At 40.7% G+C, this 72089-nt stretch overlaps 1 long non-coding RNA gene across 1 annotated transcript; it reads left to right on the top strand.

The window, feature by feature from the left end:
• Positions 1-26954: 26954 nt before the first annotated feature.
• On the top strand, positions 26955-61012 carry LOC136295820 (uncharacterized). The gene is made up of 2 exons (XR_010722809.1): positions 26955-27112; positions 60721-61012. It is a non-coding gene; the product is annotated as an uncharacterized lncRNA (long non-coding RNA).
• Positions 61013-72089: the final 11077 nt, after the last annotated feature.

Below are 72089 nucleotides of genomic sequence, written 5' to 3'. Positions count from 1 at the left end.
AGAAATAACCCGATGGTAGAATTTTGCTGTAGATGTCATACAAAAGTCATTAGAGTTTACGATTTCTAAAATCTTAAAAGATCTTAAAATCTGAAAAAGATTCAGTCTTGATCTGGCTCTTTCTTAATCCTCAAGAATTCAATGATAAACCACTCATCAGCTTTAGTGGAATCAGAATTAAGTTTCCAACACACTTACCAGGTATAGAGTAATTACTTCTCCTCCCTCCCAAAAATCCTGTCCTCCTCCAAATCTGTTCTCATCAGAGAAAATATTTTGGACACTGTATTTGTAATAGTAGAACACCAAAATTCCGGTAGTTGTGGTAATATGAACTCAGCACAAGCCAAGGTGTTGGGCAGGTAAATTTGTGCCTAGACCATTGCAGAAAATAATGCAGTAGGTGATGTATTTTTCAATAATTTGTCATATTGTAAATTGTGAAAAAGTTCACATGAAATCCTCTTTACCTTTGGGCTTTCTCTTAAAATGCTTTCCATACACTGAGTTTCCAGCACTGTTTAATTCCTGCCACACACAGAGAGTCCATTGCTGTATATTTAAATCACTCAAGGCAGGACACGTAAATTGCAGGTGGAGTTTTAGCAACTCTAGGAAAACATGATCAAAATTTATAGGAAAACAAGAGGAGTTTATATAATTGAGACCACAGCAGAGTGAGAAGCAGGTATCATTCTATTCTTTTTTTTTTTTTCTTTCATTTCAAGTATTTGGGGCTTTGGCTTTTTTAAATTTCTCTGACAGCAAAGCTGTAATTATTACAAACTTGCAGTAACTAATTATGTCTTCTGATGCTGAGCAAATTACTTCTGGACACCTGTAACACACAGGTCTGCTTTTCTGCTAACAGGAATGGCCTGCAGTGTTCTGTTGTTATTCATCTCATTTAAAAGTAAAAAGAATGATATTTTCAAAATCTCATCTTTGCAAGATCTACTTGGTATTCACCATGATTTGTGTGCTAAACCTATCCAGTGTGGATTGCTAGCAAATTATGGAGACAATTGTACTTTTAATTCTCTTTAGAAAGTAAATTTACATTTGCTATAAATGTAAATCATTTTCATATTTGACCAGTTTTCCTCCATGGGGCACTTAATCGTCCTGTAAAGCTTTACTTGACTTTTGTCACTCTGAGGTGGTTGGCAGGTGAAAAAATCGTGGAAATAAGGAATAGCAAATACTCAGCACACTGCTCTTCACAGGAGAAGCTACCATTAAAGGGTGACATGCCCCAAACCCAGGATCCACATCTGTGTAGTATCTGCTTGTACTGCCTGGCTGTGGGTGCACCCAGTGTGCCTGGACACACTGACAGTCTGTCAGCCCAGCCCTGCGGAGGTGCAGCAGGTGCAGGAACACTTCTGGGAGTGGAAATTCATCTCTCCTTGCCAAATGATGTTCAGCATTGGAAACCCAGTAGGTGTTACAAAAGTGGACTGTGGAAAACCCTGCTGGCATGAAGAGAGTGCAGGGAGATGAACAGAGCAGTGGGATGTGGGGAATGGTTCAGGACTGGGAACTCACCAGCACTGGAGCAGCTCCTGTGGGAGTGCCTTGCCTTGAGTGACCCCGTGCCACACAAAGTTGGAACACTGTTGGCACAATGCTGCAAGTGCTGCAGTACCAGGAACACAATAAAGCCACTATTTTCATCTCCCTCCATACTGAGCTCAACAATCTAAAATTTGTTTAAAGTTATGGCTTTTTTATTTTACAGCTTGATCATCTCAAAGACCAGAAGCATTGATATCCCAGAGATGTGTGATGCTGCTCAGTGTGAATCACTCTATACACTCACATGAAAAAACACTGCACGGGTTAATGGTATTAATTCAGTTTATGGCTTCCAGAATGCTGCTGCTTTATAGTCTGTTTATGTCTTCTGAGAAAATACATAAGTAGTACAGTTAAAAAAAGTTAATCTCAATAGAGTCTTCTCCAAATGCAATCCTTTGGTGCCTGTGATTTACTCTGCAATCTGCTTCTCCTTGAGGGCACCGCTACTTCTTTGTTTAGTTTTGTTGTGTACTACACCATTATTTTACAGAACATTAAATATCACCAAGAAAACATCAGGCCAGTGTAAATATAATCTTTGAAATGTGTCTTGTTATTCATAATAGGCTACCTTGTGAATTTTCACCTGGGCTACACATCTATTTCACTTCAGCAGATGTTGCTGATACTCCTAGGGGTATTTTAACTTTCATTGCTTTATTTTCTCACTGAGTAACCAGATGCCAGGCCACAGAACCTCCAAATCCTGATCAAATGTATGTCTATTCCAGTGACCAGAATACAAATTAGGTATCTAATCCACCCCAACAGGGCATAATTACAGATTGAAGACTGCAGGCAAAGCTCTAACTGGTGCTTACTTTGCATTTCTTCCAAATATATAACACATTTAGAAAGAATGACTCTGAAGTCTACACTCTGCTTGGCTCTGTCAAGACATTGCTGAGTGATTTTTTCTTTATTTTCACTATGTGGCCAATGGGTTTAATGGAGAGCTAGAGCAAGTCCAGACAAACACAATTGGTGTGATCAGAAGCACACAAGAGGTTCACTGTGATGGGAAATTAAATGGGCTACACAACTTCCCCTTCCTGGAGAAAAGATTGGGAAAGGAATATAATGGAGATCTGAAAGTTGCTAGGGATGCAAAGAGCAAATGGAGGTGTATTCTTCCTCAAAACACAAAAACCTGTGTTTGTTCAGGGGAACCATCAGGCAGCAGCTTTAAACTAAAGAACTCATGCAACCAACGCCTTTGCTACATGAAGGTGTGAAGATAAAAGGATGTACATCTTCAAAGAGGGATTACAGAAGCTCAGGGGACAGAGGTTTAGTATTAACTATCAAACACTGATATCTGTGTGCAAGATCTTGTACAAAACACCACATTTCCTGGAAGCTGGGAAAACATGACCCTAGCTATGATGTGTTCTTTCCCTAAAATTCCAGTAGTCCCCTCTCTTGGGCTGAGAGGTCAGAATAAGCTAAATTTAGTCTTGTGTGGTCATTACAGAATCAGCAAAAAACCTTGATCACAGAATGGTTTGGGTTGAAAGGTACCTTAAAGCTCATCCAGTGCCACCCCCTGCCATGGGCAGGGACACCTCCCACTGTCCCAGGGTGCTCCAACCTGGCCTTGGACACTGCCAGGGATGGGACATTCAAAACTTCTGTGGACAACCTGATCACATCAGCTCATGAAATTTCACATTTTCATGAAGCGGGGGAACCTCTGGTGTTAGATTAAAAAAAACTACAGAAATGTAAGAGAAGGAAAGACTGGGATAAAAAGAATTTATTTATCTCTGGATTGTTTTATTTCTTTTCGTTTGCGCAAAATTGGCAAGTATAATGCTTGATCAAGTTCACTTTTGATCTAGATAAGCATTGATGAGCTTAATTTTTTAGAAAAGGTACTTTGTACCTTGGGATGTCAACAGAAGGCAAAAGATATGTTTAAATAATGCAGGGATTTTGCCACAAAATCAGCAGCCACAGATTCCCACCCCGGGAATGCCCAAACACTGTGTGAAATCACTACATCACAACCAGTTCCTGCAGTCAAGAGAGTAACAATGGGCTTGACTAAGTTTCAAACTTAAATCACACAAAATTAGAGGTAAAAAGGAAAAATTACATAAAACAGAACAATTACTCACTTGTGTCAAAACTGGGCAAGGATAATATTTTATGAAATATCAATGAATTTAAATGAATTTTTTTTCCAGTTGTTTTAGCATTTACTGATTTGTTTGAGATTCTACATGTGATTTTACAAGTGATTTATTTTAAAATAATGAAATAGTGCCTGGAAAAATCTCATCCATTGTGAGCAACTGCAACTACAAATTAAGGTTTGTACCTTTTTTTGTAACCTGGTTTTTAAAATATGTCTTGGTCCCATTTAATTAAATTAACTGCTCAAACATCTGTATTACAGTGTCAGAGTTATTCCAACTTTTCCTGAAGAGTTGAAGGTTTATGATACCTTTCAATCAGCTTGGGAAAGAAAGATACCTTTTAGCAGGTGGTGATACTGAACTGGGATTTGAGCATTTTGTTTATCTGTAAAATTATCCAATCTAAAAGAAAATATAAATTCTATCAAGTTGTGTGCTAGGGAATAAGAGTTAAAAACCAAAATACCAACTAAGACATAGACCACAGACAGCCCCTGACCTATATATAGCACTCTTAAATTATAAAATACTACAAATGGTTTATACAGGCTAATATTTCATTAAATAGAAGCAGTAATTCTCATGGTGTTAGCAACTTAAAAGCAGAATCTCAGAGAATAAAGACACATAAAGGGGATAGGAAAATCCAATCAAACTTTCATTTAATTTGCCCAGAAATTTAGTACTATTTGAGTGATAGTACTGTTAGTAATATCCTGAATATATTTGTGCCTTTAGCATGACACAATATCCAAAATCAGTATTATTACAGTAAAGAGACTGGCAGTTATAGGGATTTTAACAGTATTATGGAGAAAATTCTAGTATTGAAAATAGATTATCAGCAAAACTTCCACCAAAAAAATTAAGCAGATCTCTGGGAGATCTTTTGCCTATAGACAAAATAATTTTTCATTCATTTTGTGAATAAAAGCAAGAAAATGTCTTCAAACCCATTGAAATCTTCATTAGCAGGATACTTCTGATGTCATAGTTTCAGTAAGAGATCTGGGTGGCTTCTAATATGTTGTACATCTAAAATAATTTGATTTTTAATTCCAGTAGAACTCCAGAAAAGTTTGAACTGACCTGTTTTTCATACCCAGCTCAGGTTTTAGTTACTACATCGAAACCCAAGACACCTGAAAAAGTTTCATATTTGACTTTTAGTGCTAAAACCAAAGCACACAAATGTACTCCTGTGCAGCCAACATGGTGGTGGAGGGAAAGAAGAACTCTTCAGGTTTAAAGAATAGTTCAAGCATTCTCTTTAGCAGTCTGAGGGGAAAGCTGAAGCTTTCCATAAAAAGATTAAAGAGCAGGAAAGACATTGGAGGAAGATCTTTCCTCCACTTGGACATGACAGATGATATACCATGTGCCAGTAAAATAAATAATTTCTAGCGGGGGGAATACACTTACCAGCTGAGCAACAGAGATGTAACTTATCCTGTCAGATCATGGGAGTAAGACAAGGAATTAAGAGTCCTGAAATAGTAACAGGGAACAGACAGAAGTAGTTAAGGATTCTGCCATGTGACGCCAGTGTCGGACCCTTTGAAGACAAATGTGGCATCTCAGATGAAAGTATTATTGTTATGAATTTAATTGCCTAATAAAGGCTACAGAGATGGCAATTTATAAATTATTTAGCTGTTCTGCATTTCAACAGCTTCAGTTTTCTTATGGTATCTTCATCTTCTTAATCAATGCTGAAGCCACGATTTACAGCTCCCCTCCCAAACCTAAAGGCAGCTCTATAGGAGGAGCTTTGTCACACTGGGAAGAGACTGCAGCTGTCACTGAGTTCAGGAGAGCAACTGCGTGCCTCACTTGGGTTTAGATCTGCTTTTTACTGGAACTCAGCAGCAGACTGGCCTCAGAAAGCCAAGCAAGTGCCTTGGACACCTTTTGAGGCAGGCCTGTTGCTATTTTGTTGGCACACAGCCTCTGACACTCTCTCCAATGACATTAAATGTGTAATGTTAGTTTGGATGTGCTGGTCCTTAGCACGAACATTCTCATTATTAAATATTTCAGAAAAGACTTGGATTTTTAGGTATTTATTCTAATTCTTTTAAATCAGAAAATATGCAGGGAGACTTTTATTCTTTTTAGTTTAATATGTCACCAGATTTTTAAAAAAGCCCTTTAAACTTTCCTTCAACTTCCCTTTTACCCTCAAGGCTACTTCTTCTGAGTATATCATGTCACATTTCTCTTCTGAACAAAAATTACAATTTCTACTTTTCCTATTCTTACCATCACAAATACAAGTACTTTTAATAAAATATCTTCTTACACTTGATATCTGATATATCCTCAAAACAATTATAACATTAATTTATAACATTTCTGGTCTTTAAAATTTGATATATAAAATTTTATTTACTGATTTTCTTCTTAACATGCTCTCTTTCTTTAGCCATAGATGCCATATATACAATATTTTCTCAATACAAGACGTTTTTAAAAAGGCACAAAAGCCCTTTTTTCTGTAGGTTTTAAAGTCACACTCAGGAATATAAATGGCTCTGAGCATAGAACAGCAGTTTGGGTTGTAGATTTTGACATCCAGAGAATAAAAGTTTAAGAGCATGCAGGAACTAGTCCCAGACACTTGTCCCAAAGACAGGTGGGAAATTATTGACCAGCAATTAAATCTATAAATGATAGTTTAGTGAAGAGAACAATTAATAATACACATTCTTTTGTGGTTATTCAGGTCCTGACCCAGTCCGTTTTGCTGTAGCATCAGGAGAAAGTTGCTTACTCTGTACTGGTTGTTGCTGACACCAATTTTTCCAGTTTTAATTGCTGGATTATTCCTTTTTTGCACCGAAAGCTTTCAGCTCTGAGAGCTGAGGGGAGGCAGCCTTGGCCCAGGCAGGCAGCACAGCCGGAATTGCTCCACACACACGTCGCTCTCTCTTCCATTTGCAACTAAAACGTTGCCCAAATGTTTCTTTTTGTGCAGCCTGGCAGCACCGTATGTGTTTTAGGACAATAATAATGACAAACAACTGCAAAAAAATCCCCCAAGCTACATTTAACACAAACAGTGACGTTTTATTTCATTATGGCTGTAGAATGACAATGAGGCGTCTGAGCTTTGTTATCACTCGGGTGAGGGGCAAGTGGAGGTGGTTGGGTAACACCTCAGGCTTGACATGATTCCAACTCCTAATTAAGCACACCAATTGCATCTGAAATGTAAGTGGACTGCTCTCAGGATTGTTCCATTCCTCCACAATGAGCACTTGCACACTTGGATGCTTTTCCCAATGAAACAAAAAAGGAACACGTTTGAAGCAAAGAACCCACCCTCATGAAATGGCTTTGACCCTACTGACAATACCTAAGGGATTTACTTTCCCAAATATTCATCTCTTGAGGATTTAGTTTTCTTTCAGGCATCTTCACTTACAGATCCCACAGAGGTGACAAAGTCCCACTGCATTCTTGGCCAGAAAATGATCTGTTAGATGGCTTGACAGTGCTGTAAGGTGTATTTGAAAACCTTCTGTCATCAGCAATTCCCTGTTGGAATTGGAGGTGAAATACTTCATGTCAAGAATGCTGTCACTTAGCAATTGTTCACCTGAGACTTGTGTTATAACCTCTTTGCGTTGCAAAGGGAAAACTGGATATTCTATTAACAGCCAGGAGGGGGGCTGATGAAAAGTCTTCTTAGGTTACCAGAATCACCTGAATCTGACTTATTCTGCTGCTTCAAGGACAAATTCACATAGAAGATGGAATCCAAAATTTGCAAGGAAACGTTTGATTAATTATTTGTCCCTCCTGTACAGCAGGAAACTTGAACCTCAGGTTGCTGTGGTGCAGAGCCCCTCTAAAGGACTACTTTGGTATTTCTCAAATCTACTCCTGAATTTATGTAATAATCTTGCATCTCAGCCCCAGTTGATGCCAGACGTGGTTAATTATGCAGTGCACAGCTGCTCTGCTGACCAGGAGCTGTTTTCAATCCGTGTCCATCCCACATGCCATGCACTGGTTTGTGATGAGGAACTGCTTTTTGTGAATGGCAACCATGACTTCAGTGGAAATTTGGGATAAATATGTGACTCTGTGCACTGTAAGGTGAACATGAAGATGGCAAAATAAAGACAGACTTATAAAATGAAAATAATAGAATCACAGAATATAGTGAGTTTGAAAGGACCCACAGGGATCATTGAAATCCAGCTCCTGGCCCTGCACAGGGCTGCCTCAGGAATCACATTTAGATTACCAGAAAATGACAGAATGGTGCAAAATTGAAAAGAGAATTAACTTGTGCCACAAAAGATCCCATGGCAATACATATTAATATTTCTTTTAGAGATTCTATACCTAGAAGGGCATGTTTAGAGATGCACACCTGTATTTTAAATACCTCTGACATCATGAAACTCTAGTTACATAAACCGTAAGTTACTGTTCTGCAGAGATCAGTTTTCCTAAGTTGGTCTGAGGCATACAGCCATTCCTTAAAATTTTTAAATATTTTGATATTTATATAACATATAAAATTTTTTATATCCAGTGGAGGCATTTATGGCAGATGTTTAATGCAAAATTACTGCAAAATTACCACTAATCTTCGTTGCCAACTGCTAGGAAGCAGATAAGGAATTTGGCATGCTGTTTGAAAATAAGACACTTCAGGAAATCAGGACCATCTCTTTCTTCTTTTCAGAAAAATTTATTATGTTGCCTTATATATTCCTTCCCCCAAACTATTTTTTTTCTTGTACTGCTTCCTTCTTGTGGTTCCCTAAGCAAAAAAATGATGGCTTTTTCAAAGCAATTTATTTCTTTTGTTTTCTAAAGCCTCTGCAATTCGAAAATGCATGAGAAAAGTGCTGGGAGCAGCCATGCCACCATAAATTCCCTACTGTTGCTTTTTGTGAGTCCATCACCAGCACAGATCCTGTCATTGATCTGCATGTGCTGGAGCTCCACTGAAATCAATGGAGACTGCTACAGGAAAAAAGTAATCAAAGGCAGGAAACTGTCTCCTAATGAACAGCCCTGAAGTCTGTCACAGCTCCCATTAGCAAAACCGACTCTGCAGAGAGTTCCCCACACACATCTCAGTGCCAGCCAGGATCAGCTTGGGAATATTGGCATTTCAACACTCGTCACCAACAAAAATTCTGCTTTTTATGCACAGTTCTCCTCCCAGAGATCAAACATAGGTTTGTTATTTTGCTCTCCTTTCTCAAACCTACTCTAAGATTCCCTGGGCACTTCCTCATTCCTGGCTGAGCTCCTGAGGGAGGAACATCCTTGGAATGGCCATCAGATGTGGAAGAGCATTATCAGGAACAGGAAAGACCATCCAGGCAATCTCTTCCTGGACAGACCACAGTGGAAAAACAATTCTGAACTCCACTTCCACATTTGCCTGCGGTAGTGGAAGGTGTCCCTGTCCATGGCAGGGGCTGGAATGAGATGAGATCCTTCCAATCCAAACCCTTCTCTAATTCTACAATTTACATTATAATTTACTTTATTGTTTACATCCCACTACTTCTGACCTGTCACAGTACTTAGGGGAAGCCTAGACTGTAACAGAAAGTCAATTCAGCATTTTAGAAACTCCTGCTTGATTTCTGCAATTCCATCACATGAATTAAAGGCACAGGTAGCCAAAAGGAAATTTTCCAAATTCCCAGGGAGGGAGAATAAGCCCATTAATTTTGTTACCACTTCATCTTACTCCACAAACTACCTTGTTCACAATCAATTTTAAAATAATCTAAACAATATATAGTGACCTAAGTGATCTCTAGTGATCTAAAGGATCATGAAACAGTTTTACTGGTTGCCTAACCCTGTGTGACTGATACGAAGTCTGTCAGTGCCACAGGAAGAAACGCAGAAAATCAATCTAAACTATTCTAAAGCTATCATTTATTCTTCTTAATGTATTAAAAGATGCTTCAAAAATAAGAATTCTACAGATACTCAGAATCTACAAAAAGCAACTTTTAATTTTTTAACAGATTCTTTATTTTAAATTCTAAAAATTAAAAAACCCCAGTTTTTTAAGCATAAAACCCACACACTTGTCTATTCATATTAGACAACAACACTGTGAAATATGAGAAGGCATCATGAAATTTGATGATATCAGTGATTCTTAGTGGAAAACAGTAAATTCTTCTTGAACAAAGATAACCTGGATTTACAGCAGAACAACAAAAACCCATCAGATATTTGTAGAGATATCCAGGAGGAACACTTACAATACAATGATACTGGAAAAGCATGGTAACTTGCTAATCCCACCAGATATGTTCAAAGAATGGGAAATATTATTTATGCATTTTCACAATGATTGTATTTTTACAGAGCCCTTGAATAAAATATTGGCAAAACTGAAGGCAACTGGAATTTACTACTGACTTGGAAAAAAAATGGGAGTCCATTCTATGTCTAAAACCCACAACATAAAAACCTTCCTGTGTTTCTACTTGCATGTTCATTTTTTATTACCCTTATTGAATTTTTCTGCACAAAAGAAATGCTGCAATAATCTCTTCAATCATGACAAACCTTGTGAAGGCCATGAGAGAATTCAGAGTGTCTGAAGTGGCACTGACCTTCTATCTGCTTCCCAAAGGGCACTCTGGAACTACCACCCCATTCCCCATGCCCAGAGGTTACGTGGCATGAATTGCCGTTTGTGCAAATAATAGATAATGTTGGGGATTTCAGTCTGATAATGATTCTTCTGAAGCATATTGTTCAAAAGAATTAAATAGTCAGAGTAATTAGACACTCTAAACTGGAACTTTGATTCTTAGCAGCTTCCTGATGCTGTTTTACACAACAACGACACAGACTCTGAGCTTTAGACGGCTGAAATGACTCTTTTTTGGGGGGGATGTGTGTCTTTTATATTCTATTTCACACAGACCAATTTGATTTGTGACACAAAGGCAAACCTCTTTACTCACACTGGTTAGACCAGAGGGACATCAAGAAGAAGTCCCTCCTAGAAAAAGAAATGAATAACATAGTTCAGTTTACAAAAACATCTCTCCTGTTCACAGAAAATTCCCTGGGAAAAGAATTTCAGAAAACATCTCAGGCATGAAACCAGGGCTACAGCTTCCTACACTAATTTTATAATTCTTTGGGTTTGACATGTGCAAGGGTAAATAAAAAAAAATAAAAATAAAAGCATATATAAAATGCAAATATTTCCTAGAAATAAAGCAGCGTGCGGATGAGAGTTTCAGCTTTGCTCTATATTTTCATATTCTGTGTAACTTGGAGAAACAGATAGTTGGCATCAAGTGACAGAAAAAGTCTTAAGGAAATCTGTACACCCTTTGCGCAATGAAGCATGAAGTAATTGCATTGAAAATACAGCCTCTGATCCTGCAGACTTTCCATTTCCCCAGCACAATTTCCAAATAATTTGCTTTCATGTGAGTGAAAACCAGAGGAGCTTGGAAATGAAAGTTCACCCAGCCAGTCTGGGAACTGGATTTCATGAGAACTGCTCACCACAGATTATCCAGTTTCATTTCTGGTTTTATAGTGAAAATAGAAAACTGGCTTTGATCAAATACCATAATTTGATAATCTGCATAAAAATGCTTCAGGTATAACATGTGTCTGGAAATATCCGTGATCATGAGATATCAACATCCTTTAATCCAAAGGCAACTGATGTGTAAAGAAACTTTGTCTCCATCAACGTGATTCCTACTATCTGTCACTTGAACTGCTCCATCAGACCCTTCCAGCAGTATTTGAGTTTTGGATTGTAGATCTGGGCTGTGTGACTGCTGCGGGAATTTCCAAATGCACATTGCCATGTAACACTGTGTCCCCTTAACTACAATTGGTTGCTAAAGATAATTATCCCTTCTTACCACTCCTATATTATTAATTCCATACAGAGGCAAAATCATCTGAAGGAGGGGATGAGAGTGTCAGAGGGAACACAAACTCAACAAGTTCTTTGCTACTCCTCAGTGGTGCAGGCAGATGGATTTCACATTGCCTTCAGAATTCCAAAGAATCTCAGTTATTAGCAAGAACACGGGAATTTTTTAAAGGCTTGTCTTTCTCCTCACACAGCATGTTTAATTTAAAGTTAATTTAAATTATAGCTACTGTTGTAGTGGAAGAACAAGAAGGAAAATCCAAGGTACAGATGGGTAATGGGTTGTGAATTTATTCACACAGAAGAGAAGTCAAACCCTGCTTGTTTCTCATGTGGTGCTGCCACTGCCAGGAAGAGCAGGCACAGGGATTCTACTTCATGGAATAACAGTTAAATTCACCTCTGCCGATCCTGCCAAAGAGCAAGTGCACTCAGCAAGAGCTGAGTTAGAAGTCCTAAATGGCAATAATACCATTCCCAGGGAGCAAACACATCATCGTCCTCTAGCTGTGCTGCCTCTTGCTTTCTCTCCAAGCTTTGCTTTCTGGCAGGCTGATGTGAGTACAGCTACACTGCAGCAAGAGCAGTCACTTAGCAACTTCACTGTACCCACTTGGGAGAGGAGTGTTTCCAGGGAAAAGTTGCTTATTGATCCAAAAGAACTCACTGTGACTCTGCTGTGCACGCAGATAAGGGCGAGCTTGGCAGGGTGATTTATACAGATGATTGATAGAAATGCCTGGAATGGATGTGAACGTGTCACTTAAACCCTCCCAAAATAGAGTCATTAAAAATGAAAACCAAACATTTCTGACACTTCTTCAGCATTTAAATAAGTTTATAGGAGATGAAGTTCTCAAGGGACAGGAAATTTTGAGGAATGGCAATACTTCTCATCGTAGAATGACAGAATGGGTTTGGTTACGAGGGACCTTAAAGCTCATCCAGTGCCACCCCTGCCATAGGCAGGGACACCTCCCACTGTCCCAGGCTGCTCCAAGCCCCAATGTCCAACCTGGCCTTGGGCACTGCCAGGGATCCAGGGGCAGCCACAGCTTCTCTGGGCACCCTGTGCCAGAACCTGCCCACCCTGCCAGGGAACGATTCCTGCCCAAGATCCCATGCAGCCCTGCCCTCTGGCACTGGCAGCCATTCCTTGGGTTCTGGCCCTCCAGTGTCTGATGAAAAATCCCTCTCAGGCTCCTCCCTGGGGACACTGCAGAGCCCTGTGCACACACTGCTGTGCCCTGTGCTCTGGGATGGCCCTGCTGGAGCAGGGAGGTGGCACCAGAGCAGCCCCTGGGGCCCCTCCAGCCTCACCCATCCTGGGACTCTTGATATGTGTCTTATCTACCAAGAGAGCATAATGACATGCAGAGGATAAAACCCCAAAATAAAGCTGAGAAAATATGTTTTTCCATCCTCTGTAAGCAGCTGCTGCTGGGGAAGCTGAACAAACCGGTGTGATCCACTCCCAACCTTGCTCGTGTAAAGCTGTGGTAGAATTGCAGTCATGGTAGGGCTTTGGATGAATCAGGATCCCAGGGAAAGAAGATTCATGTGAGAAAAGCCAAAGAGAACTATGTCCATGCTGTGCTTACTTAGCTTTCCCCATTATCTCTATGGAATACAAGAACCCCCTTTGCCTCTGCACATGGACAGTTTTATATATTCACCTCTACATGGGTATTTTATTCTAAAAAATCACGGAACGTTATGCATTATATAAAATGAATTGAAAACAAACCACTATGACTGAAATCTGACAAACAGAAATGACTGCTTTAATAGCATCATGCTTTTTCACCCTGTGGTATTTCTATTTGCATATTAATGAAGTTGAAGGTCAGATGCCACTAATTACAACCTGTTCACTCTGTCCAACATCCCACCACTGAATACTCAGGAGTGGACCTCTTAATGCCATTATGCAAATGATACTTAAGTACAGAAATAAATTCAAAATAGTGGCATCTAAAGCAGCATATTAGCAGGAGGTAAATTAATAAATATATTCAAGAAATTGAAATTAAAAATTATTATTCAACATGAGATTAATCATTACTGAATGATATGTAAAAAACCAATGATTTTTTTTTCTCTCTGGTATAACAGAATGAAATATCCAGTATCTTGGCAGGGTGTATTACCCAACATTCCAGCATGGGTCTGATAGAGAATATGTTGAAGCAAATACTAAAGAACTATCTTGATCTGTAGAAAAGTGAAGAACTGATTTCAAATTATTTGAAAATTTATTGAATTGATGTAAAAAACCACTAAGAAACCCCTCAAAAAACCCAGATCCCCCAATATCTAACAATAGAGCAGCTTGGTACCGGAGCCAATAAATAATATTGTTTCTATAAATAACTGCTAATATGAATAGTAAGTAAATTGTTGTTTACCACTAAAAATTAGGTAACTTTCACATGTAACTCTATGGCATAAAAAAAGTGATTATTATTTCTTTGGTGCAGAGTGTGAAAATAAATTGACCATATTTTCTAGCATCCCCTTTTCTATAAAGAATGAGAGTGTAAACAACTGCACAACTTGAAAGAGAAGATCCCACATGAAAACCATCCCTGGAAACAAGCCCTGAATTCAGACAATCCAGCATTTCCAGCACTTGCTGAAAAGGAGAAAGGAGGGAATACAATTCTTTTGTCTCCTGTGGGAGAGCAATGATAAATACAAGAGTTGCAAAGACAAAGCTGTGTGTGAAGCAACCCCTGAAGTCATGGGCGAGGTTTTCACTGTGGAGAATGTGATGGAGGCACAAGGAGAGCCACAGGCCAGCAGCATCTGTGAGACAGAAGAACAGATTTATCCCGTGGCAAAACCCCAGAAGGAATTCTGGTGATGTGCAGGACAGGGTTAGGGAAGGGTGGAGGGTGTCTGTGCTGCTGGTTTCAATCACACAGGAAGGGAAAAACGAGTTACAACTTAGAACCGGCAAAAACCAGTGAAGCATAACAGAGACTGAGAGATCATGGAGGAGAAAAGAGTGGAACTGCAAAGTGGTGATTTGGTACAGCACTCAGGGAAGAGCCTGAAGGCAGCTGAGGGAAAAAAGATTGCCAGGAGAAAAACAAGTGTGATGTTAGAGAGCAATGCAAGGAGTCAGGCCACAAAATACAAGGACGAGCAGTCGCTCTGCGACAGATCAATCTGGCCTTAGTCCTTTACCTCAATGTAAAATACAAAGGAGAGCAAAGCAAAAAAAAATCCCAAACCCCACATATATATAAAGGATAGCTTCCCCCAAAAAACAACTCTAAGTCAAACCAGCAGAAGTATCCACTCTGTTTACATACATTAAAGTTCAATTGTGCAAGAGCTTTACCTGCTATGAAGATTTTAAAAGGCTTTAAAAATTTTATCTCCTGTTCCAATGCCTTTCATAAGAAAGTGTTATTCATTCCCTTGCACCAAGACTTTCTTCTTTGGTGGCTTGTAAATAAATGTTCAGCTTTAAAATGATAAAATTTGTCAGCAGAACAGAAGCCAAAAGCCATGACAAGAGACCTATGGACTGAAGGGTGAATATCACCACAGTTGGAATTCACAATATATCAAACTATTTTTAACATTAGTGTTAAAGCAAGGGGAAAGGCAAATGCTACAGGAAAAGCCTGGGACAATACAAGAATGCTCTCAGGATCTTGATACGTGTCAAGAAAGATCATCAGCATTTCTTGGGGATAAATTTCTCCCAGAGTAGAAATCTGTCACAGCAGCATCCAAAATTGGGAAGGGCACACAGTACTATGTAATTCTTTGTTTCTAAAGGTAGGAAACAAAGCAGATTATTTTAGAGTATCCTGCAGAGGATGGTAGAATAATAAACCACCATCTTTGGATCCTGAATTCTGTAATATTTACCCAAGCAGTCTTAAATCTATTTCTTAAAATTACTTTATCAATAAGGGAAAAAAATCAAAAAACAAAAAACCAAACCAAACCAAAACCCAAACCAAAACCCACCCCACTCTAAGATTTCACCTTAGTCTATGAATTCAATAATTTAGTCAATAAAGTCTTTGGCCATTTCCTACTTCATACTTCAGTCTTACACCTGTTTTATCTTTTTTATCAGTTCCTTTGGATGAAGGACTCAGCAAAAGTCCCTGGGAACTAACAACAATTTGTATTCTCCTTCCCTATTATTTTTACCTTTCTGTAGTAAGTAAATGCTTTTAAGTTAATGAAATTATTCTTGCTTTGTTTTTGTCTTTCATTTTATACAGTGCATGACAACTAGACAGGCACACAATGTAATTCCTTTTATAATAATCAAGGGAAAAAAGTGAAAATTTTACTTCCATATATTTTGTTTTCATAAGGTTATTGTATTAAACCTATTTAAATAGCTGTTATTTCATTATCAGGCTAGCAGAATAAAGCAGAAAACGTGTTTAATTAACAAATCTGAATCAACATTTTAGGACTGATAATTTAGAGGCTTTAAAACAATGAGCAAAAATAAAAGCACAAATTCATAAAAGATAAGACTTAGCAGTATGGTTTTAATAAAAGAGAATTTTCTGGTTTTCACCTAATTCCATCTGCTTTCAATCTTAAGAGGTTTTCACTGTAGCAATAGATTAGATTGAATATCATGGTACAAAAATCTGTCAGAGGAAAGATGGTGTAAGAGAACTGAATAATCAAACACTCCAACCATTAGACCTGCAATAATAATTTCAACATTTGTTCTTCTATTGAGCAAGAACACATTTCCAAAATCCTTTAGCAGTGAATTCTACCTGCACAGAGTCCTTTCCAGCCCGTTGGTTTGCTTTACCCAAAGCAGTGATGTTTGAGCTGCTCTGGAAGCTCCCCTGCAGCACACACACGTTTGCTGTGCTGAGATGAACAACAATCAAATGTTAATGGGGTTTGTCTTCACTGGCAAAACAGATTAACATTAGCCAAAGTCACCTTTGCTACAAAAGGTTTAAGAGTCTCTCAAACCTTTTGCATGGACTTCAGAATGATATGCTAAATGCCTTCAGCTGCTTTCCCCATATTTCTGCATGATTTTCCCACAATCACAAGGCTGCTTCTACTCCAAAACCCTCAGGAAGGAAAATCTTACCAATATTTGTAGGTATTCCAGTGGCATAGTATGCATGGTCACAAACAATTACTTAAAGATTTTTTTTTTTTTTAGACTTCTGAAGTTCTAGTTTAGAACCATGAGAGTGGCTAAACATATCCAAAACATCTCTAATTAATACATTGAGACCGAGAAATCCCTTGATGACTTCCCAGTCCCTGAAAGGAGCCTACAAGAGAAATGGAGTGGGACTATTTACAAGGGATGGAGGGATAGGACCTAGGGAATGGCTCTCAGTGCCAGGGGGCAGGGCTGCATGGGATCTTGGGCAGGAATTGTTCCCTGGCAGGGTGGGCAGGCCCTGGCACAGGGTGCCCAGAGCAGCTGTGGCTGCCCCTGGATCCCTGGCAGTGCCCAAGGCCAGGTTGGACATTGGGGCTTGGAGCAGCCTGGGACAGTGGGAGTTGTCCCTGCCCATGGCAGGGGTGGCACTGGATGAACTTCGAGGCTTCTCCCTACCCAAACCATTCTGTGATTCCATGAAAACACATCATGTCCCTCCCAACTGGAGAACCAAGGCAGATCTGAGTATATTTGTATATTTGTAACTAGAAATATATTGTCCTAGCTGAAACCTGATGAGCACAGAGTTATTCAAGAGTTGCACCCCCAAATGTGTCACCTGCTTCATGTCTCATTTCCTTTTCTTTTGCCAGCCAAGTACCTCCACTTTACCATGTTCACCCTTTATCAATCAATCAATCAATCAATGCTAATGTCTTACTAGTGCCCAGTGGAGCCCACCCACCCAAACACTTCAGAACTTCCTCAACAGCTCCTCTCATAAGAAAGCAGGTTTTAGTGCAGCTTTTTTCCTGCTTGTTTAACAATTCATTCCCCTGTATACAAACTAGAAAAATAAAACTCTTTAGTAGGAAATAGGAAGTAGCTGGAATCTCAAAGTGGGAGTGTGCTGGTGTTAGAGCACAGAGTTGCTGTGCTGAGCCCTAATGAATACCCAAGGCAATAAATAACTTAATCTGTAACAAGAAAGCACTAGAATATTCACTTTACAAACGAATCCACTGACATGCAATTCATTAATTATCTCAATTTGATCTTTTCAGACACTGTAATTTGCTGCACGTGTAATGTCACAGTAAAGGCACACAGGAAAGGCAGAAGGTGCACTTGAGAGCTGCTTATACCAGCCCCACTGGCTGCGGACAAGATCTACAGAACCACTGAGGTTGGAAAGCTCCTCCAGCATCAGAACCCAGCCTTTGAGCCATCACCACTTTGTTCACCAGCCCAGAGCCCTGAGTGCTACATCCAGTTGTTTCTTGGACACCTCCAGGGATGGGCATTCCAAACCTCCCTGGGCAGCCCCTGCCAAAGCCTGAACACCCTTTCCACTGTTAATGTTAAGAGCACCCAGACATAAACACAATTCTCTCTTTTCCTCAGTAACTCTGACAACTCACACTGTTATTTCAAACCACAGTTGAAGTAATCCAGAATAAATTTTTATGCATCAGCTGGAAGAAGTCTAAGCAGAGTGATTTCTGAAAGCTTAGTAAGGACTCGTATTTGTGGTAATAACAGACATGTAGGCCTTGGAGACTTAGCACTAAGAGAAAGTAGAAAGCATTTCCTGGTGTAGAACAGGAGCATTTAAAGCAATGTGGTGATGGCCTCAGTAACACTTAGCAAAGGTCTCATGGTGTAAAAGTATCAAAGATACTGATTATCTGAACTGAAAGGCAATAAAGGATCAAGATCCCTTGAGGAACATACAAAGAACACTACAACTACCTGTCACTGAAACAGCTTTATTACCAGTTTCCTGTGCCTTTGAAATGGAAATTATTTATGTAACATTTAAGATTGCCACTTTTCTAACAGGGCTAACAAGAAGCACACAGGCATTACAACATTTTCCAATAATGCCAGCTTCAAATTAGCACTAAAAGCTACAAGAAACCTAAAAAGGAACCCTTCCTTTTAACCTGGAAGTTAAAAGTTTATTTGACACTTGGAAGTTAAAAATCCATTTGACTTTTACACTTTTTGATTGGAGACACTCCCTGTTCTCAAGTGGATACAAGATACAAAATTATTTTAAAAGGTGATGATAGGTACTGAACACAAGAGAGGCAAGACTGAGGGATTTGTTTTTTTTCTTTTACCTTTGCTAGGTAACTTAAGTTTTTATTTTCTTTTTTTTTTTTTAATGGTATAATTACGTGTCTTTAGTATTAATGTAGAAGTCACTCAGTCCAGTAGTTAAACAGAATCCCCCCAGCTGTTCCAGAGGCTCAGAGTCAGTTGCAGATCTCATTATAGACAAGCTTCCTTGTATTAAATTGCCACACTGAGATGGGAGCTACCAGGTTACCTCACTGTCACAATCAGGACTTGCTTAACCAGGATAATCAGCTACAGTAGTTGGGTAATATTCTTCAATAAATCTATTCTGTAGCTTGTGCTATCGCTCATATTAGTCATTAGAGACTATATTTCTATTTTCATCCAAAATGTCAAAGACCACACTAAAAATCTTGCTGTTTAAAACCTTAAACTCTGCCATCCCAATTCATGACCAGGATTATACTTGTCTTTTGAAGATCTCAGCTGGTAAAAGAGAAAATCACTTATTTTTCATGCAAATGAGCAACTTAAGAGCAAGAGAACAGACGATAATTTTTCTTAACATAGTTTGGCTTAATTATCATGAGGTACAATAGATCATGGAATCACAGAATGGTTTGGATTGGAAGAGACCTTAAAGCTCATCTCATTCCGATCCCTGCCTTGTGCACCTTCCACCACCCCAGGCTGTTGTTCAAATCCTGTTAAACACTACGAAATTTTATCTCATCTATCAGATCAAGAAATTTCTTGCAGCATAAGGTCCCAATCAGATTTTTATACCAATATTTAAATCATTGCCCTCTGCATTTAAAGTAGAGCAGACAAATAGAGTTCCACATCAACTTGCTTATAACTAATTGCGGAGGCTGATTATGTTGCTTTAAAGCTAATTAACTGTACTGACAGAAGTTCACAGAGGCTCCACACTTCCAACAGGCACTGAGGACAAGGTGAGCACAGAGTTCTCAATATCCTGAGGAGCCATTGCTGAAATAGATGTTCTTCTCATCTTGAAAATTAAAACTTCGAGAAAAAAAAGTAACACTTCTTGTTTCCTCAGCAAAGAATACTCAGTGCTAATAAACTGAGAACCATAACACAGTGAACACAGTTTTTTTTTAATGTGAAGAAATTAGATGGCCCCATCATCTGAATAGAAGATATAAAAAAAATATTATTTATGTGAGTAAAAACTAAAAATTTTAAGCCCAGAAGCTGGGCATCTTTCTTGTTCTGCAAAGGTGAAATGTTTCTCTGTTGTAATAAGCCTTCTTAGAACCAAAAAGAAAATATATCTGAAACAAACCAAACCAAACAAACAAACAAACAAAGACCCAACCAAAAAACTTTATATTGCATGCTACTGTATGGGGGAATAAGCGGAAATCCAATCTCAAGACAATTTTCTGAAGGCAGAAGGAAAACAATGGAATTGCTAAGAAAGCAATCAGACACTTTTTTAATACTGCCTGTCTTGATTTTTAATAGCAATAGCTCTATCTCTCAAGACACAATTTGATACTGAATATAATTTATTTTTTCCTGAGTTCAAAGAACCTAAATTGTTTCTTATAGAATGTAAAACAAAACAAAAATAAACCCAAACAAGCAAACAAAAAAAAAAAAAAAAAAGAAAAACATAATTTGCTTTTAAGATACACAGGGAAGAAAAACTCCGCATTTACTGAAATTGTAAAATCTATTTTCTCTTTTCTCCACACACAGAATGTATGGTGATAATATGTCTCTGGAATCTGCATCCATAATTATTCACATTATGTTTTAGCAATCCCTGTTCTACTGGAAATCATAGAAATACTGGGTTTTGATTTGGTTTTGCATCTTCCTTGGAAGATAACTGTTAATCCTGGAATCATGGAATAACCTGAGCTGGAAGGGACACAGAAGCATCATCCAAGCCCAGCTCCTGTCCCTGCACTGATGTAAACCACCAGTGGCTGACATTTCTGGGGAAGAATATTCAATTTACGAACTACAGAATCCTGAATTCTATTTACATCAATAACCTTGAGAAAACAATGACCCACAACCAGGTCCTTCAAAATTTTAGTTTCCAAATTTTAGTTTCTAGAGAATCATTAAAACTACTGTTGAATTTTCCTTTCTTTTCCACAAAACACATTTAGTCTTCTGAGTTTTTATTGCTTTTGTAATAATACCCATCATTAACTGAAACACTAAACAAGCTGGAAGTAGTTTTAGGTGTTTATTGCTGAGAGCTATTTTCATTAGGAGGCTGAAAGTAATGCACCTTTTCACCTTAGGGAGATGACACACACAGAAATGTAATAATGATCCCACCAAATTTTAAAATAAGTGAATAAAATTTTCCTTACTGACACTCTGGTTTATCTGAATAGTTTGTTAACTGCTAAGTATGTTTTTCTCTACTCAAACAAAATATTGCATGATGGATTTTTCAAAAGATGTTAATGATAAAATCAGACTTTTAAATGCTTCATGATCTTGTGTGATGTTTCTGCATGAGGCTGTCAGATTCCCAGGTTTTGGTGCCTGCTCATTTATGATACTAAACAAGATATTTCTTCCCTGAAAACTAAAGACTCCCAACCATTTCCTCTCTTTAGCATGTCCCATTCAGTCCCTCCCAGTCCATTGTTCATGGCCTAAAACCAGAAATGCAGATGTTGTAGCTGTGCTGCAGGAAGAGATACAATTCTGTAAACACCTATATGCAGGGAAAGATGAATTTTGGGGCGATTTGATGTGGGTATTTTGGTGGAATACTGCACATTACAGACTGCAGGCTATGATTTGCTTTCACACACAAGAGCACTGGCCCTACTGTGCTCCCAAAGACCATATCAGGAGGTAGAGAACTCCACCCCTGACTTAGTAAAGTTCTAACAACAAACTAATATGAAAACATGAGCAGCCACAATTATTAAATTAGCATGTGTGAGGAGTACAATAGCTCTCCTAAGTAGCAGAGTCACTACATTTAATGACTATCAATTAAACAAATGGAGCCAAAAGCACAAACAGGGATTTGCTCTCTGGGTGATGGACACACAGGGTGCACACCCTGATGAGTCTCATCCCTTTCGTACCACACTGGGAATTTTAACAGGGTTGGCAGAGATGCAGTCAAAGTGCCAAATGACTTCCAAGGCAAACACAAGCAGCACTTAACTTCTGATCTCCAGGTAATTAAATTTATTAGGAATGCAGACTTGAAGCCTCCTGAAGCCCCTGCAACCCAGGAAAGACCTTCCAATCAGTGCAAGTCAGGCATCCTCATGCCTTCAGATGTTGGGGTCACTGCTACCTTCTGCATTTGTTCTTTCTGGATATTATTTTATAAATAATGCATGCAAGTCTAATTCTGCTCAGACTCTGTCAAACAAAAGTATCTGACATTGTTTGCTTTCTAGAAATGTGATTACTGCCTTCTGTCAGAAATAAAGCTCTGTGGGAAAGCTATTTTTCCTGGTCAAGAAAGTACTGTGCTGAATACAGAGTGAAGGGGAGCACAAGTGGAAATTATGCAGACAGTGTGACTAGAGGAAAATGAGGGAGTGCAACGCAAGCTTAGAATATCAGTGTAGAAAAGTGCTGATGCACATACCACTGATGACGTAAGAAACTAATCACCAGCCTCTGCCACCACGTGCTAAGCTTCACAAAGCTGGAATCTACTCATTTCCATGCTTACTGCCATGGTCCCTGTCCATTCGGCTGGGGAGCTAGTGGGGTCTTAAGTCTAGAACAGAAGGATGTCTTGCATCTTTAACCAGTTGTAGGCAGGTGTCTGATTTACTCTCCAGAAGAAAACATCTCCTGTAAGGTTTTTCCCTCCCGCTGTCCCAGGCTGCTCCAAGCCCCAATGTCCAGCCTGGCCTTGGGCACTGCCAGGGATCCAGGGGCAGCCACAGCTTCTCTGGGCACCCTGTGCCAGGGCCTGCCCACCCTGCCAGGGAACAATTCCTGCCCAAGATCCCATCCAGCCCTGCCCTCTGGCACTGGCAGCCATTCCTTGTGTCCTGGCACTTCAGCCTCCTGAAAATCGTTTCTCTCACATAACCTAGAGGAGGGTAAAAAATTGTTACTCTTCCCCAGTTGTCAGCGGCCAAGAACCTGATCCTTAAACTGTTGCACATGGAATTCAGCAGCTTGATACACGACACTGCTCAATATTACATGGTATTTACCAATCAGCACCATCTTAGTAGAGAACAGAAATGTGGCAGCTGTAGGTTTTTTAGTGATAGTTACATACAGATGCCTGAGGGTTCCAAGATCTGGCATTCAACCCTTTCATAGTTTACACTATCAGAGCCATTGCCTCCATACTGTCAATGGTGAATTTTGACTTAATCTTCACATTTACTAAGGAAAAAAAAAAGTTAAGAACTTAGAGAAGATATAAACTATTTTATTTCTAATGTGGTTTGATAGCTCCAGTTTGTATTCTTCAGTGCCTGACATTTTGCAAGTCATATGGTGTGTTACCTCAGTGAAAGTAAATCAGCTGCTCTCCTGGAGTGCAAGCTTCCTAACACACACAAAAAAGTGCTTTGTTTGAGAGCAAAAGTGCTGCACAGTTGTTATGGCAACTGGATTTTAAAAGGAAGTGCATAGTTTTGAGGGGCATCTGCTTAATTCCCAAACAAATTCCTCACCCCAGCTGCCCTGGGAGGAATGATTTTTTAATCAGTCTCTTGCAAGGTGCAGAATGACTTCCAGCCGAGCAGCTTAGCACAGCTCCCACTGGCTCCAGGGAGAAGGTGATCCCTGGGTTCCAGCTCCATGGAAAGGGTAATCCCTGTGTTCCAGCAGGGGGAACCACTGCCTGTGAGCCCCCAGAGCCGTCTCCCGTGGCTCAGCCCTGTAAACACCCAGGGGCAGCACATTGCCAGAGCAGCTGAGGCAGGGCGTGCACGGGATTGAATACTTAACAGCACTCAGCAGAAACAGAACATCCTCCCTTCCTGGAAAGACACACAAAACTAACTTCCAGTGCAGGTGTAAAGTCCTTTAAAAATAAGGGAAAAGCATAAATAGAAATGCATCTGGTGTGTATGTGTGTGTGATGGGCTGATCGTGGTTGTCACCGTGCTGTCAGAACCTGTCAGAGAAGTTTCAATCTGAAGCTGTGAACTAGGAATTGCAAGTTCTTTCATATTTTTAAGAAAGGCTGTAATACTTGAATCATCCGTAATTGACAACATTGACTTACAGTTGTCTTCACTGTGTGGAGTTTTATGAAATTTCAGCACTATACAGATGAAGTTTTGAGGATGTTTTTCAGAAATATGCAGCACTGGCATATAGAATGTATTTATGCATAAAGTCAAAATTACAAATGAGAAATGCCCATATTAGTGACAACTTTTGCCAGGACTAATGGCCTTGTATACAAGAAATGTCATGCAAGGACTCAGGACTACAGCTAAAGAGCCAAGATTCCCAAACTTCCAAGGGGATACACAAGCGTACAGAGCAGTTCTTTCAAAGGGACATTTACCATCAGGCACAGGCTGGAGAAAAATGTAACGTGCAAAGTAACTGAACATGCCAAGAATCACACCTTATTTTAAATTCAAAATAATTAACTAACTTCTGGAAACTATTAGTGAAAAAAGAAGAACAAAAAATACAAATCCTCCCATATCTTCTTAGAACACAAATGGCTTGAGAAAAGTAAAATACTGTACAACAACAATCAGAAGCAGCAAAACAGAATCTGGAATCAGCTACAGCAAAGAGTTCAAAATAGAAGCCTTGGATGATGGATTATACTGTAGTTTCTAAAGCTACATTTTCTCCTCATCTGCTATTGTAAGTGCAGGACTTGTGTTTTGCATTCAAAAATCTGGAAGTCCTGCCAAATGTACCAGTTCTATAGCACAGCACTGGTATTTGTGCTGGTAAAAATCATAGAGATTCAACAGGTATGAATAAACCCAGACAAAGGCATCCCTTCTGTGGCTGCTCCATGCCCCTTCTCTTCTCACTTCTTTTCAAGGCTGACTTTCTGTTCTCGAGGCTGCTGTGAAAGGTGGGCTCCAGAGTCAGCTCTTTATACACTTAAACAATCGGCATCTTTAAAAATCTACAAATTCCAGGTAGTCTATAAATACTGCCAGCTCTCTGCACCTGCACTGGACCCAGACAGATTTATAGAAGGAGGAATTGTTCATTCACAGATGCATCTTAACACTGAAGTCCATTTCATTTACATGACCCTGGAGCCTTGTCCAGACAAGCTCACTTGAGCTTTGCCCAGATGGTGCCCATTTGCTCAGGCATCATTTATTACAATTCCCTGAGGTTAGGGCAGGCAGCCAGCTGGCACAGGCTCCCAGACTTGTGCTGGGGAGATTGCATGTCTTCATCACTGCATGGCAAACACAGCAATGACAGTTCTAAACCTGCCAATGTTTGCATCATTCCGCTGCTTAGCCTGCTGTGCTCAAGCTTGGTTTGTGCCCCAAAATTTTATATATATATAAATAGGCAGAGTCATGAAAGAATTGCAACAAGAGCACAGAGAAGCTGCCTTGAATTAACAGGACACTGGTGTTGCCATGTAAGCCTTAAATAAAACTCCAAACCCTATGAGAAACTAGTGCAGGATAAAAATAAAAATATCAGGGGAAGACAACAATATGAAGAAATAATCAAGTTTTTTCAGCAGATTGCTGTTCTAACAGCCTAAGCAGATTAATATGAGGTTTTTTCATTTTCAGATATTCTACTATGGCAGCATTAGGAAACAGATGAATGAAAGCTACAAGCAGGAGTTTTTATTTAAAATGTCTGAGGATTTAATATTCTATGTCCTAGCATATATGGAAGAAGACCAGGCAGTGCTGAAACATGAAACTAATATACTTAAAGCTGGAAATTTTTTAGCAGTGTGTAACTGCAACAGATTATTTCATTTCTTGCAACATACAACCTGTATCCCTCCAAGATTTTTATAGATCACTAAATATGCTAAGTTCACTGTTGCCACACAACTGTTTTATTATCATGGCATTTTCTTTAAGATAACACCTGCTATCAAATGCAATCCACTGAGCTAGATTCACATTTAAAATAGAAATAATAATTAATAAAAATACCCCCTTCAAAACCCATCTCTAAAGCTTATGTGAGTATTATACAAGGCATACACTGGCAAACATAACATAGTTCTGGCAGTTTGCAATGCCCTGGTGGGGAAAGTCAAGTTAAAATTTACCCACAGCAGAGCAGTGATAGTGAAATCTCCAGTTTATGACAACAAACAGTACAGAATAAATTTGTATTAGCCAGGCAGCAGGCAGTGCATACCCAAGTATGGAGCATCAAAAGAAATACAATCTCTCCCATTCCATCAATACTAATGATACCAGTAGCAAAAGCATTTATCTTTCCCCCAATTTGCTAATTTTCAAGTATCTAAATTATTAAACCATTAATTTTTTCCATACATCTAATACAGAAGAAATCACTAATTTCAAGACAGTTTCTGAGCTTTTAAAAGTGTATAACTTCATATTCAAGGAGAGCAAGTCTACAATAGGCTTAGAATTTGCTGTGAAAATCCAACCTTCCTAGTTTCAAATGGAGAGTTTGAGATCCATCATCTCTTTTCACAGGAAACCAACTCCATCTCTATGTCTACATCCAGAATTTCATTAAACACAAAATACTCGACTAACCAAGGTTTCCCATCACTTCCAGGTAAAAATGACATCCCAAATCAGAGCCCTGGCTTTAAACTTCATCCAGGAGAAGGCCAGGAAGCACCTACCTCCCACAGACCAGAACTCAGCTCACACAGGGGACAGGTGCACCCCATCCCTGCCAAATTGCACTGAAGAATGAATCACCTGGAGATGGTTTCTCCTCAGCAGAGCTGGAAGCTGGAGCAGTTTCTCCTGGGAAAGGGAGGAGCTGGCTGCAGCAAAGTGCCACAGGTGCTGGATGAGCTCAGCTCCAGCAAGGCAGGGGATGGTTACAACCAGGGCACACCCAGCTGGCCGTGTTAGCACAGGCTGATGGGGTGAGCGCGGGAGGTAAAGCTGCTCTTTCCTGGGGGATATTTAAAATACCTTGGGAAAGGGGAGGAAAAGCTCCTCGTGTTCTTGTTGTGTAGTGGCAATGCACTAGGAGCAGACTTATCTCACAGCTCTGCCCGGAACCGTCTGGAATGTATGAGCTGGTGGGGACCTGTGACCTGTCCAAGGCAGCACCTTGTCCTCGGACCCCCTGTCCTGGCTCCAGGTGAGGCAGCAGCGTTGGCACGGGCTGTGGAGGCAGAGGGATGGGCCAGCTTGGTGTGAAAAACAAGGTTCACTTTTCTGGTAAAATTTAAATGGTTTAATAGAAAGATGATAGGAGACAAAGATAGAGCAAGGGTTTAAATGGGCAGGTGTTTGGCATTCAGCCAAGAGCATACCTGCTGTCTTTGGAGACATTCTTTGAATACCTTCTCTGTTACATCAGCCTGTTGCATGTTCACAAATCATTATGCATATTCAAACTTTTCCCCAAATGAGTTTATGTATTCCAGGAACTGTTTAGCATGGCCACTCCTCGGGTCTCCCTTTTTAGAGCATGCATGTTTCTTGGCTGTGGTTTTAGTCCATTCGTATTATCACCTCCAGTTTGAGATTTGGTCCTTAGTTTCTTCAATTGGCAGATACTGATAGTTGGTATTTCACTAGCAGGGTCCTCATCACATGTTCACTGGACATATAATCATGAGTGAACAGACAGTTCACTCATAACTATATCAGCTACCACTCCTACCATGTCTAAGTTTTGTTACTAGCAGAAAGAAAAGCAAAGTTATTTTAGCACTATACATACAGCGTTTATCTTAATACTTTTAAAAAGCCAGCAGTCTAATATTGGGATGGCTTTGGTTTGGGAGGCTGCAGTGGGAGGGGAAGCTTGCTGTGCTCAACCTCTGCAGTGCAGGTGGCACAGGGACTTGGACTGTGTCCCTTGGCTGGGGTTTTTGGGGTGTTGATTGTGGAGAATTCCATGGGAAATGCTGACTGGGGCAGTGCTGGCCTTGCCTTGTCCCTGCTAACACTGTATTCCCATCCTTGGGAGAAGCTGTGCTCCAAGGGCTGGGCTGGAGAGGTCCCGGTGTTGGAAAGGCTGTGCACCCCAAGTGATGTACGGAAACACTTGTCAGGGATAACTCTCACTGTGATTCTCAGCTGACTGCACGATTTAAAGCTGAGCTGTGTGCTTTGGGCAGGTGTGAAAGTGCTGGAGCTGGAATTTTTTGCAGACAAAGCTACTGGTCTGTTCCTGTCAGGGAACTTGCTTTTTCCTTTGTTGCCTACTAAAGTCATCTTGGTTTCTGTCAAGTTTGGGGGACTGTTAAAATTAAGTCTCTGTTAAAAACCTTCACTGAACCCACAGGCTTGTTGATGGCTTTCCTCAATTGGTGAGGTGTTTTTCAGCAGCTTTTCACTCGACACATCGGTGTAAACACTTAGTACCTTTCTTTCATCAGTGATAGTAAGAAAATATTTTTCACAGCTACTGAAACATACAGAATTCTGCAAGTTTTGGCTTCCTATCCATAAGTGTGCCTTAAGAATACATGGAACTGGCCAGCTGCAATCCTTCTTTTCCTCCTTCTACTCCGAAGATGTTGGGAAATGTTTCCTCATGTTGTTTTTTTTTTTCTTACACCTGTTCAGAAACTTTGGATTTCTCTTTCCTTTTACCTATCATGATCTTTATTCGATATGTGGCTTCTTGTAGCCAGTAAGTTTCAAGCAGTACACATGTTCAGTATCTCAAGCAGTCCCTGTTTCCACAAACTGCAAATTGATTTTCCTTCTCTCAAGTTTTTTCCTGAGTCGTCTTGACCCAACCTGTCCCAAAAGTGAAGCTTCTTGATAAGAGCATGGACTTGATGGGCTTCTAATCTAATCTTCGCTGGTAATTCCTTTAGTACTAGTGGAGTTTTTTGCTTGGTTGATTTGGTGTTTTGCTGGTTTGGGTTTGTTTATTTTTTTCTTTTTTTCCCTTCTATCCTTTCTCGAGTTTCTGCTACAGGGAAAAGTCAGACTTGATGGATTTATTTCTTGTGGGGAAGTTGATTTCTAAGTTTTGCAGCATTCTAATATATATATGCTATAACCTTCCTGTTGCTTTAATAATTATTGTAGGTTTTTTTTTTTTTTTTTTTTTTTTTTTTTAAACTTGTGTTTGCCTGTTGTGACTTTTCCTAAACTTTTCCTGATTGATTTCTAGGTTATAGAATGAGGGTCTTCAACACTGAGTCTGTGATCCTGGTGACTCTGTACAAAACACAAAAGCAGTACTTGGAGAATCTATTCAAGGGGACTTTTTATCAGAAAAATTGAACCCATGAAGTGGTTGTAAAGAGGAAAAACACTAAGTTGTATTTTTAATATGCTACATACAAAAAGCCCCTTGTTCATGGTTTATTATAGTATTCTAAGTTGTTGGTTTGTAATATAATTCTAGGTTGTCAGTTATATGTAACTTGGGAAAGCTAATTGGATTTGTTACTTTAGTTCAACAAATCATACATGGATTGATAATCAGTTTGTGACCTCAGCTAATAAATTCAATCCATTAGCAGTTCTCCCATGAGCATTATTTTTTGAAGGTCAGGACTGCAGAATGTACATCTTTTAACAATTGTTTGCCAAACAGTTCAAGTAAATAATGAAATACCAAAGACTGAATATCACTTATTGACTCCTAACCATTCATTCCTTTTCTTGAGAGGTGATGAAGCATTAATTAACATTTTTATTGCTACAGCAGCACTGTAAAGGCAAAGTTTGTTATAAGTACAATTCATAAAGGGCCTGTATCAGTTCTAGTTTCAGGATGGGGAGCAGTTTTAGGCATTCCTTTCATCTGTGCCTGCTGATGTCTTATCTGTGAGGGGGCGGATATGTTTGTTGGATTTTTGGCAGTATTTTTATGTATGAATATGTTTCAGCGAAGCTGAAACTAACACACAGGTTTCCTGAAAATTTGTTTCCCTTGAGCTTTTGGGGTTTTTTAGCTTAATAATTTCATTTTTTTTTTTTATTGCTACATTCCTGGGGTTTTACTTCTGATAGCGGTGTAAATGCTTTTGTAACATTAATGGAAGGGTTTCATATTTCTAGTGACACAGTAAGAGCCCCAGAGGAGTCATTACCATCACACTGCAGACACTGGAGCTGTTTCAGTGTCAATGAAGTGCCTCTCAGACTTCCATCCGTGTGCTAACAGCCCCAGAGGAGTCATTACGTGTCACTTGGAGAGCCTGAGCGCTTATGATGTCAGTGGAAGTGCAATTTTAATGCCTGGCTACGTGCTTGTGGGAAAATTCCATAGCTGTGATGAAATACAGGCTCTGCCTTTAAAATGCTATTATGGCTGCTCTGTACAAGGTTTAAACACGAGCCTTTAAAGAAGGGGAATCTGTAGCCTCTGAGGTTTGTGTTTTGGCTGCTGGAAAGGTGGAATTACCCAGGAATTTGCCCCTTTTCCTGCTCTGTGTGCCAACACGCTGTAAAGCTCTACTGTGGCACTGGATGCAATGGAGCAGGAGCCACTGTCCTTGCTGCACTGCACAGTTGGGGAAAGATGCACCCTGGCACAAAGGGATCTTGGAAAAGAAACACCAGGAAGTTATTTTTACAGTAAAATGCTTGTTGGCTCGTTTTGTACACTGAAAGGCAGGTGGATAATTCAAGATTTTTGGGTTTTAACAAGGAAAACATAATATCCTTCTATGAGATCTTTAAATACTATTATTTTTTAATTTAAATACACTTTTTGTTCATTGCACGAATCTAAGTCGTAACTTAGAAGCTATACCTGTTGACTATGTATTTTTTCTTTTTATTTCACCTTTTAAAAATGTTACTATAGTTATTATGAGCCTTACAGGTACTCCTGAAAAGCATGACCCAGTATCACAGGCTGAAAACATGGATTTTTCAATGTTTCAAATACAACACTTTGTTATTGCACTTCAAGGTTAACTGCTTTTTATACCCTATTAAAGGGAGTGAGATGTCTTTTACATAGAGCGCAATATAATTTTTTCATTGTTATTTTTGCATTAATAGTGGTAATGGAGTAAGGTAATAATGATTTTAGGAATATAGATTGGCTACTTGTATAATCCCACAGTTCCTTCAGTTCACTGAAATAACCTATTTCAGGTAGTTTTAGGTGTTAGTAATTAATTAAAAGTACATTTCATTTTGGCTTTTTTTAGCCCCAGTTCCTTAATTTGCAAGTACACCCAACCCAGGGATTGTGTTTTTCACTGAACCAGTAATTCTGGATTGTGGAGGAAGGCAAGCCGTGTGTTTCCATGTGTGTTCACACAGGGTAATGCACAACTGTGTGTGTCATTAAAAATGCACATAATGACATATATTCTAAAATAATGGCATGTCCTTTAGTGATGAAGTTTTTGTTTGCCTTCAATGCACCATCACATTTTTTTTCTAACAAACTTTGTATGTAATGCAAACACAGCTGAGAAGGAAGAGCGTTTTATGTTTTGGTTAGTAAGAATTGTGGCATTTGCTGGTCAATACTTGAAATATTCACAGCATTTCTTTACCTTAATTTGTTTTCCTTTAAAAACTCATTTTTGTATGAATGTCTACATTAAAATGCCATTTTTCCTCGGTGTTGGAAGGAGTAATAGTGCTGTTAAATGTCTTCATGTTGTCCCTCATCATTATTCCTCTGTGCCTGCACTAATTGTATATTAAGCTTTTTAAACTGTTAGCCTGACTAATCCAGGTGGATTTACACATTCTCTCATTCTCTTTACACATCAGGCTTCAGTTGTTTTGGAGGACCAAAAGGTAAAATACTGCTTTTTCCTCCTGCTCTCAGAAATCCTGAGGTAGGAATCTCCAAACTGACCACCATTGCTCTGACTCTGTGCTGTCCCCTAGATCCCGATCATAGTTTGCACAAAGTCTCGTTCACGTGAATTTTGGTTTTACCTCTACAAGTTAGTGCATTTTGCTGGAATATTTGTGATACAAGAAGTAAAGTTTGACAGTGCATAAACCACACTGATGTTGCAGTCTATAGTTTAAAAATAGACATTAAAAATAAATGAAACAAATTCTTGGGTAGGTAGAGACTAAATTACTGTATTTCCTCACACCTGAACACAAGAGCACACTTTACAAACTGTGAAAAGCTCTCGTGGGGATGGCCCTGCAGTAGCTCAAGGCCAGACCAGCTTCTGATGAACATAACCTTACATACAGTGACAATAGGACACTATAATTTGGCATATGTATAAACATACCATGTTTTGTATGTACCAAGGCTTCAAATAATTTACTAGCTAAAGAAATATCCAGTAATGTCTTTACTCATGTTTCAATATTTCACTTTATTTCAGGGGCTGTGGCTTACAAGCCACACGTGGTCAGAGGTGATTTGCAGGGGAATTGATTCCACTTCTAGCATTTTAATTTTATTAAGTACTATAGAATTGTTTGGTTTTAACTTGGATTCATGTTTTGAATAACCAAAAAATCCTTAGACTGGTTAAGAATATATTATCTAAATAGTGAGCACTAATGCAATACATGTTTTTGATAACATTTGGCTGTTTGATTCCTTCTGATGTTCTCATCTTGGTGGAGGGACTCAGCTTAATGTTTTTCTTTGCATGTGTTGTACTTTAGTACAATTTATTTACCATAAGAGTTCTACCGTAATTTTTGGGGCTTCCTTTTTATAGGAAGAAACAGAGGTACAAACAAACCTTTCCTTCCTTTCAGTCCCTGTGTCATTTGTTTCTGTTATTGCTGCAGAGACTCTCACAGTTGAAAATATGCAAAGCAAAAGTTAAAATAATTGTTAGCACACATAAAAGATCTTGTTTTCTTCATACTTTGTGTAATCCCCTTAAGTTTTTTCTAGATTTTGATGTAACCTTGGGATACTTAAGCTGTGAACTCCCATATCTTAACCATATTACCCTTATATGCCCTTTCTATTTTGTTTTGTATTTGTACTTTCTTATAGCAGACTCAGCTGTGCAGTTTTCTCAAACTTGGAAGCGTGTTATATGAAATATGAAAAGTGAGACTTAAATAGGATGAGTTTAACCCCTTAAGAGGAGTAGGAGTCATACAGGGAAAATAAAGGTTCTTCTCACCATCTTCTAAATCAAGTGTTTAGAAGCCTTTTGGTTATATTTGGTGAAGGTTAAGCCCCTTGTCACAGCAAATCGGAACCCTCACACTGTTGGTCACTGGACTCTGGTCCTTAATCAGGCATGGCAGCAGATTTCTGGCTGCCACCATTCTCAAAAGGGAAAAAGCCACTCTTCTCTAAAGTGTCATAAGGGAAGAAAGAGATTGGAAGTGAGTTTAATCCGGGACTACGAGGGCCTGAAAATTAACAGAACACTTCTTCAAAGGGACAGAAGTGGGGAAAAGACTGTCCAAGTAAGTAAAAGCAAGATAAATGCTTTGATACTGCTTTTTATAATGACCTCACTGTGCTACCAGCGAGAGACCAAACACAGCCTCTGACCTGACTGCTTTTGAGTCTCGTTAGATGGTAGCACTGTCTGGCAGTTTGTCTCAAATCTGCACAGGGCCATCATGACTGCAAACTTCCTCATCCTTCCACCAAGCACAGGTGGAAGTTGAAGGAGTGGTTCTGTGCCGTTCCTTTTCTGTGCTGTTTTGACACTTGTAAACCAATTAGTGAGATTCTCCATCCAGAGTTTTATGGGCTTCTCTCTTCATCTTGAGGACTTCTGTGGCTTGAACAAAATAGCTTCAAGTTCTTTCTGAGGCCATCTATCTGTGTTTTATTTTTTCTTCTGAGTTGTATTTTGAAATCTCTCCTGGTTTAGTTGTGACATATTTCTCTGGTGCTATTTACTGATAGCTCCAGGGGCAGCAAGTACAGGTGTTGTTAAACATTGGTTTTGTGCTGAGTACAATCCTAGCAAGTGACTGCTGTGGTTACTTGTTTGGGATGTGTTTTGCTCTTTGATATAGGAATAAAAATCTGCTGCAGTTCCTTAAAAAGGAAATAGACCTTAGTTTGTATATTATTGAATTTTATGAGGACCTTCAGACCACTCTTAGTAGACAACCAGCAAAAATCTTCGAGAGAATAGAGCCTGCGAGATAGACAAGTGACCACTAAGAATGTAATTCACCTGAAGTGTTTGAACATGCTAAATGAAAGTATTACAGGAATGTAATCTGAGTAACAATAAAACAAATGAGAGTTGTCCACTTCTCTTCTTCCCTACCCCACTTCTTGAGTTTACATCTGTTTCTAAAGACTGCTATGTAGGACTTTGCCCTGTAGACTATCAATTCTTTCCTTGAGTACTTGGAGGTAGAAAAATCTGCATTGTCTCTGAACCAGACATGAAACAATTGTCCAATGTGCTGTCCTGTTAAGGTCCCACTGCTCATTCCTCACTGCAGCTGTTTCAGTACTTTCACTGTCCTAATTCTCTGCTTGCTGTGGCTACTCCTATCTCTCTCCTCCCTTTTCAAAACTTGTTGCAATGGGAATTCTTTATGTACGTCAGCCTTGGATCACTGATGGATCTGAAGTCCCCCAGTGTCTCATTTCTGTGTCCCAGGGGCAGGGGGAATGGGGACTGCAGTTAGTTCATCACATCTCTGCTGCTCCTTCTTTCTCACGGAGAGGAGACCTTTCCCTGCCCCAGCAGCAGACTCCATGAACTTCCCCAGAGTGAATCCTTCCTGAAGGCTGCAGGACCCTTCTCCGTGGAGTGTTGTCCTTCAGGGTCAGGCTGCTCCCGTATTGGTCACCCCCAGGGTCACAGGTCCTGCCAGCAAACCTGCTCTTGTGTGGGCTTCTCTCTCCATAGTCTGCAGGTCCCTGCCAGGAGTTGCTCCAGTATGGAATTCCCACAATGTCACAGCCTCCTTCAGGCATCCTCTGCTCTGTGTGGGGCCCTGCAGGGGGATCTCTGATCTATCCTGGACCCTGAGGGCTGCGGGGGCACAGCTGCTTCTCCCTGGGCTGCACCCCGGGCTTGGGGGAACCTCAGCTGTAGCCCCCGGAGCAGCTCCTGCCCTGTGCCCTGGGGGTCTGCAGGGCTGCTCCTCTCACATGTTGTCACGTCTTTCTTCTGGCTGAAATTCTGCAGGGTTTTCCCCTTCTTCAATGTTCTCCAGAGGTGCTGTTACTGATGGGCCCAGCCTTGTGTGTCCTGGAGCCACCTGGGACTGGCTCTGCTGGACTTGGGGGAACCTTCCAGCAGCTTCTCACAGAAGAAGCCCCCCCAGCTACCAGAACCTTCCCACACAAACCCAATGTCCCAGTGTAATGCTGCTAGACTGTCAGTATGCAAATTCTTCGGGTTAGGGATTACTCATTTCAGGGAGGTGCAATTTTGAGTGACCTTTGCCTCAGGTATTTATTCCTTGCTTTTACAGTAATGCTAAAAGTGATATTTTAATTTGTAGTGCTATTGGCTTGCAGGTGCAAGGATTGTTGAATTTTGTGATTCCCCACTGAGTGGCTTCTCTAGGGGGACTGCAGAAGCCTGGCCACACTGGGCAGTAATTGCATTTGTGCTTAAGGCAATAATAAAGGCAGATGTGGCAAAGAAAGGGCTGCAGAGTGACCTTGGGGAGGGCTGCCCCAGGCCCCGTGCTGTGGCACCAACATCATTAACTGTGGTGGCCGTGCCTGGGCCCTGAGATAATCAGAGTTTAGGGGAACATTTTGCAGGGGGCACCTTATGGCTGTCAGATCTTCACACGCTCATTACCATGCTCTGTGTGCTGAATTGTTTGAGAACAAGGAGAATCTACCTTGAGGCATATCAGCCTGTCTGGCTGGAGGTATTAGAGACTTTGACACACTAAAGCAGTGTATTAAGGGCTTTCACTCTGATGATCCTCTTCAAAATGAGACTTCAGAACATCTAGTGCATAGCATGATTCATCTATGACATCAAATAACATATGTTCTAGCCTTTGATGGCAGTCCTAATGCTGTCCTTCGGCTGAAAAGTAAAATTAGTCATAAGTCTTTAAAATGCCAAATTTCTCCGCAATATTTTTGCATGTGCATCTTGTGAAATTGATTTCTGTAATCAGTCATTGAAGCAGTGAATTGCTGCCTGAGTGAAGTAATTTTTAGGATAAAATATAAAACCCCCACCCAAATTATAAGCTTGTTTTTCATGCTGAAAAGTAATTGAATGAAATAATCATTTATACTGTTTTTGTGTCTGAGATCTGTTATACTGCAGGTCCTGTCCCTTGACAGAGAAACATATACTTGTCCTTAGCACCATCTTGTGAATCCCTGGTAGAGTAAATCCTTCTCAGGACAGCATGTGCTTGGGGATATTTTTTATGAGAGGTAAATTTGACTTCCCAGAATCAAAAACTTCATTTTTCCTTGTTCTCAAGTACAGAATATCCCAAACTGGAAGGGACCCACCAGGATCATCCAGTCCCTGCACAGACACCCCAACAATCCCGCCCTGTGCATCCCCGAGAGCATTGTCCAAATTCCCTGCCTAGGAAATCTATTAGGATACTATGTGATTTTAATGCAGAGTTAGCATAAGATTGATACTGTTCCCAGAAGATATCTAAGTACTTGATCCCTTCCATAATGCTATCTTCCCAAATAACCTCACTGTCTGGTAACTGACTGCTCTGCATTTGGCAACACAGAGGTAATGCTGTATGATTTTTGTCCAGCTCATGTAACAGAAATGCCTTCAGTCTGTTATGTACTGTTCCTGTCTGTCAAACAAGAACTTGGATAAATTACCATGTGTTCTGTGAAGGCATTTCCTCCTCACTTGAAATATAAACATGCTGAAAATCACTTGATTCAAAGGTGCTTTACCTATTGCACTTGTCCTTTGGACAGTGCCAGTTGTAAAACACAACTGCAATTCAAGAAATTCATTCACTCTAAATAGTGTTAATCTTGTAATTTCTGATTTTAGGCAGAGTTATGAAAGATAAAATGCTAAAGACTATAATTATTTTATAAAGTAACCATGAGGGAAACACTGGAGGACTTGATCCAAAAAGAAAAAAAGAGAAAACCAATACTTTAGCTGTAACATTTTACTCAAAACTTTTACTTACAATTATTCACATTTTATTCATTAATGCACTATTGTAGCTCTCTGCTCACAACAACAAAGATATCAGCCTTTATCCTGTGTCTTTTATCAGAAGGCCCTAATTCACTGGTGGTTTGAGAGAGAAATATTTAGATTAAAGGCATGGAGCAGATTTTTAGATTCTCAGGGGAAAAAAAGTTGTTTGTATCAAAAATTAAGTTAGAGAAACAAAGACTTGTGAAGGGCTCTCATTATTGAATTTTGTTTTGTATATGATGTGGGTTTAGATCTATTGATGTTTAAATTAGGATTTCATTGGTATAATTTGAACGACCAAATTTCAACGCAGGCCAGCATCAGTTAGAAGTGTGGTCTATTGTTTGTATTTGTTGTCTCAGTGGAGATCTTATATATCAGATTTTTTAGTCCTGTGAAATCTAGACCTGACAGATTTGCTCTCAAATTACCTGATGTATTTCATGCATCCTACAGGAATACATTTAAAAAGATATCCACACTGTGCTTTCTGTCCCTGCAGTAATAATGAGCTGGCTGTTTAGCTTTGAGGAGTTCTTTGTTTTATTTTCACAAGCAATTTTCTCTCTGTGGAAATAAACACAGTTTTAATATTATGCTCTGAAAAAACCCTGGGCTTGAAAGAGGCTGTTGAAGGTTATCTGGTGCTTTATATCTGCATCAAAATACCTGAAGGGGACACACACTCCCTGAATATTATAAAGAAATGTGCTGGGTTTAAAGCATCTGGTTAAGTGCTAGACTGTGAGTGCTAAATGCTTATTTATCTTGCCAATTGTATGGGTTTGGACCCTGAAAGGCAACTGATGCAAAGATTCTGTGATAATGGTTGGCAAATATTTTGAATGTACATATGGGTGTTCCAAAAAATAACAGCTGCAGCAGATTGGGGTTTGGAAGCATTTAATAACTTATGATAAAAGAAACCCATCTCAAAAATAAACCATGCCCTGCAGGTGTCTGGGGCTGTGCTGTCTGGCTTGAGCCAACAATATCCTGTAAACAGGGATTTTGTTGTTTCTGGCTCTCATCCTTAGCTTTGCACCCATAACAGTAGTAGAGGAATGTTTGAGTACAAATATTTGTAAGTTTGGTAATTATTCATGTGATAAGACAAGGGAAGCAAAACTGATTCTGCTGGCTTGAATTAATTATGATTTCACCTAAAGCAGAATTTCCCCCAGCTGTTTAATGCTATATAAGCTCATGCCTGTGCAGCTGGCCATTTCTCACCTTTAAACATGAGTAGAAAAAATAATAAAACATAGCTGGCAATTAGCATGATATTCATATCTGAGTATTTAGTGACATGCCTAATAGTATATGCACTGCACTTAGATAAAATTCAGTAAATTGTAATAGGTTATGGCAATATTCCTTGTAAACTTGCTATATCTGATTACAATACATTGCTTTTCATGCGTTCTTGAGGGTTTTATCTGCCAAATCTCACGAGGAAATAAAATTTAGTTCAACGCCCAACTCCTGTGTGTGTAGATATGACTTGAGGTCACAGTGCTTCAATTCAGGTGGCAGTTGAGTCAATTCAGATTTTATTTCTGACTTGAGTTTATTTGCTGTGATGGGATATATTAAAGACAGTGGAGCATTAATATTTTTATCATTTAATAGATGTGCTCTTAGCTGTAGTAAGAAGCAAAAAATAGACTCCTACTACTGGCACCCACGTGTGTGTTCAGGTGCACGCTGGCTTCATTTTTAACCATGAGCTGGTGCCCTTTGAGCAAACCTGGAAATTTATAGCCCAGCCTAGTCCTGTTAGGGTTGAAATATTAACAAAAAAGAGAAGTCAATTGGCCATGTTTTTACTAAATATATTTGACCTATAATGCTGGAAATAAAGGTTACACTATTAAATCATTCATTTCTGCATTCTTATGGTATTTGCTTCGTCTTCCGTTAAACAGAATAAGTCCAGATTTTTACAACATCTGGTATATTTATAGCAATTAGTTCTGGACAGGTTGAACTATTGTCATTCTAAATAGCTAAGTCCAAACACACACAAATTGGGACTAGAGATGATTTAGTCAATGACTAAGTAGTTTATCCTGCTCACTTGAATTGGAAAGTTATCATACCTGATAAGTGTGACTGTTTTGATGCTGTTTGATTAAAATGGAGCTTTTTATAAGTGCTGAAACTTTTAAGTATGAATGTGAAACAATTGATGTAAGTATTGTTCAGTAAGATTGCTTTTTTTGAATAGAATATATACCAATATATAGGAATTGTTGATAAAAGAATTCAGAGTAAAATACACATTTACTTGTAAAATGAGTGTCCTTATGAAATAAATGGACCAATTATAATATTAAGGCTAGTCTAGTGGAAAAAGGGTAATTTATCTTTCTAATTTTCTTACAGACATGAAGGTTGCTGTCAACATCATTCTGTTGTTAAGTCACTTGACAGTTATTGCTTTTAACTCTAATAATATTGAAAAGGACCTACCTTAGTGCATTTCCAATGTCATAAATAAGAACTATGCATATTAATTGTCTCAAATTGTTTATTATTGGCATAGATTTTGGCACCAAAAACCTGTGACAAACCCACTGTTTTATGTTCATGTAGAGATCAGTAATTGCCCAAATACAGACTTAGGAAAAAAATCAGTAACAGAGAAATACTTTCCAACTATGGAAATGTCAATGTTTCCAGTGAGGCTGCTGTAATTTTCTAGTATGGTAAAGCTAAATCATAGTTAAAGGTGTGTTATATTGATAGTGATACGTCTTGGTTTAGGAAGACGGGTGTCTGCCAGGGAAAGGTGGAGATTCCCTTGGAATAGAGAATGTAAACCCCCTCCCTCTGAATTATTATAATTTTGAAATTAAGGGGCTTTCAGGCAAAGATATGGGAATAGGAATAACAGTTCTTTACAAGGAATATTAAAAATAAAAATGTACTAGAACAAAAAAACCCCCAAACTAAAGGAGAAAACACTGGCAGAGTCAGAATACAACCTGACACCCTGTTGGTCAAGGTGTCGGGAACAGCCCAATCAAATCCACCTGCAGTGACAGATGTGGTTCTGTTGAAGCAATGATCCTGTAAGAGGGTGTAGTTTTCCTCTGAAGGTCCAGTGGTGGTGAGATGGGTCTGCTCTTCCTCTGGGAATCCAGTGCAAACAGGCTGTGCTGGTGTTCTGACTCTCAGGTTTTATCCAGGTAGGAATGCTGGGCTACTCCCCCTGGGTGGAGCATCTCCCAATGGGATGCTGTAATTGTATCAGCCACCCAGTGAGCCTCAATGGCCCATGAACAGCCAATATCCCCGGAGGGAGGATGGGTCCTGGAAGAGATAAAGAAAAAAATGCCTTCCTAACCAGTTTCAACAGGTGGTGATAGATTACGTACTTTTGGTTATATCTTACATTGCAACCAAAGACATGGTAAAACATAGTACACATACACAAACTGATAATCACAGAATCCCAGGAGGTTTGGCTTGGAGGGGACTTTAAACCTCCTCCATCCCCACCCCTGCCATGGGCAGGGACACCTCCCACTGTCCCAGGCTGCTCCAAGCCCCAATGTCCAGCCTGGCCTTGGGCACTGCCAGGGATCCAGGGGCAGCCACAGCTTCTCTGGGCACCCTGTGCCAGGGCCTGCCCACCCTGCCAGGGAACAATTCCTGCCCAAGATCCCATCCAGCCCTGCCCTCTGGCACTGGCAGCCATTCCCTGGGTCCTGGCCCTCCAGCCCTTGGCAATTGTCTCTCTCCATCTTTCCTGCGGCTCCTTCAGGCCCTGCAAGGCCACCCTGAGCTCAGCCCAAAGCTTCTCCTTCCTGTCCAGGTGAGCAATCCCAGCCTTGCCAGCCTTTCCTCCCAGCAGAGCTGCTCCATCCCTGTCATCAACCTCATGATGTGTGATGTAGCAATATATGAGATATTACTTGGCTTTTTGATGACAGCATCCCTCAAGATGGGAATTCTAAGGAACACCTGCATTGTGCCCCTGTCTGTGTGGGTGCACAAACCTGTGCATCTCTTCAGTGGTGGAATTCACAAGCCTTGAAATCTATTTGAATCTTTGGAGTTGCCCTTTTCCTCTAGCTGATCAAGAATGCTTGCTTGCTCAAGTACAGAATAAAGGGCAAGAAAAGTGTGCATTATGGAAAAGTACTTTAAATAGATTGTTAGAAGGAAAAAAGATGTCTTTGTGAAATTCCCTCCATTTTACAGTAATTAGTCACTGTATCTTTTGTCAGTGTAATGCATATTTTAAGGGTTTTTTTTAAAATTTAAGTGTACAATAGAGTATTTGATTGGCTGTCTCCACTGATCTAGGAAAGGCTAGGAAAGACTTCATGTGCTCAGATAATGTTCTTAGTTATCTTGGGCAGTCTGATTATTGCGTTTTATGTCACTGCATGCAGTAAACCTGAGCCTGGCTGCTGAGTTGCAGACATAAGGGTTACAGAGCACATCTTTAAATCAGAAATGTGAAATGCAGAAAAATCCAGCAGTATAAACTAGCCAGGAGTGCATCAGCAAGTTAACAGCTTTTGTGTAAACAGGTGTTTGCAGCTGGTCAGGAATTGAGATAAATGGTAAAGCCAGGTGTACTTGAGAGCTTTCCTCTGACAATCCCTAGACAAAGGCAGTCTTTGTGACCTCTTCATGTCTTGTTTTCACAGCAAACCCACAGAGACACAGAAATGGGGTTGCAGTGCAGGGCTGGAATGCCTGGGAGTGTTTCCCTCAGAATGGTGCTGTTCTGGTGATTTATTGTTTGAAATGTCTCTCTGCATGTGGGACCAAGGCAGCCTCCTGCAGAAAAGGAATCACTTATGATGTGTGATAACAATGAATCTCAACACTTGTGTTCTCATCACTTTTCTGCTCTTTTTAAATAGGAGAATTTAGGAGCTGTGCAGTTCTTCTCTGGTTCAAAGCAGAGAAGATTAGAGAACTGGAGTTAGTGGAACTGTTTTCAGTTCCCATATCTCTGTCCCAGAGTTAGAAACAGGCCATATTTTTAGGTAGAACTTGAGGATAAAATATTAATCTGCAGTCCAGAGTAGCAAAGATGTTCAAGGAAAGTCTTTCTGTTGTTGATACCATAACTCTGGATGTGTAATAGCAGTTCAGTAGCAGAAGAAGTGGGTAAAGATATTGCCCCTGTGCATTTCTGATGTTATGCCACACTAGTTTTTCATTACTTGAAGTAATTGGGGTAACTGTTTTTGCCAGTATGATTCTATACCAAAATACTTCCTTGGCCTACAGACTGAAAGATGGAACAGTTTGTATTTTGCAGTGTTAAATTTATGACATTTTAAAAGAAGAAGTTCTATCCATATCTGTGAAGAGTTCAGTTTGAGAGACTGAGCATTCAAGGTTTCTGTCTCAGGTTGCTTTTTACAGTCAAGCTTGAATATTAATCTATGTAATTATTTGATTTATGAGCTTTCAGCTGAATGATATTTCCAGTCAGTAGAAATTGGCTGTTTTGTACAAGTCAGAGTTGCTCCAGGTTAGCTGAGAAGGTTGGCCTGCAAAACTTAGTTCCTGACTTGAAGCCTTGAGAATTTCTACCCTAGAGGAGATAAGCTTCTACAGGAAGTCCCCTAAGAGATGCCAGAGCTTTAAAATAGTGGTTTACAAAAGATACTAAATTAACGTATACTTTTTGATTTAGTTTTTCTGATTAATGTACTGGTTTTTCAATTGCCACAACTTTTTATATAGATGCTTTCAAATGCAAATTAGTGTAAGCAAGTGGGAGAGTATGTACAGAGAGCACTAAAAAAGGCAGTTATGCACTGTGTAGGACTTTCTGTGAGAAAGCTGCTGGGAGGAGGATAATCCTTCCAAGAAAATCCCTAATGAGCCCTATTTTGTCCAGCTAGATTTTACCCCTCTCTGTGGATGTACATATGTGAAATGATTTTCACTACTGTTCCTAGGATGTATAATGCAAGAACCTGATGTGTGTAAAATCCTTCTTTAATGCTCTAAGGTGGTAATTTATAGTTCTGTTTGATGTTTAGGTAAGATGCTTGTTCTATCAAATATGGTGATTAGTCCCTCTTGAATATAAGAGAGGGATTTGTGGCAGCAGAATTCTGTTTGACTGTAAAGCCTTGGAGGCTGGAAAGAAATCCTTCATACAAAAAAAGTCTCTATATAGTTGCTCATCCACCAGATTCTAAAAAGAATCTCTAAGCTGTCAAGAAGTACAATATGATAAAAGCAGGAATGATGAAAAGGAAATGGCACCTTGCAGCTGACCATATAAAAGCATAAATTCCTCCTGGGACTTCTGCATATAAAAGATAGGTTTCACTACTTTTCTAAGAACACTGGATCACATTAACTTATTCAAATAGGAGGTCAGATCACAGTGTTTAGGTTTAAAGCTGTCCCACACAGCCCTTGATAAGAAAAAATTGACAAATCACACTTTTGAATAAACTCATTTTAATCCTTTTCTTCCTTTTGAAGTAATAAAAAATATCCCTGTCATGCAGTTGCCATTGCATTTAATAGCTGTCATTTAGTGAAATGGAAAAATGATATCAGAACATAATGCCTTCAAATATGGCTAATAGCATTTTACATTAGGAAAAATACTTTTATTTTACATGAATATGGCTGTTATACTATGATTATTACTGAGAATTTTACTGCTTTGCCTATTGCAGCAGAGTGATAAGAACCGATATGACTCCTGTCATCTGTGTAAAAGGACAGAGATTACTGTTCTTTAAGTTTTATATAATTTTACGAGTGTGACAAATTCTTGGCCAATTATCACTTTGTTATTTTTATTTGGTATAGTAAGCAAAATATCCCAAATTGTATTTTAAAACTATGCAATGATTTTTGTGTTTGGATTTGCTGTGATAAATGTGCTTTTATCTCAGATCACATCACTCTTCTTGAGGTTTATGGCAGTGCCGTTGTACAAATGGGTATTAATTAATTCTAAATTATAATGGGTTACATATGGAATTACAGACAACAACCAAATGAGTTCCTGCTGATTAAAGTTACTGATGCTTCTAATTAACCTGGGTGCATTGGCCATAACCTGCACAGATCCTCTGAGCTGCTAACCTGTGCTGGTCCAGAGATGGCCACACGAAGTGGATAAAGGTCCACCTGTAGCCTGAAAGAACCCCAGACAGACCTAACTGGGATCCACTTTCAAGGAAAATCAAACAAATTGCAGAGGCATGCAAAAGGCATCTTTGGAAGGGTAAGGATGCTCAGTTCTCAACTCTGGCGCTTACTCCAGGCACTACTTTCTCTGGAGTTTTCATGGATATTTCACTAATGGAGCAACTAAAAGATTTTACCTTCTTTGTGCCAGACATGACAGTATTCCAAAGTGGGGAATTAGACTCTGATTTGTAGTTAAGATGCAGCAGATCAACTCTTAATTATTGGGGGATTCTCCCTCCCCCAAAATAATATGAAGCTCACTTACCGGGAGTGGTTTCAGGAGCACATGGAATGCTAAGTCATGGCAGGGTCTTGCTGGGAATTGAGCATGGGATTACTCCAGTCCAAAGCTGATTTTTCTTGGAGCATATGCCTGAAACATCCAGGTTTTATTTTGTAAGTCATAGTTAAAAATAAAAACAGCAGAAAGAAACTAGGAATATCTTCCTGCATGAAGGAAATCGTAGTATTATTTCTAAGCAGTGCTTAAAGATGTTTGCTTAGAATGGGGGATTTCAGTCCTGTGCACTGTTTATTCCATGAACCTCAGTCAGCTTCTTGTTGCTCTCTGATGTGTCCATGTTGTTGCTTGTGTGATGCCACAAAATCATTAATATGGATAGTTTCATGCAGGTGAAACTGGCTGTTTCATGAATCTGTGGAGATGGTGATTTCTAGAATATTTCGGATGCAGCTTCTGTTCATTGCGAAGAGGGGGAAACTCCCTCACGTTTTTATGGGTTTGTAAATTCTTACTGGCAGAAAAAGGATGAATGGAATGTCCAATATGGAAGAAGGCTAACCAGGGATAATGAACAGTGACTACTGGGATCTCCAATCAGGGTGTGTTGTTATTCAGTATTTTTCCAAAGATGAATTAAAAGTGTCTTCTATGTTTCTCATTCATCCACTGCCCCCAGCAATATTGTTTTGCATTTAGTTGGTAAGATAAGATGCCTAAGGTTTTCAGATAAACAGGTAGTCTTTACTCTAAATAATGCTTTAAATCTGAGCTGATAGCTTGTATATTACAATACCAGTGACACAGCATTTAGTTAATAGGAAGGAAAGTTTAAGGATGACTTGAGTGTGTGTAAACTTTCCTATCTATTAATTATTTTTTTTCACGATGTTACAAATGTCAAATATGAAACCTTAAGCTACAGTGCTGCTTTCTAATGCAATATGTTCCCCTTGTGACTGCAAGTATGGGATAAAAGGATTTGCTTTTCATCATAGGCCAAATTAAATTTTAATTGCCTGTGAAAATACAAATGTCAAAAGCAAATCTTCAAGCGGAGATTATGATCCTTTGTCACAGATGTTATGCCCCCATTTAAAAGTAAAATAAGTGTTTTCTTCACTTGAAGCGTGTTTTCCACAGAATATCCTAAAGTTCTAGTTCAGAACACTGGGCTGTGATATGTATGTGATGTGTGTTCTTGATAGCAGAGGATAATCTCAATTTGTGCATGATATAAGTGACTGTTGTGGTTAATATGTCAGGTTTTTGGTGTCCTATCAGCAATGCCAGGACATCAAATGGAACACAAGGTATAGCTGGTTAAATGACACAGTGTGATATAGACAGTGTGCATACAGAGCCCTGAGCAACAGGAGGCAAATGAGAACTTTCCTAGAGGATATGAATTAATGAAACTGCAGTCCTTACTGCTGAATTAAGGAACAGACCCCAAATTTTTTTGTTTAATTATAATTATTACTTATTTCCTGTTGTTTTGAGCTGACTTAATCAGAAATTCTGGTTCAAAACCACGGGTTTTGACAGGTTGATCTGCTTGAGCTGTCAGTGGGAGCCCAAACCCTGCCCTGGGTGAGCCCAGCGAGGGCAGCAGGGGACGGGGATCCTGCCCCTCTGCCCTCAGGTGAGAGCCCACCTGCAGGGCTGCCCCAGCCCTGGGCCGGCACAGCAAGGAGCTGGAGCTGCTGGAGAGAGCCCAGAGGAGGCTCCAGCATGAGCACAGGGATGGAGCAGCTCTGCTGGGAGGAAAGGCTGGCACGGCTGGGATTGTTCACCTGGACAGGAGAAGCTTTGGGCTGAGCTCAGGGTGGCCTTGCAGGGCCTGAGGGAGCTGCAGGAGAGATGGAGAGAGACAATTGCCAAGGGCTGGAGGGCCAGGACCCAGGGCATGGCTGCCAGTGCCAGGGGGCAGGGCTGGATGGGATCTTGGGCAGGATGGGATCTTGGGCAGGAATTGTTCCCTGGCAGGGTGGGCAGGCCCTGGCACAGGGTGCCCAGAGAAGCTGTGGCTGCCCCTGGATCCCTGGAAGTGCCCAAGGCCAGGCTGGACATTGGAACAGTGGGAGGTGTCCCTGCCCATGGCAGGGGTGGCACTGGATGGGCTCTAGTGTCCCTTCCAATCCAAACCATTCTCTGATTCTCCATAAAATACAACTCAGTAACTCTTTCATGCCAGAAACTGCTGGCTCAAGATGATTCCACCAAGAAAGTCACCAGAATGTCGTATCTACAATGCTGTTTCCTGCAAGTAAAGCAGTAAAGAACAAGAGAACAGCAGAGATTTACTTAGACCCTTTCAGGTGCTGGGGTTTCCTGATCTAGCACTGAACAAGGCTTTGTTCCAGGTACGGCCTTCTGTGCACATTCTGACCATGAAGGGAACCTGTTTTTTCCCTCTTCAGAGGTTGCATATGGGTTTTGTTGATAGGAAAGAATTCATTTATGATTTGTTCTTTCACAGAACAATTGTGGTCATATAACTATTTGCTGAAATCTGATAAAGGCAAAAGCTACAAGATGTGTTATTGCTGGAACAGTGAGAGCAGTGTACAGAGACCACTGTATTAAAGCTGAACCTTGTTGTGCACTGCTCTTTGGATTGGGATCACTACAGCAGCTATGACTTTTATGAATGGAAGAAAATAGGGAATATTATTTTTAAGTCTTTGGAAAAGCAGACATGAACATAATGATTTTGTTTCATTCAATTATCATTCAAATATGGCATGTAATTGTTAAACTTATGGAACTATGAAACTGGAAATTTATAATGATGCAGTCTTAATTTTATTAATTTAATCCATAAAGAAGATATTACACCAAGACAGACATCAAATTAAAACTCTCAGAGTCTAATTAGCTTTAGAAGTCTCTTCTGTCTAATTTATATGGCTGTCATAATTACTTTAAATACTGACTTCAACCTGGTCATGATGCAGAAAACTCCATTCAGTGGCAGCCATTAAAGAAGTATTAAGTGGGATCTTATTTTTTTAACTGTGCTTTAATTTACTGTACTGTGTCCAATTGGCTTACATGAGTTGGACAATATTAAGGTACTTTATAGGAGAAGGAGATCTTGAAAAGTGGACCACACCACAGACTGTTAGGATTGCTTGGCCAGTCATGCAGGAGGAAAGTACTGCAGTAGAGAATAACATTTCCTAAATGTCCTTTAGATGACACCATGAAGTCATCATATTTGAACTTGTAAAGATGCATTTATGCGTTTTGTTTAAAGGGATGCAGGAGCAGAATTTCAGTGTCTGTGGACCAGATTCAGTAAAGGATCACAGAAACTTGTGTGGAATTATCAGGATCAGCTGCTGTATAGTTCTTAAAGCTTTGTTGATGTGCAGAGTTCTTGTTCTGTGCATGCCCTAAATGCATCAGGTTTTGAGCAGTTCAGTGCCCATTATGCAAAAATTTAATCCAAATACTTGAATCCATTAATTATACCACCTAGCCTCCCTGTTCAGCCCAATTCAATATGGATTCTCTAGCTAAACCCTGTTGCCTGGGTATCAAAAAATTATTTATGGGTTCTTTGTATTAATGGCTTGTGGAGGAATAAGTAGCAGCAGCCACCTGTTAAATTCTCCAGTTACATAATTCTGTAATTCAAGAGGTGGAATGATCACCCAGAAAATTGAAAATGGATGTTTTGTTTATATACTCAGTATTTGGGCAAGGCTCTCAGGGATGCACAGGATGGGATTGTTGGGGTGTCTGTGCAGGGACAGGAGCTGGGTCAATGATCCTTGTGGCTCCCTTCCAACTCAGGATATTTGGTGAAGTCAGGATGAGAAGGGAACTGGGGCTGTGTGCCCAGGGTTAGTGCTGCATTCAGGGGACAGTAGGGTGGGTAGAGCTTGTTTGAATAATGGGATACACCTGGTTAAGTCTCTACTGGTGAGCTCTGAGCACAGGACCCTGGCTGTGCTCCTGAGACCTGTCTTGGTGGCTCCATCTTGGCTTTGTGTTGGCTTCTTGCTGTCTCTTGCCTTTGTATACGTTCCTGTGGGTGTGTGCCATCAACAGCAATCTTCTCAATGGAATTTTATTGAAATAAACATCTGCGTAGCTGTCCCTTAAAAGTTTTAGGTAGATAGATATAAATTTCAGTTGTACTTAAATCTAGTCAGAGATTTGAGGCTTTGAAATGTGCACACACAGCCTGGTTAATCCAGCCCTTAAAGAGTCCTGTTGGGCTGCTTTAAATTCCACCCTCATCTGATGTAAAGTTGCATTGAATATCTCCAGCTATTTCCAAATGAAAAAGTTAAGAAAGAATAACTGGTAGGTTATTTCTTTTTTGGTTGTTAGATACTCTATAAGAAATTGTGTTAAATTTTCCAGCAGTTTTGGAATGTGTTTCCTTAGCTTATATAATCTTTAAAATACTATTAAGGTGAAGATGAGGCAAGTATTTGGAAACTTAGGTTCATACTTATCTGCATCCTGGTTTCTTGTTTCTGGTCCACCAGAAAGCAAGAATTAAATCTGTCTGATCTGGCCTTATTGCAATCTTTCTAAAATGTATGAATCTTTAAAAACTGGAAAAAATCATTTTAATCCTGTGTTTAAATGGAAAAAAACCCCAAACCCCTCTCATTTTAAAAGAGGCTATATAGCAGTGGATTAGGTAATTGTGTGAAAATGAGTTTAGAGAAGCCAAGACAATATAAAGACAGCCATATAAGACTAATTATCACTTCTTTGGCGTATGATAGCTGTCACATTTTTCCACTGAAAATATGGATACTAAGCATCAGAATAAAAGGGAAGGGAAAAACAACTGCAGAAGCATGTAAAAGCTGTATTCTTCCTTGCTAGATGCAATAAAGAGCTGGCACATGAGGAACCATTCATCATGGAAATGAATGGAGTAATTTGTTAAACTTATTTCACAGATGTGAAAAGAAGTTTAACTGTCTTCATTTAAGTTTATATATGCTTTTTCAACTTCCCTTGTTTTCACTGAAATTGCTTCCTTTCAGACTAGATGGGGGGAACCCACCACATTTATTTTTATATCTATTGTAGCTGACTTGGTTTTTGATGGAATAGTTGATTTGGATCAATTTATGGTGACACAGAATCTGACTTCAGTTGAGAGAGGGAGGTGATTTTGTTGGTGCCTGGCAATTCAGGTAATATGGCAAAAACATTGTCCCTAACAGCTGGTGTGAGTACAAGTTGACTCCTTAAATCTTTCTATCCAGTTAATAGTCTTGACTGTTAGTTGACAGGGTTTTTTTTAACATTTGCAAATATGGACAAATTTCTTCCTAGTATAAAATGTGTTTTTTTTTTTTTCTTACCCACATTACCTTGAATGTGGTAAGAAAATAACTTGAGAGAAGGAAGGAATAGTTAAGGGGGCTTGCACTTCACGATTTTTAAAATTTTGTTTTAGGAGATATCAGTGACCAAGTTCATGCTGTTGTGGGAAACATTTAAAAAATAAGACGTTTTTTCTACATGGAGGATGCCTTTTGGCCTAGCCAGTGTGACATATTTCCCTCTCACCTATAGCTGTCTTTTAGAAAGGGCAAAGAAAAGCTTCAACTATCTTGTCTTCTAGGAAAGAGCCATGCTGCTTCCCTCACCTCTGATTTACCATTCATGCTTCTTCATGGCTGTCTTAAAATGCTTTTCAAGTCTGGTTCAAATAATATTTTTCCTACACCTTTTAATCTATTATTGCCACTCAGTCAACTTATTCCTCTGCCAAGCTGAGCTCACTCTTCAAGTCTCACAACTCATTCCAAATGTCAAGAACCTTTCCCTAGAACAAGTCTGTTATGCTTCCAACAAAACAAAAACATTGCCATCCTCTCATTTTTTCAAGAGGTCCACAGAGAAATTCAAAATGTTTACTGGGGAAATGATCTATAATGAGTCTGGTATTTCCCCTTTAGTTATTCAGAGGAAGCATGAAAGTTTGCATCAGGAGGAAAGGCCCAACAGCAGAAAAATTTCTACAGGAATTCAGGATATTCTTACAGAATGCTGGGGGTACAAATCTAATTTAAAAAATTGATATTTGTCAAATCTTATAGATTCAGGTGAGCTCATTCAAGCTGGTGCAGGACTCATAGAACCAGTGAGGCTGGAGAAGCCCTCCCAGGCCATGGAGTCCCAGCTGTGCCCCGTCCCCACCTTGTCCCCAGCCCAGAGCACTCAGTGCCACCTCCAGCCCTTCCTGGGACACCTCCAGGGACGGGCACTCCAAACCTCCCTGGGCAGCCCCTGCCAAGGCCTGAGCACCCTTTCCATGCAGAAATTCCTGCTGTTGTCCAAGCTGAGCCTGCCCTGGCCCCGCCTGAGGCCGTTCCCTCTGCTCCTGTCCCTGTTCCCTGGGAGCAGAGCCCGACCCCCCGGCTGTCCCCTCCTGTCAGGGGCTTGTGCAGAGCCACCAGGTCCCCCCTGAGCCTCCTTTTCTCCAGGCTGGGCCCCTTTCCCAGCTCCCTCGGCCCCTCCTGGGGCTCCAGCCCCTTCCCCATCTCCGTTCCCTTCCCTGGGCACCCCCAGCCCCTCCGTGTCCATCTCTGTGAGGGCGCAGAGCTGGGCACGGCCCTCGGGGTCCCTCCGCAGGGCCGGCACAGGGGACGGGCCCTGCCCTGGGCCTGCTGCCGCCCCAGGGCTGGCACAGCCAGGGGCCACTGGCCTCTGGCACCCCTGGGCTCGTGTCCAGCCCCTGGCACCAGCACCCCCAGGGCCTTTCCCAGCTGCTCTCCAGCCCCTCTGCCCCAGCCCGGCTCCATGGGCTTGGGGTGACCCCAGGGCAGGACCTGGCACTTGGCCCTGCTGTCCCTCCGCCCGTGGATCCAGCCTGTCCAGATCCCTCTGCAGAGCCTTCCTGCCCTCCAGCAGCTCCGCACTCCCACCCAACCTGATGTTATCTGCGCACTGACTGAGGGTGCCCCCAGTTTCCTCTTCCAGATCATCCATGAAGATGTTGAACAGGACCGAGCGCAGCAGTGCTCCCCAGAGAACCTCCTTAGCTGCCAGCAGGATGTGGAACCACCCCATCATCAGTGATGTAATTATAACAGAATTTCCCCAGCATACGTGCAGTAAGGCTCGGGTTCCTAGAGCACAGTAGGCAGTGAGATTCAGGAACTGTACAGGGAATGTATTTTTTTCCACCATAAGAGCAGAAGTGCACATGCTGCTTTGTAGCTGCTGGAAGCATGAGGGATGATCTGGGTAACTTAGCAGTGGGAGGGATAAAGGAGACAAACGATGACTATTGCAATTAGCAGAGGAGTGGAATTTGAAATGCTGATGGTAAATAGATGAATCAATAGAAAGTAATGAGCCTTGTTAATTTATTCCTACAACATGATTTCATTTTTTCTGGTGTTTTTAACCCTAAAGAGCACAGAAACCTGCAGCTCATTATTTTATCACCGACACAACCTCTCAGGACTCTTGGTATTTCAGAGTTGGGTACCACTTCAGTCACGCAGTGAAATGCTGTAGGTAGCACATATAAAATTCCATTGGTGTGCGGTGGGAACTGGCAGCCTGCATTGTTACCCTTGTCATGATGTACATGAGAAGTGTTCTGTGCAGGATCATTGGGGGTCATGGCATTTGCAACCGAAAAAAGAAACCGGAGAAAAGAATGAAACCCCACATGTAAACGCTCTTAGAGGAAAGAAGTTTTACAAGTCTCCATGAAGCCATTAGAACTAAGGTCTAAAATTAGCATTAAAGATAATGATGTAAATGCAAGTCTGTAATGTTTATTCAGAGAATTTAAAAAAGATGTATTAATATCTATAGCTATAGGCAGCTGCTGCAATCCATAGTCCAGGCACACTTTTGAATTTAGTTTTGTTTTAAAATTGCTTATTAATTTAAAGAGATATCCATAACTGTTATAAAAAGTAGGCCAAATATGTCAGAATTTATAAGGCAAAATAAGGGCAGAGAATACCTTACAGAGAAAACTGGGAGGAAAAAGAACGGACTTCAGTGGCTGGGGCTAAACCTGCCTTACCATGGCAGCTTTTAGATACAGGTCAGATCAAAAAATTGAAAGACTATTCTTTCCGTGCCAGCAGTTTGATAACCTGCCAAAAGGGCAGTGTTTTTTTAGCACAGAACTTCATATTAGATCATATAGAAGCTGTGATTGCTCCTGCATCCCTGGAAGTGTCCAAGGCGAGGCTGGACTGGGCTTGGAGCTCCCTGGGATGGTGAGAAGGTGAAATGTCTCCCTGCACAGGGCAGGAGTAGCATTGGACGAGCTTTAAGGTCCCTTCCAGCCCAAAATCTTCAGTGATTCTGGGAATTTCCCTCGCTTCTGTCCAAGGAGATGCTTTACAACTGCTGTAGAAGGCACACACTTTTTTTCAGCCAAATTTGTCTACCTGTAGCACTTCAGAAAAGCACTGCAGTGTTGCGAATCCATTAGAGGAGTGCTAAGGAATAGGAAATAATTTTACATTGCCTCAGGTTGAAACATCTGGTTCAAGTGCAAATTGCATTTGTATTGTCTTATAGCTCCCAGGAGCAGCACAAGGGGGAGGGGAAGGTCTGGCACACTTTTCCTAAAATTCATTTCGATTTGGAGTTTTTACAGAGCAGTTCTGAGTTCACAGCTCCTCTCCACAGTCTGATGCACTGCCTGGAGGGTTTTGTTTTGAAAGCTTTGTTTGCAGCTGCCTTTAGCTGTGAGCGTGACCTGCGGTGCTGCTCCCCTTGTCTGCTTTGGCAGGATCTGGAGATGTCTGGCTGTGGAGTTGTCTGCTGTCCCTCACCGAGCTCATGCCTTGTCAGTTCACTGACAAGTCCTGGGTGCTTTGCTAAATTCATCAGAAACGTGTATGAATGCTGTAGATTCAAAAAGCTGCTTCTTAAAAAAACCCAAAAACCCAACAGAAACAATTCCAGTGTTTTTGAGAATCTAATACATTTGAGAGCAATGATTCAAATAACATTTGTTTCTTGTGTCGCTAGTTGTCTACTTCCTACATTGCAGTAATGGATAATTTTTGCCCTGCACCCTTGGAAAGAGTTTTAGCTTGTGAAAAGGGCAAAACAATCAAATGCGTTGTTCCTTTTTCTTCATTACTTAAACAGACTATGACTATTTACTTAAAAAAACCCCACAAACATATTTTTAACTAATGACTTTGTTAATTTGGGTTTATGCCAGTGTTGGGCAATTCTTTTTAAGAGGGAATTTTAAAAAGAAAGAACAATCATGCTTAGAGGCACATCTTGCAGGTCTTCTAGATTAATAGTTAATATTTCCAGCTTTATTTTGAAATTCCATTGTCTGGTTAAAGTATAGGGATTCAAAATATAATTTCTTTTAAGCTTTTTTAATTGTAACTTGATATTCCTCAATGGTGTTTTGTTTTATTATACAAACAAATTTTTCACTAGATTTTAGTCAAAATATGAAGGCACAGGGAATCAAGCACCACTAATAAAGACCTAAATCTGTATTCATATAAATAAAACTACATGAATTTAGGAAATGGACAAACCAGGATCAAAAAGTGTTTTCTCTTACAAAAATTTCAGTTTCTTATGGATGCTGTTAAGTGTTCCCCAAGCCATGACCTATTACAATTAAATATCTTCCGCTAGCATTACTTGTCACAGGTTTTAATTCAATCAAATATCACTTCTCATTCAGTCTATAGCATCTGTATTTGATTAATATCTATCTATCTATCTATCTATCTATCTATCTATCTATCTATCTATCTATATCTTTGTTGTTGCTCTTTTGCTTGGTGTGAATACCATCAGGGCTTCTCTTGTCCTGGGCTGTTCATTAGGGACAATTACAATCTAATTCTTTTCATCAACATAGTATTTGCACCAAAAAAAGAAATCTAGGGAAAAGCACTGCCACAGATATCCAAAATAGGCTTATTCTCAGTGGGTAGCCCATGTTTAAAACCCCAACAGTACAACATAGGGAATTCCAGGTGGGCCTCATCTTTTGAATTGATGCTTTCAGGCCAAAATGAGGTTGTCTTTGAATATTACTGACAAATGATTATTACTGTGAATTATTTCCTTATGCTTACCAGACTTTGAGAATCAAAAGAGATAATTTAGAGTTTAAGAATATAGTGCTCAATTCCCTTTTGAATGCTTCACAAATTAAAGATATTAAGAATTAATATAAGAATCAAGTAGAGATAGAAAGGAGTGGTTCAGAATGAAAAAGTAGCTAAAAACGATCTTAAATATGCTTTACCCTGTATGAGGTTTTTTTTTTTTTAATGTGCATTTTCTTGGGTGAATTTTCAGTTTTTAAAAAATTATTTTTGGGTTTTATTTGTTTTCCCTGTTTTTTAAGTTGTGTTTTTTTTTTTTTTTAATTTTGCTATTTTACTTTTAGACATCTCTGTCTTGGCTCTAAAGTGTTCATGCTGATGCTTCAATTGCTGCTGGTTCTCACTGATTTGAATTCTGTGACCCTCTGGTTTTATTTTAATGAATAGCCCATGGGCTGTGCGCAATCCATGTACTCCCAAACAAAACTGCTCCTGCCATCTGGGAGGTGTTTTTCTCCTATTGTAAAAACACGTTCAGTAGGACTATAAATTTGTTTTCTGCCTGCACTATTCTTTTTGGCTTCAAATGGGAAAACTGCGTAGTTGTTTCAGTAAAAATTAAGAAGCAAATCAGTAGATGGTGCTATAATCTTAGTTTTAGCTTGTTGGTACAACAAGTCTTGAGAGGCTTGCTGCATGATTTCTTTGCACCTTTGAAAAGGAGACTTATAAATATGTAATCAACATGATGCTATAATTATTTTACATGTTTGACATTTCAAATACTTTAATATGGTCTTTACTCAGAAGGCAATGCTATATTTAGATTTAATTCTTGATGAGAATCTACTGGACAAGCAACTGGTGTGATTGTGAAGAAAATGCAGATTTGATTGTGCCCACTGTGGCTTTTTCCAGAGTCGTGCATTGGGTTTGCTGTGCTTCCATCCAGCCCAACTCCCAGAGGTGCCCTGGTGTGTGAGAGAAGGAAATCTGCTGTTTCTTGAGACTGCTCATCCCCCTGGAACCCAAGAGATCTCTGCATGCTCAGTTTCTGTCTTCCTCCTCTCCTTTTCTCAGAGGAGAAAGGGAAGATGGTGTTTTTGGAGGCTTGACTGAGGTGTTTGTGCTCTTCAGAGGAGCAGCAAATGTAGCCTGTTGTTCAGATGACCCTTTGTCATTAGAGACAGATCACACACATCATACACTCACTGTATGATGCCTGTGATCTGTCTTTAATGTCTGTACCCCACAGATTTACATATAAGAAGCAGGAAGCAATGGCAGTGATAAGGATTCAGTCACCGATTGCAAATGGATTGAGAAGTTAGGAAAGCCAGTGGTAAGCAGAGACTGCACCTGGTAGGGAACTGCACTTTGCTAACAGACTGATCCTGAGTATCTACAGTCTGTGTAGCATGAGAGCTGTAAAAGTCAGCATAGGTGCCATCAAGGAATGGGGAATGTAAACTGAGAAACAAATATTCCTGGAGTCTTTCAGTTTCTAAAACTGAAAGCATTCCCTCACTCTTTCAGAGACTCTCATGGGACATCCTGAGCAGGTGCTGTGGGTGTGAATTCTTTCACAGGGCTGGAAACCAACGGGGAAAACTGGTCACTTTGTGCTGAGGTCAGGAACGTTTCTAGCAAGAATTTGTGTCAAATTTCAGTGTAACCTCTTTGGATAAATATCTCTGCTTTCCTTTTAATTTTGCATGAACCCTGCACTGCTCCAGCCCCTCTGCAGTCATGTATCAAGCAGAGAACACAATTCCTGTTCTGCAGGTGGTAGAGCTGTGGAAGTGTATGGGACTTTCACAATGGTACAGTTGCATAGATGTGCTCCTGCACTGATAGCAGGTGGCATTAGAGATGGAAAGAATTGGCTCCCACCTTGTTTTGCATTTCTTAGCCTGTTTCTTTGTCTTTACAGACTTGGTCCTTTCAGGGAGGGGCGGCAATGATAATTTCTGTAAGCCTCTTTCAAATAAGACTCAGGGTATGTGAATAATTTCATATTAATAGCAAACATTAGGTTTCACATGTCCTGGTCAATGATACATAAATATGTAAATTATTTATACTGGTATAGTGAAAATACATGAAAAGCAATCTTTATGGAAGAATCACTGTAGTTTAGTATATAGTGTTCCTGTTCTAGAATGATGCACACTTTGTGTTTTTCTCAAAAACTAACAAACAAAACAACAACAACCCCCCCCCCCCCCAAAACAACTAAAAAAGGAGGAAAAAAAACCCCACAAAAATCACCCTAAAATAATCAACCAACCAAAAAAAAAAAAAAACCAAACCAAAAAAGCATTGAATGCTGCTAGTTCTGGAATGCCACGTTTCCTAATGTAAGCTTTGGGTAAAGGATCAGATAAACCAGTCATTTCTGGTGTGTAGCGCACACCTGGAATGCTGTGTCCAGTCCTGGGGTCCCAAACACAGGAGGGATGTGGAATTGCTTGAGCAAGTCTAGAATAGGCAGCAGGATGAGCAGAGGGATGGAGCAGCTCTGCTGGGAGGAAAGGCTGGCATGGCTGGGATTGTTCACCTGGACAGGAAGGAGAAGCTTTGGGCTGAGCTCAGGGTGGCCTTGCAGGGCCTGAAGGAGCTGCAGGAGAGATGGAGAGAGACAATTGCCAAGGGCTGGAGGGCCAGGGCCCAGGGAATGGCTGCCAGTGCCAGAGGGCAGGGCTGGATGGGATCTTGGGCAGGAATTGTTCCCTGGCAGGGTGGGCAGGCCCTGGCACAGGGTGCCCAGAGCAGCTGTGGCTGCCCCTGGATCCCTGGCAGTGTCCAAGGCCAGGTTGGACATTGGGGCTTGGAGCAGCCTGGGACAGTGGGAGGTGTCCCTGCCCATGGCAGGGGTGGAATGAGAATCATTCCAGCCTGAACTATTCTGTGATTCTACATCAAAACTATTTTCACTCCTCTTTAAAGAACATGTAGGAGTGTTGAACATTTCAAAGGAAAACATCAGTCTGGTCCCTTAGCACAGTGGCTGTGTGCTGGAACAAGGAGTGCAGTTTAGAGCCCCTTATTTGTGACAGCACTGCCTGTGACAGTAGCCACAAGCATGCTGAACAGTTCCTAGTACATTTGATTATTAAAACATTGGCATTTTTATGCTAAGATGTGAATAGCTGTGAATGCAGAACCATTTTAACTGTGGGGGAGCCTTAATACAGCTCCTAAATGGGCACTGAAGATCTTATCAAGTGTGTGTGGAGTCTCATCTGTACCACTTCATTGCTGCAAAGAGTTGGGAGGGCCCCAAAGCCAGCACGCATTATAAAGTACAAGATTTTTTTTTTCCTCAAGAAGGTCTTCACTTGTGGGAGGATCCTGAAAGGGAGCATGTGACTTACACTGATTTTTGCTAAGGAAACAGAGGCTATAGATGCAACACAAATGTAACACAAATGCTAACCTGCAAAGGCTAATGGTACGAAATTTGTATTTTGTTTTATTTTATGTTGCTGATAGTTATTTCTTTTATGAGAGTTCCACATTGCTCCCAAGCAAAGATACATTGCAATAACACACAAGTACATTGTATTGTTAGGAAGTGGCTCATTATAACCTCATCTTATCATATAAACCACCGGCTCAGGGATGCATTAAAGCACTTAGAATGTGCCTTATGGGCCTGCACAAGAAACAGATTAATGCTTGTGAAATCATATTTTAATTTTTAAATATTCTTTTTAGATGAAAGGAATCCTCTTAGTGCCATGGGTAAGCAGTATTTTAAATCTGTGTGATTGTAATGTGGTTATTAATTTAATGTATTATTCTCATACAAAAACACATATTACCCTGGGTCTGGTTTAAAAGTGACAATATTGCAGGCGCTGAGCATTCCTTTTCTGAGCAAATACAGCAACACAGTCAATCAAAGCCAGGCAATTAGTTTGGTTTACTTTTATGCAGCAGTATACATCCTAATGCACTGGAAAGCACTTAATTGTTCTTAATATGGTTGTATTTCATGTGACAGGGCCAAATATAAAAACTTTATACAGTGGGGGGAATAAAGAAAGATAAGCATGAAACCTTTGAGATCATGTGATGTAACTATACAATATCCCTCTCCACTGTGAAAACAAAAAGACTCTTGAAATACATTATCCTAGTTAGAAATGGAATTAAAAATTTAAATAAGCAGTAGGTGCTTCTAAATTTTTTTTATCTCCAGAATTATCACTTTTGAATTAGAATAGGGAGTACCAAGCACTAAAGCCCAAAATTCAGTATTTCTTCTGAGCATTCTAAGCTGCTGCAGATAGACGATTAATGCCTCCATTTATTCCAAAGAATAAAGAACTGGAAAAAATATCAAAACAACAGCAACAAAAAAACAATCCCAAGAAACCCAACCTTGCAGGAATTTGTAAATGGTTTGCAAATGGTTCAGAGGAAAAAACAGCTTAACTTCTAAAATTTGTGAGAGTTGCAGTTGTTTCCAGCTAAGCAGCCTTTTGTGAATTATCTATGGAAGGATATGGCCTCAGTTGTCTATAGCTGTAGGAAAGAATATAGTTATAGAGAAGTTAATATTAAATCCAGAATTAATCTTGCCAGTTAATCCCAGGAATATAAGAATCTGAGTTCCTTGATTTTATGTTGTTGATGCTGATCAGGATCTTGTTGATCCTGGTTTGTCCTTCTCTTGAACTTCAGGCAAGGAATTGCAGTTGAAGTGAACAATCAATCTTGTATAGGTGCTACTGAAATTGAAATAAACGTGAGTGATACTTAAACATAATAAAAATTCTCTGTTCCTTCTTCATATTGTCAGATGGCACTCATGAGGGAAATGTTTACTGTACAAACAGCAACTTGTTTACCAGTATTTTATAGTTGAACCACTTCTGTTAGGAAAGAGCAAAACAAATACTTCTCGTATTCTGAGGAAGCTCTTTAGTCAAAAATTTCTGATGAATAAGAGGGAGGTTTTATTTTTTCCTTTTTTTTTTTTTTTCCTGAGAGACTAAAAGAATCTAATTTTCAACTTAGACTTTAAATCTTGATCTTAAAAGAACAATTTAGAATAGAGCTACTACAAGAAAAGATAGTCAGGCTTCTGTGTGTGCCCTCCCACAAACCTCCCTCTCCCTTCCCATGGTCTCTGATGGACAATGGGAATTGTCCTGTGATAAGGGCTCCAGGTGGGAATTGCAGGAGGAACTCTCTGGGTGCTAGATTGTTTTAGCTCCCTCCAATTCTCTTGCTGACAATTTTATGCGAGGTGAGAGATTTCTGTATGGAGCCAAAGAAAGAAATGGTTGGGATCTCACATCTCTAAAAATTAAGGAAATATTCATGGACCAGTGTAAAAAGTGAGGAATTAAGATAATTAGAATAAGCAGAGCCTGAATTCCATGTTTCCTCATTCACATCATTAAAGGACAGCACCAATACACTCTTGACAAAAATATTTGCTCTGCTTGTCCTTGCATATCTTTTTCAGACTTGATTTTATTTTAGGAGAAGCTTTAGGTCTGGAAGTATGAACATTTTGTGAAAGGGTTGAGAGAATGGATTTCCTGTTCCTTTTGTTTTGAAAAATTTTAAGCTTGTTATTTAAGTAATCACTGAATTCCTTTAGAAGTCTGACAAACTTCAGCAATTTACATCCATTTTCCTAAATTACTGTGTCATTTAAAGCTCTTCATGTTATTTGTTATACACAATACAACCCCTCCTCTTATAGCTTCAGTCTATCATTGGCTAAAGGCATAACCAGACTAATTACACATTATAGGATTGTAAGAGTATTCACATATAGCACATAACATACAACAGCATCACTTATTAATGCCTGTGGGTGTTCAAAATTGAATATGATTTCTGCTCTGAAATAGTTCAGGATTGAGATATTTGATCTACGTTATAGTTGAAAAAATGTTTGTTTTCAAGTCATATAAAGGAGAAACACAAAAGGTACATGAAAAGTACTTAATAAATTTTTCTTTAAAATTTTGTTATTATCCTAGCATAGTCTATTCTCTCCTTATTCAGTTCAAAGCATTAGAAAAAGTAAAATCTCTGCCTCAAATCTGTCACTTGTGGTGATTTGAGAAGTATTTTTTTTTTGTCTAAACTATAAGTAAATAAATTATGGGTATTATACAGCAGATATTTCAGCTGCTCCCAGTGCACATTGAGCAGAAGTTGATTGTCCTTATCCTTTTTACAGATGAAAAATCTTCATCCAAGAACCTGTTCAAACATCAGAAGGCACATTTATCTCCACAGCCTGGTTCTCCAGGAGCTGAGCTTTGTTGCTGATTACTTTGAACATTGAAGTCATTCAGGGAAGCTCTCAGTACCTTCTTGATTAGGCCTTCCCATTGGTGAAAAACAGGTTTATTGTTAGGAAATTTCAACATCTTCTGTCACAAGCATGTGAACGGAATTCTAATAAATGTGGGAAATTGTGGAGAAATACATACAAATTGCTGGTATTATGCAAATGATTAATCACTTCTTACAGTGTCATGAGACCATGAGGAAATTGGATGTAAAAGTCACTAAAGTGTTTTTGGTGGTAGTGTGGCAGTGCCTAAATCCTATTAAGAAATTTTCATTGCACAACAGACTGGCATGTCAAACTCTGGACTTTCAGCATTCCTGGCCTCAGTTTGTCGGAGAGGGTGAGTGCTGAGGAGTAATCTGAAGCTGGATATCCCCAGAACAGAGCACTTTTGAGAGACAGAGTCCGTGTTTCTAGTGCTGGATTGTCACAGACAGTAAGATTGGGCTGAGGGGAAGAACGGCCTGTGATGCCAATCTGAGTTTCCAAAGCCTGAAGCCCTGCCTTCAAGCTGATGTGCAAAATGAGGGAAGAGTTTTACTTTTACTGCATCTGTAATTTTTCTACATTTCTTTCTTGATTAAAAACCTTATTCTGCCAGTGCTTAATCAGTCACACCTTTTTAGCATTCTGTGACTATGCTTCTGAGAATTTTTAAATGTTCTGAAAATCTTAATTTAGGCAGTGGATGTGCTCAGATACATTGATCTGTGCTGAGGATTGAGGGAAATCGTTGTAGGAGTACTAGAAAGTGCAGGGAGATCATCCACAGTCTCCATTCATTTGTGTCACTCATCAAAGGACACCAGGGGACTGTGTAGGAATCTCCTTCAGCTCCAGTATCCACCCCTCAGGTGGAGTTTGCAGTAATGTAGCTCCCCAGAAATCAGTTAAATAATTATTTCTGCACATTGATTTTAATTTCTCTATTAACACACCATCATTCTTGCAGGGAACCTAACTGGCTTCCATTGCAAAAGAGAAGATGAATAGGTAAATGCTTGTCCATTCCATGTGACGTGTATTTGTCAGTCAGTTTATAATAGGGCAGAACAGAATTTCTCTCATTTAGTGTATGGATTGCAGTAAATAATTCACTTATTTGCCACTAATACGTCCACAGTATAAACAAAATTAGGAGTAGAAAGAAAAAGCTTGGTAGTATGTCAGAGAGCAGCTAAGCAGCCATACTCTTGAATTATTTATATGGCTTATGTAAAGATGGAACCTGGAAAATGGAAAAGAAAAAGCTATTATTTATTTATTCTACTGAAGAGTAGCACATGCAAGTGGAAATACAAGTGAGGTCAGAATTGTACTTTTATCATCTTCTGTTTGAGTTTTAAAATAAATAGAATTAAACTGACAAATCAAATGTATTGTATGTACTTAAAATCTGGTAAGCAATATTCTCAGTTAAAAATTCTGTAGCTTCTGTAAATATCTCAAATACACTGATGGAGTCTTGAGGCATTGTCTTGGTTTTCTTTGTATGCTGCTATAAGCCCAGGAAATGCAGCTGCTCTGCTGTCTCAACATTTTCTAAACACGTATATTTTCACATAACGTCTTAGTGTATACTGTATTTTTCTATCTCTCTAAAATACTGACATTGTGGAAAGTGGCTTCTTGTGGTTAAAGAATCTCGATGTGAATTTCTCCTGTGCCGAGGATCCAGAGCTGGACAAACACTCCAGAGGTGCCTCCAGGGCTGGGCACAGGGGCAGGATCCCTCCCTGACCTGCTGCCAAGGCTCTTCCCCATGACCCCAGGGCACCTTTGGCCTCCTTGGTCCCAGGACACTCTGCTGGCTCAGGGACAGCTCCATGTCCCCCAGGAACCCCAGGACACTCTGCTGGCTCAGGGACAGCTCTGTGTCCCCAAGAACCCCCAGGACACTCTGCTGGCTCAGGCACAGCCCCGTGTCCCCAAGAACCCCCAGGACACTCTGCTGGCTCAGGGACAGCTCTGTGTCCCCAAGAACCCCCAGGACACTCTGCTGGCTCAGGGACAGCTCCGTGTCCCCAAGAACCCCCAGGACACTCTGCTGGCTCAGGGACAGCTCCGTGTCCCCAAGAACCCCAGGACACTCTGCTGGCTCAGGGACAGCTCTGTGTCCCCAGGAACCCCAGGACACTCTGCTGGCTCAGGGACAGCTCCGTGTCCCCAAGAACTCCCAAGTCCTTCCCCACAGAGCTGCTCCAGCAGGTCCCCCCAGCCTGTGCTGGTGCTGGGCTTGTTCCTGCCCAGGAGCAGGACCTGCATTTGCCTTGGCTGAACTTCAGATTTTTTTTTTTTCCTGCATTTCCCTTTCCAAAGCTGTCAAGGTCCCTGAAAGGCTGCATAGCCCTTGGGGTTTGGCCCCTCCTCCCAGATTTGTGTCACCAGTGAATTTTCTGAGGAGGCACTAAGCCCTTTATCCCACCACTGATGAATAAATTCAACAATGCTGGGACCATTACTGAACCTTGGGGGACAGCACTAGTGACTGGTCTGCAAGCAGACCCTCTGGGATCTGCTGTGCAATATCATTGCTAAGGCTGCAGATAAAGTTTTTTTCTCTGTGTTTTTCCTGTATATATATATACTTTTTACCCTTTAATAATGAAGGTGGGAGAGGAAGAACTTCAGGAGACAGGTTGTACTGTAAAGCAAGATTTAAGTTTCCAGTGTGATCATTCTTCTGAATAAACATTTGATATAATCTGTGGTTCGTTCACTTCTAGATGTGACTGGATTGCCTGTGTGTTTCTGAGCCTAATAAGAGATTGATGAAAACATCTTTTCCCTCAGGATGGAGTACTTTATGCCTTTTAGTGCAGAGGTCTTCTATTTGACCCTTATTTCTGCTGACCTACTTGGGTCTCATTACCTTCAGGAGTTTGTAAGGATAGGTGTTTCACTCATTGTGTGGTAGGAAGAAGTCAGGCCTACAAATGATCCAAATCAGGAGAGCTGTGCCCAGTGAAAATGAGGATATTTGTTTCAGTATGTTACAGAGTTATACCTGTGTGGTTGAAAGAGAGTACCTTTATTACTCATATTTTAAAGACAGTTCTTCAGCTGCTGTTCTAGGCTGTGAGCAATAAAATCAATAACACAATGGCTGATGATACAAAAAATACTGTAGTGGCAACTTCTCTTGAGCATAAGAATTAATTTCTTTACATATTTTCATCTTTTGCTCCTTTTAAAATTAACAATAATAATCCAAGTGCTTCATCAGAGATTTCTTTGGTATTTTATTTTCCCTTCAACCTATTCCTCACTTCAGCTTGTCCTGTGCAGAGACTATCAGTGGTCATGATTTGTTTTCTGTTCCCATTATTTATTTCAAAACGATACATTAAATGTGCAATTCACATGTGTATATTTTGTATTTTTCCTGTCCCTTTTGTCTTGTTGCTAAAGGGCTCTGGCAACAGAAATATGACTGATAGAGGAGATAGACCCATGCACTGTTACTAGTGGTGTAACTGTTACACTATTTTGTCAACAGAGCTCTATTGTTGAAAGCAATTTCTCTCACTGTGTCAATATAGATGCCATGCTGTGTTGATATTAATGGATCTGCCAGGAAAGGCATTTAATTAATCAGTTCCCAGAATAAACTCTGTCAACTTTAATTTCTTAGCTAACAGTAATGCTTGGACCAGCATGGTGGGTCAGTCAACAAATGTTGTAGTTAGTTAGATTCATGTTGGAAAAGCCTTGGTTCAGGACCTCAAAATGGTGCTGAGGTCAGCGATTTGTTTCTTTCTTTCTGTGACCATGTTTCAGCAGTCTGACAGCTCTGACATTTCTACTAGGAAAGAAAAGAGTGGTCTGCAGTGTTCCAACAGGCCAGAGCAGCCCTTGCCAGACTGAAGGAAAATTAGGAGTGTATGCCGTCACCTGTAGATCAGGAAGTTTTGCTGTTCAGTGTAAAAGGATGGTTAATTACAAATAAACCTTGTATATACCTAATTCGGGGGGTGTGTGTGTGGTAGCTACATGCCTGTAAAGTATTTAAAATGCTTTTGCTTTCTTCTCAAAAGTCTGAATTTACTAAATTTTGATATTGTGTATCAGGGCAGTCAGGTTAGTGGAATGGCACAAAAATGACATTCATGTACACAGTCTTTATCATGCAAAGCATCTTATTTGTATTGTCAAGCGAGTGGAAACTACCTCATTATTCAAGCATGTTTTGTTTTGGATGTCAAATCTCCAGAAAAGTAGTATTTCTTGAGATAAGACTAGTATCTTAAATATTTTTCCTTGACATATCTTTACTCTGCCTCACAATGATATACATTTTAGTGTAATTTATACAAACACAAACTAATCTTTTTAAACCCTTAGAATTTTAACATCCTGTCATTGTCTCTTATATCTGGTTATTTACTCTTGGATGCTGATGAATGGTTTTGCACTTTGTTATGGGTAACAGGACTTTTTTGATTATCAGTTGGTTAGGATGGTAACATCTGAGCTCTGACCAAATTCCTACAGGACTGGAAAAGGGAAAAAGAGGCTGGAAGCCAATATGCTAATTTTATCATTTAACATTTTTATTCTTTTTGAAGGCTGTTTAATCCTATGGTAAAGTATACATGCTTTAGGTTTGCCTTTATTACTACTTTTAGAAGTAAAACAGAGTACCTGTCTGTCTTGGTTTAGGAAGACAGGTATTTGCTAGGTAAAATTACAATCAGAGGCTCTTTGGCAAAGATTTGGGAAATAGGAATAGCAGTTCTTTACTAGTATGTAATACAAAGCAAACAAACACAAAAAAAACTCCCCCCCCCCCCACCAAACAACTACAGCATTAATGACAAACGACAACAGTACCAAGAACTTTGAGGGCTTTGTTTCACAAAACCCAGAGCAGTTTGGTTTCGGTGTCCCTGCAGGATCTTCAGAGCACTAAGCTGGAACAGTGGAAAAGTCCCGGGCTGGTAGCTGGGATGGCAGGGTGTCCCGGCAGGCAGGGGCAGAATGTCCCGGCAGCGCAGGGAGTGCAGGGTCACGCTGCAGCAAGAGGAGCAGTGCCGAAGCAGCTCGAAGGCGAGGCAGAAAAGCGGCGGCTGAGATCTTCGAGGAGCGGCCGACACGCGTCTCCCGAACGCCGGAAGCAGAAAAGCACGCAGCTGCCTCAAGCTGTGTCTTTTTCCTGCGTTATCTCCCCCTTCTACCTTTTGTCCATCTTTTTGTTTCAGCCAAGCACTCTCAAGTATCCAACACCCAGTCCCCTTGGCAACTCGTGGGGAAAAAATTCCCCAGAGAAAGAAGGAACAAACTCAACTCTCAACATTATCCACCCCGAATTTTTTTCCCATACAAACATATTACATTGAGTTTTAACTAGTAAAAATACATATATATATATGCAAATATGGATGCAGCCACATTGTTATGGGTAGTTCACCTCAAAACAAGGTCTTCTTGAGGTATGCATCGGGTCTCTCCATCTTTTTGCATCACCCACCAGGTGCAACCTGGTCTCTGAGCGAAGACAACCCCACGGATGGGATTGTCTTTGCTGGAGGCAGGATTAATTCAAACAGTTTTTCTCAGCATACCTTTCATGTGTACCACTGGAATTTTATCTCCGTCTGTCTTCTGCAAGGGCTCAGATTGGGCAGGACTTGCTCGGTTGGTGGAACCTCGAGTGTTCACCAACCAGGTGGCCTTTGCTAAATTAGTATCTCAATTCTTAAAGGTTCTCCCACTCAGTGCTTTCAAGGTAGTTTTAAGCAGGCCATTGCATCGTTCAACTTTCCCGGCCGCTGGTGCATGATAAGGAATATGGTACACCCACTCAATGCCATGTTCTCTAGCCTAGGTGCTTATAAGACTATTCTTGAAATGAGTTTTATTGTCTGACTTGATTTTCTCAGGGGTGCCATGTCTCCACAGGACTTGTTTTTTCAGGCCCAGGATGGTGTTCCGGGCAGTAGCATGAGGCACAGGGTAGGTTTCCAACCATTTAGTGGTGGTTTCCACTATGGTTAGCACATAACGCTTGCCCTGGCGGGTTTGGGGAAGGGTGATGTAGTCAATCTGCCAGGCTTCTTCATATTTATATTTGGACCACCGCCCACCATACCATAAGGGCTTCACCCGCTTGGCTTGCTTGATTGCAGCACATGTCTCACAGTCATGGATAACCTGAGAAATACTGTCCATGGTTAAATCTACCCCTCGGTCTCGGGCCTACTTATAGGTGGCATCTCTGCCTTGATGACCCGAGGCATCATGGGCCCATCGGGCTAGGAACAACTCTCTCTTGTGTTGCCAATCTAAATCTATCTTTGACACTTCTATTTTGGCAGCCTGATCTACTTGCTTGTTGTTTTGGTGTTCTTCATTAGCCCGACTCTTGGGAACATGGGCATTTACATGGCGGACTTTTACAGGCAGCTTCTCTACACGAGTGGCAACGTTTTTCCATTCATCAGCAGCCCAGATTGGTTTTCTTCTACGCTGCCAGTTGGCCTTTTTCCACCTTTCTAGCCAGCCTCACAGAGCATTGGCTACTATCTACGAATTAGTGTAGAGGTAGAGCTTTGGCCACTTCTTTCTTTCAGCAATGTTAAGGGCTAATTGAACAGCTTTGAGTTCAGCAAGCTGACTTGATCTCCCTTCTCTTTTAGTGGCTTCTGCAACTTGTCGTGTGGGGCTCCATACGGCTGTTTTCTACTTACGGTTCATTCTCACGATGCGACAGGAACCGTCAGTGAAGAGAGCGTAGTGTGTTTCTTCTGCTGGCAGTTGGTTGTATGGAGGAGCTTCTTCAGCCCGTGTCACTGGTTCTTGCTCTTCTTCGTCTGTGAAACCGAAGTTTTCTCTTTTCGGCCAGTTTGTAATTATCTCCAAAATCCCAGGGCGATTTGGGTTTCCAATACGGGCACGCTGTGTGATGAGGGCAGTCTATTTGCTTTATGTGGCATCGGTGGCATGGTGCGTGGAGGGAGCCTTTTTTTTAAACATCTACCCCAGCACTGGTAGTCGGGGTGCCAAGAGGAGTTGTGCTTCTGTGCCAATTACTTCTGAGGCGGCTTGAACTCCTTCATAGGCGGCCAAGATCTTTTTCTCTGTGGGAGTGTAGTTGGCTTCAGATTTTCTGTAACTTCGACTCTAGAATTTCAGTGGTCGGCTTCGGGTCTCCCTTGGCACCTTCTGCCAAAGGCTCTAGGACAAACCGTTGTTCCTGGCTGCAGAATAAAGCACATTTTTCACATCTGGTCTCGTCCTGACTGGGCCAAGGGCTACTGCATGAGCAATCTTTTGCTTGATCTGGGCAAAGGCTTGTTGTTGTTCAGGGCTCCAGTGGAAATTGTTTTTCTTGCGGGTAACCAGGTAGAGAGGGCTCACGATCTGACTGTACTCAGGAATGTGCATTCTCCAAAAACCTATGGCTCTTAGGAAAGCTTGTGTTTCTTTTTTGCTGGTTGGTGGAGACATTGCTGTGATCTTATCAATGACTTCAGTGGGGATCTGCCGCCGTCTATCTTGCCACTTTACTCCCAGGAACTGGATTTCTCTGGCAGGTCCCTTGACTTTGCTCTTCTTGATGGCAAACTCGGCTTTCAGCAAAATCTGGATGATCTTCTCTCTTTTTTCGAACACTTCAGCTGCAGTCTTTCTCCACACAATGATGTTATTAATGTACTGTAGATGTTCTGGAGCCTCACTCTTCTCCAGTGCAGCCTGGATCAGCCCATGGCAGATGGTGGGGCTGTGTTTCCACCCCTGGGGCAGCCGGTTCCAGGTGTACTGCACGCCCCTCCAGGTGAAAGCAAACTGAGGCCTGCATTCTGCAGCCAGAGGAATGGAGAAAAATGCATTGGCAATGTCAATAGTGGCATACCACTTCGCTGCCTTGGACTCCAGCTCGTACTGAAGTTCCAGCATGTCCGGCACAGCAGCGCTCAGCGGTGGAGTCACTTCATTCAATGCACGATAGTCCACAGTCAGTCTCTATTGTCCATCAGACTTGCGCACAGGCCAGATGGGGCTGTTGAAGGGTGAGTGGGTTTTGCTGACTACCCCTTGGCTCTCCAGCTCACGGATCATCTTGTGGATGGGGATTACGGCGTCTTGATTTGTCTGATATTGCCGACGGTGCACTGTCGAGGTGGCAACAGGTACTTGTTGTTTTTCTACCTTCAGGAGTCCCACTGCAGATGGGTTCTTTGATAGTCCCGGCAAGGTGTTCAACTGCTTAATGTTCTTTGTTTCTACAGCAGCTATTTCAAAAGCCCATCTGAGTCCTTTAGGGTCTTTATAATATCCATTCCTGAGGAAGTCTATGCCCAGAATACATGGAGCCTCTGGGCCGGTCACAATCGGAAGTTTCTGCCACTCCTTCCCGGTCAGGCTCACTTTGGCTTCAACTAGAGTCAGTTCTTGTGATCCCCCCGTCACCCCGGCAATGGAAATCGGTTCTGCCCCCACATGTCCTGATGGCATTAGAGTACACTGCGACTCAGTATCTACTAAAGCTTCATATTTTTGTGGCTCTGATGTGCCAGGCCATCGAATCTACACAGTCCAAAAAACTTGATTTTTTCGTGCTTCTTCTTGGCTAGAGGCAGGGCCCCTCTAGCACTGGGTATTATTCTCTTCTTGGACATACATGGTAGAGGTTCCTTCGAGGGAATCTAACACAGCATTCTCACCTCCGTAATACCTGGCAGCTTGCTCATGGGAGGCTGAGGCTACTTTCATTCTAGTGGAACTCCCTCTGTTAGCGTTTCTCTCCTTGAGCTCACGTACTCGTGCTGCCAGGACAGAAGTAGGTTTCTCATGCCACGCTCTCATGTCCTCCCCATGGTCCCGCAGATAAAACCACAGGTCAGCTCGAGGGGTGTACTCTTTCTCTCTTGCTGGGGGATGTTGGGCTCTGATTTTGGGGCCTGTGACTCGCACCGGTGCTACATGGGAACTGTTCCTTCTCATCTCCTCTCTCACCTCCTTTATCTCCTCTTTGAGTTCTTTCACCACCGCAGAGACATGAGCCTGCATTGGGCTACTGATTATACTTTTATAATTTCTGAGCTTGTTGGCAACAGAACCCACTGTCTCTCGGTTATCTTCGGCATTAATTGTTGCGATGAATGTGGCGTATTGGGATGGTCCATGAGTTGCCAGATTCTACAACATGTGCCCTGTGCATTTAACCTTGTCGGGGTCATTATCATGCTGTCCGGTCTTCCCAAAAAGTACTTCCAATACTGCCACTTCTCTCAACTGTTGGATTCTTTCCTCAAGGGTCTTCCATCGCATTTTATTGTTGTGCTCTTGCATTCTGTCTCTGTGGACAAATCTCTCTCTCACACTCATTAGAAGTCGTTCCTAAAGGGAAAGGGGCCCTTGCTCTTTTACAAATACCTGATTTATACTTGAGTCCTGGGTCAAGGGTCTCAAATTCTTTGCTTCAGCACTATCAAGTTGCACACTTGTACCCATAAGGTCCCAGACTCGAAGTAGCCAGGCTGTATAAGCCTCACGTTCTCGTCGTGCAATATCTTTTTGCAGATTACGTAGACTTTCATATGTCAGGGACTCAGTGATGATCTCAACCTGTGGCTCTTCTGTGGATTGTGAGGACTCTCTTTTCTTACTCTTAATATCAGGATTTGACGATTTCACTTTATACTTCCTTGTTTCCACAGGGGCGACTGCTGCTGGCTGTGGCTGCCCTTGTGGTTCAGCTGGAACCTGGACAGTTGTAACATCTGTGGGTTCCACTGCTGCACTATCAGTCTCTGCCTTCTCGGGGCAGGGGGAGGGTTTTTCATGAGCTGGGGAAATGTACTCTTTCAGCATTTGGCTTATCTCTTTTACCAGAACCTCAACCCAATCCGGGTGGGTCCTTTCTGAGGCAGGCTGTGGGGCAGAGTCAGGCTCTGGGGTATCATCCTTATTTTGTGGGCTAGGTATCAGGGTGGTTATCCAGGTCAATCTTCCCTTATCTCTGAATGCTAAACAGAATACACATATTAGCAGCACTAGCCATTGTATGATATCATTAGCATTCAGAGAGGATTTAAACCCTTCAAAAACTGGTGGGGCAGACCCAAAGAGATGGGTAAAGGGTTGGGAAAAAGAAACTTCCCCCGGTGTCATTTCCTCACAGTAGGTACCATTGTTAAAGTAACTCCAAAAACACACAGTTAGTGTACGATAGCCCTGAATCCATGTGCCTGCCTTCCAGAGGAAATTAAAAATCCATGAGTTCTTCACCTTATTAAGCCATAAAATAAACTGGATGACAGTCACAGTAGCCTTAGTTATAGGGCCCATGTTTAGATAAGGGCCTGCAAATGGAAGGAATACAGCCACAACCACATGCCACCCAAACTAGGCTAAGTTAGACCACATGATGCAGCCTAATGAGGTTTTTATATCCAACGCACACAAAAGAAAGTACTAGGTTAGTTAAGAACTGCTATTTCTCTTCCCTTTTCTTTTCTCAGTGCTTTCAAGCCACACGTTGGGCGCCAAAATCTGTCTTGGTTTAGGAAGACAGGTATTTGCTAGGTAAAATTACAATCAGAGGCTCTTTGGCAAAGATTTGGGAAATAGGAATAGCAGTTCTTTACTAGTATGTAATACAAAGCAAACAAACACAAAAAAAACTCCCCCCCCCACCAAACAACTACAGCATTAATGACAAACGACAACAGTACCAAGAACCTTGAGGGCTTTGTTTCACAAAACCCAGAGCAGTTTGGTTTCGGTGTCCCTGCAGGATCTTCAGAGCACTAAGCTGGAACAGTGGAAAAGTCCCGGGCTGGTAGCTGGGATGGCAGGGTGTCCCGGCAGGCAGGGGCAGGATGTCCCGGCAGCGCAGGGAGTGCAGGGTCACGCTGCAGCAAGAGGAGCAGCGCCGAAGCAGCTCGAAGGCGAGGCAGAAAAGCGGCGGCTGAGATCCTCGAGGAGCGGCCGACACGCGTCTCCCGAACGCCGGAAGCAGAAAAGCACGCAGCTGCCTCAAGCTGTGTCTTTTTCCTGCGTTATCTCCCCCTTCCACCTTTTGTCCATCTCTTTGTTTCAGCCAAGCACTCTCAAGTATCCAACACCCGGTCCCCTTGGCAACCCGTGGGGAAAAAATTCCCCAGAGAAAGAAGGAACAAACCCAACCCTCAACACTGTCCTGTCAGAATTTATCTGAAAACCCAACCCAAATTAACAAAAAATCTTCCTCTCCAAAAAATCAAATAAATTTTTTAAAATCTCACTTGGCTATTTGTAATATCAAA

This window comes from Chamaea fasciata, unplaced genomic scaffold (genome assembly GCF_029207755.1).
Source record: "Chamaea fasciata isolate MVZ Bird 193981 ecotype frontalis unplaced genomic scaffold, bChaFas1.0.hap1 SCAF_12, whole genome shotgun sequence".
Lineage (NCBI taxonomy): Eukaryota > Metazoa > Chordata > Aves > Passeriformes > Sylviidae > Chamaea > Chamaea fasciata.
Note: the sequence above shows the minus strand (reverse complement) of the source record. Positions and strands in the feature narration are given on the sequence as shown.